This window comes from Monodon monoceros, unplaced genomic scaffold (assembly GCF_005190385.1).
Source record: "Monodon monoceros isolate NGI ecotype Baffin Bay Population unplaced genomic scaffold, NGI_Narwhal_1 Super_Scaffold_12, whole genome shotgun sequence".
Lineage (NCBI taxonomy): Eukaryota > Metazoa > Chordata > Mammalia > Artiodactyla > Monodontidae > Monodon > Monodon monoceros.
Window position 1 is genome coordinate 42,808,260 of NW_021703768.1, and position 71,293 is coordinate 42,879,552.

Sequence of the window (71,293 nt, forward strand, 5' to 3'; positions counted from 1 at the left end):
TTGCTCTTATACCTTCATTTTTCCAAGTTTTCTAGGAACCATTAACACATTAAAGTTTGTATCTAAACTTAGATACAAACTTTGGGGTCTGGGATTTGATTTTATCCTATTTACAACCTAATAAGTTAGCCTATTACTGTTTCATGTAGGCTGACAGAAGACACAAGACTCCTGGGTCAGAGACAAAGGATTTTATTACTCACAACACAGCAAGCAACATGAGCACCATGTTTACGTCAGTTCACCTTGCCCCCAAATCCCACAGGGATTGCATGAAGGACCCAAATAGGTGCCTTCCCCCACAGTCGGTTGTATTAGAAAGGACTGCATTAGATTGGGGAATCCACTGCTTTTGCAGTAAGCAGAAGAAAGCCTGCTCTTTACCCCAGATGGAGAGGCTACCCCATCCCTCAAGATTGCCTGTTGCAAATCAATTCTGAGAAATGGTTTAGATAGAGTCATCCAGACCTTGCAACCCATCCTTAGCATATTCAGCAAGACATTCAGGAACATGAGAGACCCATGCGGGAGTATCTTCCAAGACAAATGTTAGGGTTTCTGCTCCTAATCAATTTTATTTTTATTTATTTATTTTTTCTAACCATTTTAAATTGATGTATCTTTTATTTACAATGTTGTGTTAGCATCGGCTGTATAGCAAAGTGATTCAGTTATACATATATATATTCTTTTCCAGATTCTTTTCCATTATAGGTTATAACAAGACATTGAATATAGTTCCCTGTGCTACAGAGCAGGTCCTTGTTGTTTATCTATTTTATATATAGTAGTGTGTATATGTTAGTCCCAAACTCCTAATTTATCTCCCCTACCCCACTATTCCTTCTGGTAACCATAAGTTTGTTTTTTATGTCTGTGAATCTATTTCTGTTTTGTAAATAAGTTCATTTATATCATTTTTAGACTCCACATATAAGGGATATCATATATTTGTCTTTCTCTGTCTGACTTACTTGACTTAATATGATAATCTCTAGGTCCATCCATGGTGCTGCAAATGGCATTATTTCATTCATTTTTATGGCTGAGTAATATTCCATTGTGTATATGTACCACATCTCCTTTATCCATTCATCTATCAATGCACACTCAGGTTGCTTCCATGTCTTGGCTATTGTAAATAGTGCTCCTATGAACATTGGGGCACATGTATCTTTTTGAATTAGAGTTTTCTCCAGATATATACTCAGGAGTGGAATTGCAGAATCATACGATAACTCTAGTTTTAAGGTTTTTAAGGAACTTACATACTGTTCCCCATAGTGGCTGCACCAATTTACATTCCCACCAACATTGCAGGAGGGTTCCTTTTTCTCCACATGCTCTCCAGCATTTATTATTTGTAGACTTTTTAATAATGGCCACTCTGACTGATATGAGGTGATACCTCATTGTAGTTTTGATTTGCATTTCTCTAATAATTAGAGATGTTGAGCATCTTTTCATGTGCTTGTTGGCTTCTTTGGAGAAATGTTTATTTAGGTCTTCTGCCCATTTTATGATTGGGTTGTTTGTTTTTTCGATATTAAGCTACATGAGCTATTTGTATATTTTGGAAATTAATCCCTTGTTGGTAGCATTGTTTGCAAATATTTTCTCCCATTCCATAGGTTGTCTTTTCCTTTTGTTTATGGTTGCCTTTGCTGTGCAAAAGCTTTTAAGTTTATTTAGGTCCCATTTGTTTATTTTTGGTTTTCCTTCCATTACTCTAGGAGGTGGATCCAAAAAATATTGCTGCAATTTATGTCAAAGAGTGTCCTGCCTATGTATTCCTCTAGGAGTTTTATAGTATCCAGTCTTACATTTAGGTCTTTACAATTTTTTTTATTGCTTTATTGTCACATGTTTTATTTTGGGCATTATTCTTTTTTATCTTCACCTTTTGGCTCCCTTCACTCATTTCTCCTACCCCCAGTTTTATTTTTATTGAATTTTATTTTTTTAACCTCGGAGTGAGACAAAATATGTGCCTTTTTGTTTGTTTGTTTGTTTTTGTTTTTGCGGTACGCGGGCCTCTCACTGTTGTGGCCTCTCCCGTTGCGGAGCACAGGCTCCGGACGCGCAGGCTCAGCAGCCATGGCTCACGGGCCCAGCCGCTCCGCAGCATGTGGGATCTTCCCGGACTGGGGCACGAACCCGTGTCCCCTGCATCGGCAGGCGGACTCTCAACCACTGTGCCACCAGGGAAGCCCCATAATATGTGCCTTCTTGTCCTTCTGTTCCTTTGTAGCATAGAGTTATGAAAACACCAGACTTTGGAGCCAGACTGCCTGGGTTTAGAATCCTAGCTTTTTCATTTATTGCTGTGTGAACTTGGCCAAGTCACCTAATGCTCCCCTCCAGAGTTTCAGCTTCTTCATCTGAGAAGTAGAACAAATAATGGTAGGATGATATGGCTGACACTATTGCTTAAAATAGATTTTAGGATTGTTTCTGTATTTCTAAATTCTTAAAACTATTCTCCTCTACTAGCTATATAGGTGGGAACTGACTATATCATGGTATATTGAATTAGACTTGCTATAATTAGGTATTTGGGTGTTGTGGTGGTAAAAGGAGAGGAATACTTGGAGAATATTCTCTGAAACCAAGGAGGGAACATCATCCCACCGATGCACTCACTGGGGGAATGGCTCTGTAACTGCGTAGAGTCCTACAAATAGCCTGTGTGTCTTGAGGCTTTACAGCACAAATCTGGACTATGGGCTGAAGCAAGTAAGTGTAAATGGCAAAGTTCATACAGGTGTACTTATAGCAATTCAGTTGCAGTTTTCTTCTATCTTGACTCAAATACCTTCACTCTTTTTTAGTGGACAATCCTATGAGTGCTGACAAATTCATACAGTCCTGTAACCACCCTCACAATCAAGATGTAGAACAGCCCCATCACTTCCAACAATTCCTCAGTGCCCCTTTTATAGTCATTTCCTCACCCTATCTTCAGCTTCTGGCAACCACGGGTCTATTTTCTCTTCCTATAGTTTTGTCTATTGCAGAATGTCACATAAATGGAATCATATGGTCTGTAGCCTTTTGAGTCTGACTTCTTTCACTTAGCATAATGCATTTGCGATACGCCCACGATGTTATGTGCATCAGTGGGTCATTCTTTCGTGTTGCTGAGTCCATTGTGTGGATTTAGCACAGTTTGCCTATTCATACCAGATGAAGAACATCTGGGTTGATTTGGGTTGTTTCCAGTTTTTGGAGATTGCCTCTTACCTTTTACAAACCTTTCCTCAATTTCTTTTTCATTTGACCTTTACAGCAACATGTGAAGTAGATATTATTACTATTTCCCATGGGTCTCTCACATTCCTGCATGTCTTGTTGAATATGCTAAGGATGGGATGCAGGGTCTGGAATACTCTTTATCTAAACCATTTCTCAGAATTGATTTGCAACAAGCAATCTTGAGGGATGGGGTAACCTCTCCATCTGAGACAAAGAGCAAGCTTCCTTCTGCTTACTGTAAAATCAGTAGATTTCCCAACCTATGCATTCTTCTCTAATGCAACCCACTGTGGGGGAAGGCATCTATTTGGACCCTTTACATCATCCCTGTGGGATTTGAGGGCAAGGTGAATTGAGGTAAATATGATGCTGAGGAGACCTTCAAGATGGCGGAGGAGTAAGATGTGGAGATCACCTTCCTCCCCACAAATACATCAGAAATACATCTACATGTGGAACAACTCCTACAGAACACCTACTGAACGCTGGCAGAAGACCTCAGACCTCCCAAAAGGCAGGAAACTCCCCCACGTACCTGGGTAGGGCAAAAGACAAAAGAAAACACAGAGACAAAAGGATAGGGACGGGACCTGCACCAGTGGGAGGGAGCCGTGAACGAGGAAAGTTTTCCACACAATAGGAAGCCCCTTCGCGGGCAGAGACTGCGGGTGGCGGAGGGGGAAAGCTTCGGGGCCGCGGAGGAGAGCACAGCAACAGGGGTGCGGAGGGCAAAGCGGAGAGATTCCCGCACAGAGGATCAGAGCAGACCGGCACCCACCAGCCCAAGAGGCTTGTCTGCTCACCCGCCGGGGCGGGCGGGGCTGGGAGCTGAGGCTCGGGCTTCGGTTGGAGCGCAGGGAGAGGACTGGGGTTGGCGGCGTGAGAACAGCCTGCAGGGGGTTAGTGCACCACGGCTAGCCGGGAGGGAGTCCGGGAAAAAGTCTGGAGCTGCCGAAGTGACAGGAGACTTTTTCTTGCCTCTTTGTTTCCTGGTGCAAGAGGAGAGGGGATTAAGAGCGCTGCTTAAAGGAGCTCCAGAGACGGGCGTGAGCCGCGGCTATCAGCGCGGACCCCAGAGACCGGCATGAGACGCTAAGGCTGCTGCTGCCGCCACCAAGAATCCAGTGTGCAAGCACAGGTCACTGTCCACACCGCCCCTCCCGGGGGCCTGTGCAGCCCGCCACTGCCAGGGTCCCATGATCCAGGGACAGCTTCCCCGGGAGAACGCATGGCGTGCTTCAGGCTGGTGCAATGTCACGCCGGCCTCGTGAGCCAGAGCCCCCGAATCAGCGGCTCCTTTAACCCTGTCCTGTCTGAGCGGGAACAGACGCCCTCAGGCGACCTACATGCACAGGCGGGGCCAGATCCAAAGCTGAACCCCGGAAGCTGTGCGAACAAAGAAGAGAAAGGGAAGTTTTTCCCAGCAGCCTCAGGAGCAGCGGATTAAATCTCCACAATCAACTTGATGTACCCTGCATCTCTGGAATACCTGAATAGACAACGAATCATCCCAAAATTGAGGTGGTGTGGACTTTGAGGCAATACAATCCTACCTCAAGAAACAAGAAACATCTCAAATAAACAAGCTAACCTTACACCTAAAGCAATTAGAGAAAGAAGAATAAAAACCCCCAAAGTTAGCAGAAGGAAAGAAATCATAAAGATCAGATCAGAAATAAATGAAAAAGAAATGAAGGAAACAATAGCAAACATCAATAAAACTAAAAGCTGGTTCTTTGAGAAGATAAACAAAATTGATAAACCATTAACCAGACTTATCAAGAAAAAAAGGGAGAAGACTCAAATCAATAGAATTAGAAATGAAAAAGGAGAAGTAACAATGGGCACTGCATAAATACAAAGGATCATGAGAGATTACTACAAGCAACTCTATGCCAATAAAATGGACAACAGAAATGGACAAATTCTTAGAAATGCACAATGGTCCGAGACTGAACCAGGAAGAAATGGAAAATATAAAAAGACTAATCACAAGCACTGAACTTGAAACTGTGATTTTAAATCTTCCAACAAACAAAAGCCCAGCACCAGATGGCTTCACAGGCGAATTCTATCAAACATTTAGAGAAGAGATAACACCTATCCTTCTCAAAGTCTTCCAAAATATAGCAGAGGGAGGAACACTCCCCAATTAATTCTATGAGGTCACCATCACCCTGATACCAAAACCAGACAAAGATGTCACAAAGAAAAAAACTACAGGCCAATATCACTGATGAAAATAGATGCAAAAATCCTCAAAAAATACTAGCAAACAGAATCCAACAGCATATTAAAAGGATCATACACCATGATCAAGTGGGGTTTATCCCAGGAATGCAAGCATTCTTTAATATACGCATATCATTCAATGTGATAAACCGTATTAACAAATTGAAGGAGAAAAACCATATGATCATCTCCATAGACGCAGAAAAAGCTTTCAACAAAATTCAACACCCATTTATGCTAAAAAACCCTCCAGAAAGTAGGCATAGAGGGAACTTACCTCAACATAATAAAGGCCATATATGACAAACCCACAGCCAACATCATTCTCAATGGTGAAAAACTGAAAGCATTTCCTCTAAGATCAGGCACAAGACAAAGTTGTCCACTCTCAACACTATAATTCAACATAGTTTTGGAAGTTTCAGCCTCAGCAATCAGAGAAGAAAAAGAAATAAAAGGAATCCAAACTGGAAAAGAAGAAGTAAAACTGTCACTGTTTGCAGATGCCATGATACTATACATAGAGAATCCTAAAGATGCTACCAGAAAACTACTAGAGTTAATCAATGAATTTGGTAAAGTAGCAGGAAACAAAATTAATGCACAGAAATCTCTTGCATTCCTATACACTAATGATGAAAAATCTGAAAGAGAAATTAAGGAAATACTCCCATTTACCACTGCAACACAAACAATAGAATACCTAGGAATAAACCTACCTAAGGAGACAAAATACCTGTATGCAGAAAACTATAAGACACTGATGAAGGAAATTAAAGATGATACAAACAGATGGAGAGATATACCATGTTCTTGGATTGGAAGAATCAACATTGTGAAAATGACTGTACTATCCAAAGCAATCTACAGATTCAGTGCAATCCCTGTCAAACTACCACTGGACTTTTTCACAGAACTAGAAAAAAAGTTTTCACAATTTGTATGGAAACAGAAAAGACCCCAAATACCCATAGCAATCTTGAGAAAGAAAAACAGAGCTGGAGAAATCAGGCTCCCTGACTTCAGACTATACTACAAAGCTACAGTAATCAAGACAGTATGGTACTGGCACAAAAACAGAAATATAGATCAATGGAACAGGATAGAAAGCCCAGAGATGAACTTATGCACATATGGTCACCATTTTTTTTTTTTTTTTTTTTGCAGTACGTGGGCCTCTCCCGTTGTGGAGCACAGGCTCCGGACATGTAGGCTCAGTGGCCTTGGCTCACGGGCCAAGCTGCTTAGTGGCATGTGGGATCTTGCCGGACCGGGGCACGAACCCGTGTCCCCTGAATTAGCAGGCGGACTCCCAACTACTGAGCCACCAGGGAAGCCCAGTCACCTTATTTTTGATAAAGGAAGCAAGAATATACAATGGAGAGCAGACAGCCTCTTCAATAAGTGGTGCTGGGAAAACTGGACAGCTACATGTAAAAGAATGAAGTTAGAACACTCCAAACACCATACACAAAAATAAACTCAAAATGGATTAAAGACCTAAATGTAAGGCCAGACACTATAAAACTCTTGGAGGAAAACATAGGCAGAACACTCTGTGACATAAATCACAGCAAGATTCTTTTTGACACATCTCCTAGAGAAATGGAAATAAAAACAAAAGTAAACAAATGGGACCTAATGAAACTTAAAAGCTTTTGCACAGCAAAGGAAACCATAAACAAGACTAAAAGACAACCCTTAGAATGGGAGAAAGTGTTTGCAAATGAAGCAACTGACAAAGGATTAATCTCCAAAATTTACAAGCAGCTCATGCAGCTCAATATCAAAAAAACAAACAACCCAGTCCAAAATTTGGCAGAAGACCTAAATAGACATTTCTCCAAAGAAGATATACAGATTGCCAACAAACACATGAAAGGATGCTCAACATCACTAATCATTAGAGAAATGTAAATCAAAACTATGAGGTATCACCTCACACCAGTCAGAATGGCCATCAAAAAATCTACACACAGTGAATGCTGGAGAGAGTGTGGAGAAAAGGGAACCCTCCTGCACTGTTGGTGGGAATGTAAATTGATACAGACACTATGGAGAACAGTATGAAGGTTCCTTAAAAAACTAAAAATAGAACAACCATACGACCCTGCAATCCCACTACTGGGCATATACCCTGAGAAAACCATAATTCAAAAAGAGTCAGGTACCACAATGTTCATTGCAGCTCTATTTACAGTAGCCATGACGTGGAAGCAACCTAAGTGTCCATTGACAGATGAATGGATAAAGAAGATGTGGCACATATATACAATGGAATATTACTTAGCCATAAAAAGAAACAAAATTGAGTTATTTGTAGTGAGGTGGATGGACCTAGAGTCTGTCATACAGAGTGAAGTAAGTCAGAAAGAGAAAAAAAAATACCATATGCTAACACACATATATGGAATCTCAAAAAATAAATAAATAAAGGTTCTGAAGAACCTAGGGGCAGGTCAGGAATAAAGACGCAGACGTAGAGAATGTACTTGAGGACACGGGGAGGGGGAAGGGTAAGCTGGGACGAAGTGAGAGAGTGGCATGGACATATATACACTACCAAATGTAAAATAGATAGCTAGTGGGAAGCAGCTGCATAGCACAGGGAGATCAGCTCTGTGCTTTGTGTCCACCTAGAGGGGTGGGATAGGGTGGGTGGGAGGGAGATGCAAGAGAGAGGGGATATGGGAATATATATATATGTATGGCTGATTCACTTTGTTATAAAGCAGAAACTAACACACTATTGTAGAGCAATTATACTACAATAAAGATGTTTTAAAAAAATTAAAAATTAAAAAACATGATGCTTATGCCTTTTTTTTTTTTTTTTTTTAGCAGCGTTGGGTCTTCATTGTTGCACTCAGGCTTTCTCTAGCTGCAGCAAGTGGAGGCTACTCTTCGTTGTGGTGCACGGGCTTCTCATTGCGGTGGCTTCTCTTGTTGCGAGCTCGGACTCTAGGCACGCAGGCTTCAGTAGTTGTGGCTCACATGTTCAGTAGTTGTGGCTCATGGGCTCTAGAGCGCAGGCTCAGTAGTTGTGGTGCACGGCTTAGTTGCTCCGCAACATGTGGGATCTTCCCAGACCAGGGCTCGAACCCATTTCCCCTGCATTGACAGGCGGCCTCTCCCGTTGCAGAGCACAGGCTCCGGACACGCAGGCTCAGTGGCCACGGCTCACAGGCTCAGCTGCTCCGCGGCATGTGGGATCTTCCCGGACCGGGGCACGACCCCGTGTCCCCTGCATCGGCAGGCGAACTCTCAACCACTGCGCCACTCTTAACCACTGCACCACCAGGGAAGCCCCATGCTTATGCCTCCTGCTGTGGTGTGAGTAATGAAGTCCTTTGTTCTCATCTGAAAAAAAAAAATTATAACTGTGTATGGGCACAGATGTTCACTAGATTTATTGTGGTGATCATTTCCCAACATATACAAATATTGAATCAATATGTTTTAGACCTGAAACTAATATAATATTACATGTCAATTATACTTCAATAAAAAATTTTTTTAATTTTGTTTAAAAGTCCTTTGTCTCTGACACAGGAGTCTTGTGTCTTTTGCCAGCACCCATTCAATCGTAATAGGCTAATTTATTAGGCTGTAAACAGGATAAAATCAAATCAAAGACCCATGTCCTTAAGTGAGAAGTTTCATGAGAGACTAAAAGAGCAGAAAACTGAGTCTCATATAGCCATGGAATTTTTTATGCTTTCTCTTTTGGATCATTTTCATAGTTTGATTTCAAGATATCTGCAGTTGGCTAGAAATTTAGATGTCAGAGAAATTTAGTTAACCCCCAGGGTTAGTAAAATATTAACAAGATCATAATTATTATTTCAATCTCTGCAGAATTTATTTTTTTTTAATTCTGAAATTTTTTGGATACCTTCATTAAAAGTCAGTTAACTCAATTGTGGCAGATAAGAATTTTAAAAGCCCAATAAAATGCATTAAAAATTTGCATTCTAAATAGATGAAACTTGTTCCATGGTTGAAGTTTTCAATGTAATTCCATGTAAGCCATCATATCCTCTTATTATCCTAATTGAAATAATGTGTTCAAAGGACCAAACTGGCCTTTATACTCTATATTTTGATTTAAATTTTTAATTTTATTCATTACATACATTTTAGTAAGAATGAAAAAGGTCATATTCAACAAAATCATTTCTACTTGATTTGTTTTTGTTTTAAATTCTGTATTGTTCTACTTAGCAAATTAAGCAAATCTACTTGCAAACCATTTCCAAAGACTAAAGCTTGGTCTTTTAATCATTTTAATAATTTATAGAGTGTGGTGATATGGAGTCTTTAAAAGTGGGAAACATAGTCTTCGTTCAGTGACGGAAGACATTACTCTCTGAAATCCAGGCTCATCCATCTCCAGTGACATGTGAGAGCTTCACTAACTTATTCTCACCTTGTTTCAATTCTAGTTTCTTTCACTATAACTTGACCTTTAGTCTGAACAATTCTTGGTACGGAGAACCAGAAATACCAATACCTTTATTGATTAAATAAGAGGATTTCCTTCATGAGAATATTAGCCATTTTTCTTAATTTTTTCAGTTGCAATTTTTTAATGGAAATTATTTTTTTAATGTAAGGTTACCTTTAAAATATTTATTCTGCACATGAGAAAAATCTCAGGTCTTTTTTCTTTTTTTTGGCATGTGGGAATCTTAGTTCCCAGACAAGGGATGAAGTGTGGAGGCTTAACCACTGGACCGCCAGGGAAGTCACCTCAGGTTTTTTTTTTTTTACTTAAATCCACACATGGTACTTGGTTTTTAAAAATGTTCATTCAAATACTTAAGCCTATATGAAGCACAACATAATGTCTTTGTTCCCATGTAGGAATTATTAAAGCACTAAATAACATAAGTACTCTAAAAAGCCCTTTTCTTATCTGAAATCATGTGAGGTACTTGGGATTATTAACATCCCAAATTTTACCTTTGAAAAATTAAAGGCAGGATATTATAAACAGAGGGTCTGCCTATTTAAGACTTCACTAGCCCATGGCTTATCATCTGTATTTTTTGGTTGTATAGTTTGCTTTTAAGGTACTGTTCAATCATCAAAAATACTCATAAGAGTTGAAAGAGTCGGGTTTCCCTGGTGGCGCAGTGGTTGAGAGTCCACCTGCCGATGCAGGGGACATGGCTTCGTGCCCCAGTCTAGGAAGATCCCACATGCCGTGGAGCGGCTGGGCCCGTGAGCCACGGCTGCTGAGCCTGCGTGTCCGGAGCCTGTGCTCCGCAATGGGAGAGGCCACAACAGTGAGAGGCCTGCGTACCGCAAAAAAAAAAAAAAAAAAAAGAGTTGAAAGAGTCAACATGTCCGGAAGAATTAATTCAGTAGTATCAAAGTCTAAAATTACCTCTCCAGGCTGCAACAATGTGCCAAAATAATATTTCATCAAGCTAAATATAAAATCTACACTTATTCTTAAAAAAAAAAACTCACAAACTAAAAAAACAAAAACAAAAACCATACTCTTCCAAGCAAAGGATGATTATGATGGAGAAAGAGAAGTAATGTTTAAAAACTACCACCATATAAGAAAGAATTGGGGGTTTTAGTTGACTACAAATTGGTATGAGTCAGCAGGATGATGTCAATGTGGCTACCAAAAAAAATGCAGGTTCTTTTAATAGAAATGTAATGTCAACACAAAAACAGAAATATAGATCAATGGAATAGGATAAAAGTCCAGAAATAAACTCACACACCCATGGTCAACTAATCTACGACAAAGGAGGCAAGTTATACAATGGAGAAAAGGCAGTCTTTTCAATAAGTGGTACTGGGAAAACTGGATGGCTACACATAAAAGAATGAAATTAGAACACTCTCTAACACCATACACAGAAATAAACTCAAAATGGATGAAAGACTAAATGTAAGGCCAGACACCATAAAACTCTTAGAGGAAAACATAGGCAGAACACTCTTTGACATAAATCACAGCAATATCTTTTTAGATCCACCTCCTAGAGTAATGGAAATAAAATCAAAACAAAAACAAATGGGACCTAATTAAACTTAAAAGCTTCTGCAGAGCAAAGAAAACCAGAAACAAAATGAAAAGACAACCCACAGAATAAGTTGAAATGGAGAAAATATTAGCAAATGAAGCGACTGACAAGGGATTAATCTCCAAAATATATAAACAGCTCATGCAGCTCTATGTCAAAAAAACCCAAACAGCCCAATCAAATAATGGGCAGAAGATCTAAATAGACATTTCTCCAAAGAAGACATACAGATGGCCAAAAAGTACATGAAAAGATGCTCAACATCACTAATTATCAGAGAAATGCAAATCAAAACCACAATGAGGTAATACCTCAAACCGGTCAGAATGGCCATCATCAAAAAATCTACAAACAATACACACTGGAGAGGGTGTAGAGAAAAGGGAACCATCCTACTCTGTTGGTGGAAATGTAAACAGGTACAACCACTATGGAGAACAATATGGAGTTTCCTTTAAAAACTAAAAATAGAGCTACTGTATGATCCAGCAATCCCACTCCTGGGCATATATCCAGAGGAAAATATAATTCGAAAATATACATGCACCCCAATATTCACTACAGCACTGTTTACAATAGCCAGGACATGGGAGCAACCTAAATGTCCATTGACAGATGAATGGGTAAAGAAGATGTGGTACAATGGAATATTACTCAGCCATAAAAAAGAATGAAATAATGCCATTTGCAGCAACATGGATGGACCTAGAGATTGTCATATTGAGTTAAGTACGTCAGAGAAAGGCAGATTTCATATGATATCCCTTATACATGGAATCTTTTTTAAAAAAGGGTACAAGTGAACTTATTTACAAAACAGAAGTAGAGTCACGGATGTAGAAAACAAACTTATGGTTACCAGGGGTAAAGGGGGGAGGGAAAATTTGGGAGATTGGGACTGACATATACACACTACTATATATAAAAAAGATAACTCATAAGAACCTACTGTATAGCACAGGGAACTCTACTCAATACTCTGTAATGGCCTATATGGTAAAAGAATTTAAAAAAAGATGGATATACGTATATGTATAACTGACTCACTTTGCTGTACACATGAAACTAACACAACATTGTAAATCAACTATACTCCAATAAAAAGTTTTTTAAAAAATAGAAATGTAGTGTCCTCAGGAGAGAAATGTTACTACTTCCTTTGTATGAGGCAGACCATATCTGCAGATATCACTTTTGAGTATCATACTTTGCAATGGTTATCGATTGTCATAACCAGAGAAATCTCACAAGTATATTAAAGTATCTAAAAATCATGTCAGAAAAAATTCATAAGCTAGAAGGTAAATCTGAGAAAAATAAATCCAAGTCTGCCTCCTGGGAAACCCAACCCGTGACACCATTTTCCTCATTCTCTCCTATGCAGTAGAGAAAATAGCCCTTCTCCTAAAGTTAATTTCTCTAGGAATTTTACCATCATCTCATCTCGGGATCCACACTGTAGTAGTATCTCCCCAGCCCTCCCTGTCCTACCTTGTTTGCAACCTTTCCCTTGGATTCATCCAATAAGCACTGAAATGTGTATAAATCTCCAGCTATTATTCTAGACTATCTTCCCCACAGCTAAGCTTCTCAAAAGATTTGTCTATACCCCACTCTCGGTTCCTAACTCCAGCTCATTCCTCAACCTACTCACTTTCACTTCCCCATTGCTACAGTCCATAGGTCTCACTTTTCATCTTACTTGATAAAAGTGAGCAATATTTGAGATTACTCATCATTCCCTCCTACTTGAAATTTTTTCCATTTTCAGCAACACTACACATTCTTGGTTTTCTTCCTTCTCAGTAGTTACTACTGGTTCATTCTTCTTACTAGGCTTTTGAAATGTTTAAGCTTTATAAGTAGCATGCTGATAATCAGCTGGGAGGCAGGGAGAGACCTAAAACTTGAAGTTTTTGCCAATTTCTGTGGTGTACCTACTTCCACCATTGCCTATTTCAAGTTACCAACATGACATCATGCAGAGCAAATTGGCTCATGGAGCAGTACAGACCAGCTCCGGCCCACCACTAACACTGTACCTACCATCCATGGGTAATCTCAACCTTGTCCACAGTGTCAGTGACCCGTACCTAATCCAGACCAATATGTTTCACAGGCACCTCAAACTTCTAGCTGGTCTGAACTAATGACCTTCTCCCCAAATCTTGGCCTCCTCCAATATGCACCAACTTAGTAAATGTGCCATAATCCATCCGGTGACGTAAACCAGCATTTTAGGGGTCATCCTTGACATCTCATTCCTTCTCCCTGTTCAATCCATCATAAGGTCCAGTCAATTTTACCTCCTAAATTTTGCTCAGATCTTCACAGCCATCATCTTAGTCCAAGATACCATAAATTCTTTTTTTTAATTGGAAAAAAAAAAGATGGTAAAAGTCACAAGAGTAAAGTAAATGGGAAAAAAAGACTAAAAAAATTACAGTGAATTTAATGGTCTTTCCCTAGTTGGATGTATTTCCATTGAAAACATACAGATAGTTTGGAATCTTAATCTGTAAATGATCCCTTTCAGTTGCCCTCTTAGAAAAAGCACACATAAGTTTTAAGAGGTCTTGATCTGCTAATATCAAGAAATGAACAGAGCAGCTTATGGATCATCTGCAACCTGACAAGTGAAACCTGGGACACAGAAGATGAGAGAAAACGGATAAAGATTTCCAAAGGAGGAGATAATGAAAGGTCTGGGATTTGAAGTCCTGTGGCCCAAGTCTATGTATGAGACTAGGACAGGAACCCACCACTCAGAGATGTCTTCAGCTAAGCGTGTGAGCACCTTCCTTTAAGCAAGCTCTTACTAGAAAACTGTAGAGATTCTGCTGTGATATCCTCCTGCCCCTCCTCCTCGACCTAGTGAACTTCTGCCCTTATTCCAGAGCTCAGTTCAAACATTACTTCCTTTCTTGACTTTTCAGACCATATCCCAACCCCCAATTATTTGATGTCATAGAACCCTCTTCTTCTGCTTAGGATTTTTCATAATTCATCCCAACCCAAATGAAGTGGTAAACTATATGAGATTCAGCTACAGGAGATCTTGGACAAGTCATTTAACTTCTCTTGTCCAGGAGATCTTCGCCTCATTTTTCCCAACTATAAAACTGAAAGTTTGAATTAAAGCCCTACCTTTTCTACATAGCTCTGATTTCTGTGATTCCAAGTAAAGGTTATTCCATGAGGTACTATAATGTAGATATTAAGAAAGTGGGCTGTGGAGTCACACTTGATTCCAATACCCCCTCTTCTACTTACTAGCTGTGATATTTGAGCAATTATTTAATCTCTCAATTCCAGGTGAAAACATGAGTGGTCATGGAACTTTACTCGAAGGTTTCTTATCAGCACGTAGTACAGGGCCAGGCACATGGTATGTGCTCAGTAAATCTATCATTGTTATGAGTGCTACTGCCACTATAATATGTAGGCTCTAGAGAAGTGCTACCCCCAAAAAATGTAACACAAGCCACCTATATAATTTTAAACTTTCTAGTATCCTCATTAAGAAAAGTAAAAATAAATAGGTGAAATCAATTTAAATAATTTATTTACCTAATATAAAGAAAACATAAATTCTACATGTAATCCATATAAAAATATTAATAAATTATTGTAAGATTTTTTTGTATTAATCCTTCAAAATCCTGTGCGTATTCTACTCTTGTAGCACCGCTCATTTCATACTATCTGCATTTCAAGTGCTCAGTAACCATATGTGGCCAGTGGCTATCATATTGCACAGTGCAGCCTTGGAGAGGTCTTGCAGCTCTTCCCCTTTTCCCCCAGGTTGTTTATTTATTTATTTTTTTTTTTGCGGTACGCGGGCCTCTCACTGTTGTGGCCTCTCCCGTTGCGGAGCACAGGTTCCGGACGCGCAGGCTCAACGGCCATGGCTCACGGGCCCAGCCACTCCGCGGCATGTGGGATCTTCCCAGACCAGTGCACGAACCCATGTCCCCTGCATCGGCAGGCGGACTCTCAACCACTGTGCCACCAGGGAAGCCCCCCCAGGTTGTTTAATGTGAACTATTCCAGCTTCCTCAACCAATTATTCATCCATTGGGTACTATTTTAAATACTAAAGGTAATAGCTTAATTTCATGTTTCATTCAATATAATGGAAAATTCCCTTATGAGACTGATTAAAGGAGCAAACTATCAAGGGAGACTGTTAAGTCTCCTGTATATAACATTAAAATTGCATACTTTATATATTATGATGTAAGTATGATGTCCTGAAAGAAAATAAATTAGAAACCATATGCATTCCCTTTCTAATCAATTTTTTAATGCCCCACATCAAAATTTTAAAACTTACAGATTGATCTGCATTGAACACAGCCAGGCAGAAAAAATCGAGTAAACATTCTCATGATAATCAATTAAACTAAAACAAAGTTTGTCTTTATTATGCCTAATCTTCAGGTTTTTGACGTAGCTCAATCCAATAAGGATGTATTTGCACTAAATTAAAACGAAACTTGTCTTTCCTGAAGGTGGCACTGTGAACAAGAAAAAGTCATTAATTCACTAAATTCTTCAGGAAATACAGGACTATCTTATTAGGTTAAAAAAAAAAAAGGCAACGTAATATGCATCCTCGTGTCTTTGATTTCTTTTTTTTTTTTTTATGTATTTTTGGCTGTGTTAGGTCTTAGTTACCGCGCGCGGGCTTCCTCTAGTTGTGGCGAGGGGGGCTACTCTTCGTTGTGCTGCGTGGGCTTCATTTTGTTGTGGAGCACGGGGTCTAGGCGCGTGGGCTTAAGTAGTTGTGGCGCGCAGGCTCTACAGCACAAGCTCAGTAGTTGTGATGCACAGGCTTAGTTGCTCCACAGAATGTGGCATCTTCCCAGACCGGGGCTCGAACCCGTGTCCCCTGAATTGGCAGGCGGACTCTCAACCACTGCGCCACCAGGGATGTCCCTGCCTTGCATTTCTTAATTGCCATTTTCCTTTCACTTTGATTCCTCAAATTTATTGTCTATTGTAGCTGCACCCATTAACTTTTTGAGTTAAGTTTTTAGATTAAGACATTGTTTTCTTGAAAAAAACTAATAGCTAGAATTTATTGAATGCTATGTTCAGCCACTGTGCTACAAACTTCAGCAGTGGACTAAAGAAAGGAGCTATTTTAAAAGAATATTTAACTCCCACAACTCCAAATTACTTGGTTGTGCTAGTGAATCGAAGCGTTTATAAACTTGTTTCTCTGGGGTTTTTTTGTTTTTGTTTTTTCCCTGGGACAACATGTAAGGAGTCAAGGTGTGATGTTTGCCTTTATTAACTGTAGACTTGACTAAATACGAGCCTTTATTTTGTTACCTGCTACCAAACAAAAACAAAGATCTCATCAAGGATGTTTTCTATTTCCTGTTAATAAACACCAACCAACTCACACCAGAATCAGACCTACTTTAGCAAGGTACAAGCCATCTAAATTATTTTGTCATCAAATGTAGGAAGTTGTGATTCAAGCAACCTAAACATTTACAGTTACCTTACTGCTCAAGAAGCTGGTAAAATTTACAACCACCCTCAAAGTTGGAGAGCATAATTTGACGACACGAATTGGCTGTGTGCCATTCTTAATTTTTCTTCAGATTTCACAGCTTTATCTCCTAGATATTTAGTTTTTAAAATACCCAGAAAACTTGAATTGTATCACTATGATGGAAAACTTGCCCCTCAGCTGCAGCACAAGAGGGTCAGATCATCACACTTAAATGAAACACTTCCAACTATGCTTATCCAATAAGTAAATATACCTGTGTAAATACAGAAGCATTTAGTTAACATTTCGTACAGTTCAAATTAGCAAGTGGGTCATAATTTCAACACAATTGTGTTTACATTTCAGTAATATTATACACAAGGACCTGATTTACTAGAGTAAGGCAGCAAGGAAAAGCTTAAATTATTCTTCATGGGAATAAGAAACACACAGTAGCATACTAGCAATATTTACAGTCACATGGCTGGCAATTCCTTCAGAAGCTTACGAAGATTAACATAGTGACTGTAAGCAGGACTAGTGCTTACTAATGAGATGTCATCATTATGTTCAAATCGTGTTCAATAGACAGCACACACTACAGGTTAAACAGAGCAATGAGATCATTTCTGCCCTCTGAAAGCTCTCAGACTAAAAGTAAAGAGGAGACATGGACAATAATAATTCTAATATTGACAGACTGTGAGAGTGACATAGGAAAATACAAGGTGTTGTGGGATATTCTTTTTATATAAATAAATAGTCATCTGTAAGCTTCCTCTTCTTAAGGTTAAATAATTTCAATTCCTATTTCTCAATGCTTTGTTTACTGTCTTCTTCTGAATCCTCAGGTTTCAATATTTATCTTAGATTATAGAACTCAAAACTGTACCACCATTATAAAGGCCTGAGAGGCTGAATTTTGGAAGAAATGCCTTACTTCCCTTAATTTCCTAGCATTTTGTTCGCTTTTGAGATAATTGTAGAAATGTGCATGATCCCATGCATATTTGTTAAATATCCAGCCACAGGGTGTTGGTTAAATAAATTAGTCCACATCTATATAATGAAGTGAAGTCATTAAAATATTTCAGATATAAAAATCATAAAAGAATCATCACTACTACCACAATGTTCATTGCAGCTCTATTTACAATAGCCAGGACATGGAAGCAACCTAAGTGTCCATCATCGACAGATGAATGGATAAAGAAGGTGTGGCACATATATACAATGGAATATTACTTAGCCATAAAAAGAAATGAAATTGAGTTATTTGTAGTGAGGTGGATGGACCTAGAGTCTGTCATACAGAGTGAAGTAAGTCAGAAAGAGAAAAAAAAATACCATATGCTAACACACATATATGGAATCTCAAAAAATAAATAAATAAAGGTTCTGAAGAACCTAGGGGCAGGTCAGGAATAAAGACGCAGACATAGAGAATGGACTTGAGGACACGGGGAGGGGGAAGGGTAAGCTGGGACGAAGTGAGAGAGTGGCATGGACATATATACACTACCAAATGTAAAATAGATAGCTAGTGGGAAGCAGCTGCATAGCACAGGGAGATCAGCTCTGTGCTTTGTGACCACCTAGAGGGGTGGGATAGGGAGGGTGGGAGGGAGACGCAAGAGGGAGGAGATATGGGGATATATGTACATGTATGGCTGATTCACTTTGTTATAAAGCAGAAACTAACACACCATTGTAAAGCAATTATACTCCAATAAAGATGTTTTAAAAATTAAAATTAAAAACAATAAAGAATCATCACTACTGTTAGGTAGGAGAAAAAACAGGTGTACAATGGGATGATCCCTGTTCTTTTAAGTATATATTTGTTTGTATATATGTAACAAAAATGTCTGAAGTCCCCATCAAAGTGGAGAAGTATGGGTGTTTTACATTACTCTTTTCGCTTGCAGTCATTGATTTTGTAACAAGAAAAAAAAATAATAAAATACTTCAATTTGTAATAAAATTCTCAAAATTAAAACAGATTTTAAACCTTGGTTTATTAGCATGAGGCCTAACAAATCTAAAGAAAAGAAGTGTAAATTGCTTTTTATGAGAAAATTCTTAGTTTTTTAGGACTTTTAAGCTATCTTTACAATAGGCACAATATACATGCTAAATCGTAATAAAAATCAGAACCCTACTGAGGAATGGGCAGATCAGGCTGCCTCAGTAATGCTATGTAATGGCAAAAGAAAAAGGTACTATTGTAGAGTTGCCTTTCCTTTGGATACCACAAGCTTTCTTTGGTTTTTAAGATTTCTCTTTCAACATGGAAATTTTCTTGGCTGGGTCACATTATTCAGTGTTATTTATTGACATCTTAGCAGAAATTAGGTAAAAGTAAGAATCAAATAGGGTTAAACAGGGATGAGAGAGTGACAGACACCAGGAGAGTTTCGAGTGCCAAAAACAAGCTGCTCAAAATTTTACTGAGGCAGAAAGAATGTAAATGTCCCGAGTACTTGTGTTATCAAGTGAGAAAATGTATGTAGGGTACTTTAAAAATGTTAGAGCTCTCTACCAATAATAGCTAACCTTTACTGAGCTCTGACATGAGCTCTGTAACTTGTTCCGGTTGTACCATTCGGTTTCGCATAAAACCTGTGTACTCCGCCGGTGAGTGAAGCAGCCCTGCCAGTATCTCCATTTTCCAGCTAGGAAACTGAGGCATGGAGAGGTTAAATAACATGCTAGATTCCACAGCTAGAAATGGTCAAGCCAGGATTAAAACCCAAAGGCTCTGTATGACAGACTCAAACAGCCTAAATGTTTACAGTTACCTTCTGCTCAAGAAGCTGGTAGGGCTTCCCTGGTGGTGCAGTCGTTGAGAGTCCGCCTGCCGATGCAGGGGACACGGGTTCGTGTCCCGGTCTGGGAGGGTCCCACATTCCGCGGAGCCGCTGAGCCTGCGCGCCCGGAGCCTGTGCTCCACAGCGGGAGAGGTTACAGCAATGGGAGGCCCACGTACCGCAAAAAAAAAAAAAAGAAACTGGTAAAATTTACAGCCACCCTCAAAGTTGGAGAGCATAATTTGACGACATGCAAGATTTCTGTGTGGACACGTTTTCATTTCTCTTAGGTAGATACCTAAGAGTGAATTTCTTGGGTTATATGGTTACTCTATGTTTAACTTTTAATGAATTGCCAAACTGTTTTCCAAAGTGGCTGCACCATTTTACATTCCCACCAGTAATAAATGAGGACACCAGTTTTTTCATAGCCTCACCAACACTTTTTATCTGTCTTTTTTTTTTTTTAATCATAGCCTTCCAGTGAGTATAACGTGGTAGGTATCTCATTGTGGTTTTGATATGCATTTCCCTGATGGCCATGTTTGGATTATTTCTAAAACTTAAAAAATCAAGCCTTCAACCAATAGTAACATGAGAAAGACTCTAACCAAGGAAAGGTCACGCTTAGACAATAGGATCCTGGTCTCATTCATCTTGGAGACTTTCTCAGCACAAAGCACCATTCTTTACACAGCAGAGGTGTTCCATGACTGTTTGCTGAGTTGCACGCCCCATGTTCTTTTGTAAGTCAATTGCACTTTCCAACAGAATTGATTTTAAATGGTATTTAACTTCCAAAATTAATCCACAAAACCTTTTAAACCTATAATGTAGCAGAACCACTGTATTAATAATACAAGTCTGAGTCCTGGGTCATGACAGAGTGACGTAGTACAGCAGAGTGAGACTTTCTTAAACCTCTCCTCCTGTGGTCAGAGGGCCAGACCTACAGGGAAAAGCTTTTACTTTTTTACTGATATACACATAAAGGGCACTAATCATAAGTGTATAGTTTGATGATTTATTTCTCACGAATACACCTGTGTAACCATCACTCAGATAAAGACATAATATTTCCACCACACCAGGAGGTTTCCTCATTCTCTTTCGCCAGTCAATACCCCTCACCAGAGGTAACCACTACTCTGACTTCAAAACCTGCAATTAGTTTTATCTAGAAAAACTTTTTATTTTGAATTGATCTTTGCCACCCTCCCACCTCCAATTCTGGACCACTTTCTCTGGTACTTTGAGGGAGAGAATGGTCATGCTTTTCACAGTTCTGCCCTGACCTGTCCTGGGTCCAAAGTACTCCTGGATCCAAGCAACCTGTCTCCCTCCTCTTCAGTCAAACTGCTCATTCTTTCGTTGATACAGCTTTTCCCCAGTAGATTGTGAGCTCCTCAGGGAGAGGGGCTCTACCTTCCTAGCCTTTCAGCACATAGGAGATGTTCAATGTACCGGCCAAATAAATAAATGCATATGAGCTTGGTAGGAAGGAGGGGGAAAACAACCCAGCACAACAAAATTACACTAACTCATGAATGCCAAACAGCCCCATATTCCTCCCAGAGAAAGTTAAAGAAGCTGTTTACTCATGATGGGGGGTGAAACTAGAGATGATTTCTCATTATTTTCTCTATTTTCTCATTACTTTCTCTATTTCCTACAACTTCATTAACGAACACATACTACTGTTATAATGGAAAAAATCATATTTTTAAATGAGACTATTTATTAACCCAAATTAATCTTTAATCAGAGGAAAGTTGGACCACGTATCTAAGTGAAATGAGAAGATTCGGGGGAGGGAGATGTACTGGGGAGAGCAGGAGGCCTTCCCTAGCTTTGCCTCAGCTCTTCTGAATGAACCCTACTTCTTGTAGTTCTTTCCCCAACTCTATTTCTGAATCTGAAAATGTTTCCTAAAATGCCCTCCTGTTTCTACACATAAAAGCATTTTACTAGCAGAAGATTCCCTGGTTTACAATAATAACATGGAGATTTCCTATATTTTTATTTAAAAGCTAAAATTAGAATAAATAAATTAAAATCCATTACAAAATACCTTAGGTGTTTTCTTTGTATAGAGAGTAAGATGGATCAGTGAAGCAATTTTCAAAGTTTTGCAAGTCAGAAATTGCTTTTTCTGAAAACATCCAGAAAACCAATTGCCTCAATTTCACTTTGGATATACAGGAATAACTTTAGTCTCTTCCACTTTACGTTTAAATTCTTCTGTATGGATAAATAAAAGTGGATTTTCAACAACCAGGCATCTGCAGTTTCTTCATTTGTTGACCATATAAACTTCATTCTGCACAATGTACTTGTCTTGACACAAAAGTAGCTTTAAATCCAAAATACAACTCAACTTCTCAGTTTTTTCCTTTGTCTTAAATCTTCATTTGTTTCTGTCAGTAGTTCTAGCACATAAAAATAAAATGTTCAACATTTACATTGGCAATAGTAAACACTCTTAAGATAAAACCAAGATAAACAAGTGTTTTCAAATGTCTTTCTATTTACTTAGTAATCAATAGTTTGATTCAAAGGAAAAAGGAAATGTTTTCTGCTCCCTAACAACCATAGAAGACTTAAGCCTATCAGGCAGGCACCAGGCTCTTTTTATCTTTTCAGATGAGGAAACAAACCCAAATAAGTTTACCCAAGTACATGATCTCCTAAATAATAAAAAAAGAATATTTTGAGCCTATGTTTGAGGTAATGTTTGAGCCTGGAAGATTTTTTTCTTTCTCTGTTAAAGCCAAGGCTATTTATAAAACCTCTTCTCATGCAGCAAGTGATAATATACTAGGAATCATTTCATAGACGGTATGCACAAGTATTAATAAGCCTTTCCAGGTAGAATATATTTAAGTTAAAGGCATCACCCTACTTGAACTTCCTACGTCACATCAGTTTGCCTAATAAGAAATGAGAACACTTATGGGACTTCCTTGGTGGTGCAGTGTTTAAGAATCCACCTGCCAACGCACGGAACACGGGTTCCAGCCCTGGTCCGGAAAGATCCCACATGCCGCGGAGCAACTAAGCCCGTGCACCACAACTACTGAGCCTGTGCTCTAGAGCCCGCGAGCCACAACTACTGAGCCTGCATGCCACAACTACTGAAGCCTGCGTGCCTGGAGCTTGTGCTCCACAACAAGAGAAGCCACCGCAATGAGAAGCCTGTGCACCACAACGAAGAGCAGCCCCCGCTTGATGCAACTAGAGAAAGTCCACGCACAGCAACAAAGACCCAACACAGTCAAAAATAAATAAATTAATTAATTTTTTTTAAAAACCTTCAAAAAAAAGAAATGAGAACATTTAAGGTCCATCTGGACTCCTTGGGAGCCAGGACAATGGAGCCTTCAGCCAACTTTCACAGAAACCATTTTAAATACAGCTTATACAGTTGACTCTTGAACAACATGGGTTTGAACTGCACAGGTCTACTTATATGTGGATTTTTTTCAATCGTAAATACTACAGCATTAAAAGATCCATGATTGGTTGAATAAGATGCAGAACCACACATACAGAAGAACCACTGATAGGGAGGGCCTACAATAAGTTACAGGTGGATTTTCCACTTTGCAGAGGATTGGCACCCCTCACCCCTATTTTGTTCAAGGTCACCATATAGAGGAGATAAACGTTTCCCCCTACATCACAAATGCAAACACAGCTTGGCACTTCCCATGGGAAGCAGCCCTTTTTCTCCTCCTTGTATGCTCTGCCCATAAGCACTGAGAGATGCACATATTTCTAGACACCTTGTAACTGGGATTCCCTCCACTGTGTTGAGCATTGATCAATCAGAAAGATAAATATTCAGTATTACATGGACCAGATTCTGTTGCCACCGAATGGCCATCCCACCCTTCACCTTCCTTGCTAACATACCTGATTTTATTCACCTCCTTCAGAGCAGCTTCATCCTTCAGGAGAAACCAAAGTTATCCCGAGTATGACTCTTTTTCAGTCAAAGGCAATCCTGGTATCTCCATTGCCATTACCAATAAATGGTTTAGAAATGGATATGAGATGCAATGCCAGCCAGGGGGACGTGAAGGGGCATGTGGAAAATACGTCTTTTCTCATGAAAACAGACATGTGTAGTGGATGCTGGGTGCACCACCCAGACCCCCCTTCAGGACAGAAGCTCTCACTCCTGCAACTTCCAAGAGGTCTATGGTCAAGGTTAAGCCCGCATCCAGTGACTGGTCCACGTAGAGGCACATAGGTCCAGTCTCTTGCCTCAACCTGGGAAACTCAGGATTCAAGCAGCTCTAATGTGCCCTGTGGAGTCAGCCGAGGTCTCTGCTGCAGCTGCATCTTGGCTCAATTTTCTCTTGCTGGCCAGTCCTGTCTGTCATCCCTATCAGGTCCTGTTCCTGACAGCAATCACCCATAACCTCCCTGAATGCAAATTTCCATCTCAGGAACTGCTCTAGGTCAACGTGGGAGAAGAAAGTTCCCTTTTCACTAGAAGATATTGCTTTCTGCACATGGAACTACGGAGCTCCGAGGGGACCATGAAGGGAACCATCTTAAGAAGACAAGTCAACAACCTGAGGATGATGAAGCAAAAAGGTGGACGAGCGAGAAGGCAGCTGTCTATAAGCCAGGAAGTGGGCCCTTACTAGACATCAGATCTGCTAGCGTCTTAATCCTGGACTTCCCAGCCTCCAAAACCATGAGAAATAAATATTTATTATTAAAAAAAAAAAAAAAGAAAGAAATGAGAACAGAAACAGCCAGCACGACAGAGTTTAATTAATGGAGTCTCTCTAGTTGAGGTAGAAAGTTCATATTTGAAAGACTGAACTTTAGGTCACTGTGAATAGATTGCAAATTCTGCAGTTAGCATATCACTTCAGATACAAAGAACTAATCAATTTCACATGGACTGGTGTAGACAAGGAATATAGAAATGGGCCAAGGAATGATACAAAAGAGGGAGATATTAAAAAGAAGAGTCTGGGTCAAGGACAAGTTACATGAAGCAGTCTGGCCCAGGGCTTCGTCTTCACCCTGCTGAGAAATGACTAATTCTTTTTCAACCTTTAAAAATTTAATATGTCTGTGTTTTAACTTTTTGTTTGACATAATTTCAAACTTACATAAAATTTACAAGAATAATAAGAACTCTTGGGCTTCCCTGGTGGCGCAGTGGTTGAGAGTCCACCTGCCAATGCAGAAGACACGGGTTCGTGCCCCGGTCCGGGAAGATCCCACATGCAGCGGAGCGGCTGGGCCCGTGAGCCATGGCCGCTGGGCCTGTGCGTCCGGAGCCTGTGCTCCGCAACAGGAGAGGCCACAGCAGTAAGAGGCCCACGTACCAAAAAAAAAAAAAAAGAATAATAAGAACTCTTGTTTAACTTTTATCCTAATTCACCAAATTTAACATTTTGCCTTATTTTCTTTATCACTCTGGATAGAAACATAGATGATCATAGATAGATAGATAGATAATAGATAAGTGTATAAATATAGATATGTGTATAGTTTACTTTTCTAAACCATTTGAAAGTGGTGCATACCTCATGTCCCTTTTCACCCTTCATATTTAAACATGTATTTCTTAAAAACAAAGAAATTAACCTACATAATCAGGGTATGGTTATCAAATTCAGGAAATTTAACATTGATACAATACTTTTATCTAATATGCACCCCTTACTCCACTTTTATCCATTGACCCAATAGTGTAATTTATAGTACATTTTTCCTCCAGTACAGGATCTGGCCCAGGATCACATATCGACTCAGTTGTCATGACTCTTTAGTTTCGAGTAATGAGTAATTCTTTTTTTTTAATATTTATGTAATTAATTTATTTATTTTCTTTAGTTTTTTGGCTGTGTCGGATCTTAGTGGCAGCATGCGAGATCTTTCATTGCGGCGCGGGCTCTTCGTTGTGGTGCGCAGACTTCTCTCCAGTTATGGTGTGCAGATTTTCTTTTTCTAGTTGTGGCACTCGGGCTCCAGGACACATGGGCTCTGTAGTTGTGTTGCGTGTAGTTGTGGTGCCCAGGCTTAATTGCCCTGCGGCATGTGGGATCTTAGTTCCCCGACCAGGAATCGAACACCTGTCCCCTGTATTCGAAGGCGGATTCTTTACCACTGGACCACCAGGGAAGTCCAGAGTAATTCTTAACTGCAAACACACTCTGAGGCTGTAGGCCCTTCATCATCTGATAGCTGTGCATATACTTGTTTGCAAATAATATCTGATTCATTTCATAGACTGTGGAGTCTCTTCAATCGGTCTTCTTTATAACTTTTCAAGGTAAAACAATCTCTTCAGGTATTTTTAAGGAGAAGCACTCTGAATGAGTAAAGCCAACAAATATTCATAGATACCATCCTGGGCAAGATCTTATGTTCAGCCAAAATCTCCTCACTGTAACTGTGCCCCCCAAAATTTATTAAATAAAAACAAGCCTAAGCTAAGGGACAGTAAGACCTTTTAATAAGCCACTATTTACCTGATTAACTGAAAAATCTCCTGTCAATATTACATACTGTATTAGAGTCCATAAGCTGGTCTGATAAAAATGTGTTATCAATAAATATAATACATTTCATAGAATAAGAACACATTCTATTACACTTTGACATTCTTAGTTTTAATTTGTCATTCTGAATTGATCTAGTAGTTCCATTTAATTGATAGGTTTCCAATCTAGCTATAAAAATTCTCCCTCCCGTATAAATCTATTAAACATTTTTGTGCCACCATGTAGCTAGCTTTAGGGTGCTTTAAGTACTTAGTGCAGAAGATAAAATAACTTCTTGAGTAAATCATTTTCTACACTAAACCCAGATACAAATGCCATTCTCCTGTTATAGGTGTGGTTTTAGATGCTCGAATTTCTTTATGTTACAACTATACAAAGTTTTTTCTATAACTGTTTTCGTTATTCATTTAACAACTTTGAATTCATTTAAAAATTTCTGTAAAAGTAAGTTTAACACATAACTCCATTTCCTCAACCTCATTCTTCATGCCAAGCTCCCCCTCTGTCACTCATCCTCTTCTCTCCATTCCCTCCGAGTAGCAGAGCTCTCCATTCCTGGTATACACGCATCATGGTTGAGCCACTCACTGTGGAGTATTTTCTTTTAAGAATAAGTATTGCCAAAACTTTCTAAATTTAAATGCAAACATGTCTTGCTTTCAATACAGAAACAAGAGAAACTAAAGGTAACGTTTCTCTAAGTAGTAACACCTGTAAGTTCTTTATTTGTTGCTGGATTTGCAGTTTACATTTTGTTTGTGCAATACTGGTGTTCATCTTGCTTTCAAAGTGATATTCTGATTTTTCTTTCTAGTTTTTGCTAAGTGGTGGTTTCCAAAGCATTGCAGAAAAATCTAGCTTTACTTTCTTCCCTCCGGACAGAAGTGTGTTTAAAGTTCACTATTCAAAGAAGGGGAAAGTTAAACTAGCGCACCAAAAGCAAGAAACAAATGAAAAAGATTCTTTTTCTTAAAAGTCTTAAAATTTACAAAGAGACAAACCTAACAAGGCCCAGTGATGTGAGGGCAAACCTAGGAGTCAACTGTAGAGGCAGCTCATTCATTGGTTTGCTCTGAGAACTTAGTAATGGCATTTAACTATTTTGTTCCTTCATCTCTAAAATAGAGTTAATAGTGTCAGCATGTAGACTAAATCATTGCAAAAATAAATATAAAAAGTTATGGAGAATCTTATTGTAAAGTTTTAGGTAAAAGCCAAATGTTAGTCAAAATGAAAGCAAATATAATGAACATTATTCCACTCAGATAAAGAAAAGACTGTCAATTTAGATTTAGAAATAACACTGAGTCTTTTAGAACAAGATAATTTTTATTAATTTTGTTTGTTTAACTTTAAAAGGAAAGAGCTGATAGATGATTGAATGGGTAAATAGGTAGATAGATGATATATAGATAGATAGCATTGATATAAATAATATTGAGGAAAAGAGACAAATTTCTCAGGCAGAAAAACTCCAAATAATTTATGTAGATATTCCACCCCAAAGGAAGGGAAGCATAACTCCCCATTTCTTAAGCATGGGATACACACAGTGGCTTTCATAGTGAGAAGAAGAAAGAGTAATTTTATAGTGGAGAAACCTGACAAACACTCCATCAGCCAGGTGATAAAGTAAACATCAATAGTCATAGATCATATTGATAGAATGTACCCTTGATATGATAGGATGAAAATGGCACTTTGTATTATCTTCCTCCAAAAAACACAACCCTCCCCCTGCCCATCACAAGAAAAACATTAGATAAATTCCAGTAGTAGAGGGGCATGCTAAAGTATACCTGATCAGTACTCCTCAAAACTGCCCAGGATATCAAAAAGCAAGAAAAAGTGTTAGAAACTATCACAGCCAAGATAACATGGTAATTACCACAACAACATCAGCTACCTTAATTGACATTTAAAGAAGACTACACCCAATAAATTCAGAATACACATTATTTTTAATGCATATGGTACATTCACCAATTTAAACCATAAGCCAGGCCATTAAACAAATATCAGTGGATTTCAAAAGAGCAAAATCTTACAAAGCATGTTCTCTAACCAAAGCAGAATATTGACATCATCACAGCTAGATAAAGTAGAATCTTTGAAGGTGAGGCCCACATATTTGGTACTTTTTTCAACCACCCCCGGTGATTCTAATGAGAGGCAGTGTTGAAAACCAGCGATTTAGAAATGGCAGCAACTAGCGCGGGAAACAGCCAAACGAGATAAAAATGGCTGTATCTGGTGAGTAGGGTGGGAATGGGAAGGTGAGGAGAGGCAGATCATCATTTTTCATATAAGTTCTTCTCTATTATTTAATTTTTTTAATCATGTGTATGTTTGGCTTTGATAAAATTTCAAATTTACTACTTATAATTTCTTCCTCAGAGATGCATTCCCTGAGCTCCCTCATGTAAGTGGATTCTCTGTTATTATTCTCTATCTCTGGACTCTCTCTTCAAGGTACCTATTCCAATTTTAAATTACTTTTTTTGTGTGTTTACTGTTTATTGAATATCTCATTCTCTAGCTTCTGAGCTCCACAGGGAGGAGATCCACACCTGTTTTATTCACCAATATATACCCAATTACTTAGCACACAGTAGGTATTCAACATATATTAGTTAAATTAATGAATTATTAAATGGCTGGATTTTTCTTTTTTACAATAAACATGTATTATTGTCATAAGAAGAAAACTAATGCATTTTTAATATAAATAGTTATATAAATCAGAATGGATGTGGTAAGCACATTCATACTTAAATTCCTTTCCTAGTTTAGTCAGTTAAAGATGAAAAGAGATTCTCACAAAAAAAAAAAAGACAAATTTATGAAGTGTTAGATGTGTTAATTAGCTCAGTGGGGGAGAATCCTTACACAATGTGTAGCCACGTATATCAAATCACCACAACGTGCACTTTAAATGTCTTACAACTTTGTCAATTATACCTCAATAAAGCAAAAAAAAGAAAATTTTTTTAATGAAAGAAGAAATACAATGCATTTTCAAGGCTCGTTTTACGTTTTCTAAGGTCCTTATGCTTTTATTTTATGATCTCTTACTCAAATATTTTTATAAAATCTAAAGATTTGCGGGGAAGATGGAGACACTTAGATTAAATGTTCATGTTTAGAAATAATTCTATATGTTGCTTTTGAATAGTAGATAGTTTGCTATTTTTCTACTTTTAGGGAAAGATTAATTTATGGTTTCTCCAAAAAAAAACACATTTCTCTCACTCATTTCTCTTTTATGCTCTATGTACCTAATCTTTAGGGACACTAAACTGACCTAGGTTCATGGGAAGGATGACAGCTGTTTCAACCTAGTGACCTTTGGAAGACATTTCCCTCCCTCCTACCCATTCCTCCTGCAAATGTAGTAAATGGTGAAAGCCAGTCAACAGTAAATTTTTTAGATTATTATGTTTCTTCAAATATTATTAATATTCACAAGAAAAGGATGCCTTAATTTTGGTCACAGCTTTGTAAATGTCCTTTTATTTACACCAAATTGTGAGTAGGAGGCATCAAAGTACAAGATGGATTGGTTTGGGGTTTTTTTTTTAATTTTTTTTATTTATTATTTTATTTTATTATTTTTTTTAATTTTTGGCTGTGTTGGGTGTTCGTTGCTGCGCATGGGCTTTTCTCTAGTTGCGGCGAGTGGGGGCTACTCTTCGTTGTGGTGCACAGGCTTCTCATTGCGGTGGCTTCTCTTGTTGTGGAGCACGGGCTCTAGGTGTGCAGGCTTCAGTAGTTGTGGCTCACGGGCTGTAGAGCGCAGGCTCAGTAGTTGTGGTGCACGGGCCTAGTTGCTCCGCAGCATGTGGGATCTTCCTGGACCAGGGCTCGAACCCATGTCCCCTGCATTGGCAGGAGGATTCTTAATCACCGATGGGTTGGTTTTTGTTTTGCACCAAGTATGCAAGTCCCCTCCAGTGGGATGATGAACAAACATGTTTACCATCCACACTGTGTCTCAAACCAAATGCAAATGCATATTCGTCTGTCAACAAAAGCCACATTTTGTATTTTGTGTTTTAAAAGTTGAGCAATATATTATACCCTTTGGAATTAATTGAAATCTAAGATTTACAATAGGCTGAGAAGATTCAATTGCATAAAGATAATATTTCACAAAGATCAATAACAATTAAAGCTGTGGTCTTTTTAAAAGGTTATCATTTTCTTAAAAAACAAACTCTAAGAAAAGCAAAAAATATTTTAAGTTATAGAAACAATATAGTTAATAATATCATAAGGTTTCTGACTATTGTAATTTTTTTAAGAGGACTTTATACTGCAAGTGTTCCTGACTTCAGTGTAAGTAGGAATATCAGTTGGTTTCCCTCCAGAGCCTTGAGATCACGGAGGAAGAATTGTTTTATCCAGGTACCAACAATTCCTTGACACTCAGCCCTAATCCAAAGGTCTCCCTCTTCTTTGTACTCAGAAGAAGGAGGGGGGTTGTCCGCTCCTTAGCTGTCAGTGTCTTTCTGCCCTATACCCTTCCCCACCCCCCGAAGTGGCCGCTTCTTTACATGAAGAGTTTAGCCAGCTTCTCTTAGACAGGGCATCTCCTCCAAGAATCAGAACTCACTTCACTGATGGTCACCACCTGGAATGCTCCACTATGGACCTCTTCCCTGAATGGCGCCTACCCCCAAAGTTTTGATGTTACCAAGTTTTGGATCTCTTCCCCAGCATTTTGCCATTAAAATGACTACTAGTCTCTAAACCTAAGTTCCAAGGTTGAGTTTTCCCAGGAAAGGGAATTCTGATTGGCTTATTGTACATCAAGAATCTCTTGGGTCCAAATATCAAGGTAATAAAACATTTTAATAGCATAAAGGGCAAAACCCACATAAATTATATTTCAATAAATACCCCAGAAAAGCATTTGACAAAATCCAATACCCGTTTATTAAAAATGTTTAGGGAGCTTCCCTGGCAATGCAGTGGTTAAGAATCTGCCTGCCAATGCAGGGGACACGGGTTCGAGCCCTGGTCTGGGAAGATCCCACATGCCGCAGAGCAACTAGGCCCGTGAGCCACAACTACTGAGCCTGCGCGTCTGGAGCCTGTGCTCCGAAATGGGAGAGGCCGCGACAGTGAGAGGCCCGCGCACCACGATAAAGAGTGGCTCCCGCTCGCCACAGCTGGAGAAAGCCCTCGCACAGAAACGAAGACCCAACACAGCCAAAAATAAATAACTAAATAAATAAATTTATTTTTAAAAAATGTTCAGTAAAGTAAGAATAAAGGGAACCTCCTTAACCTGATAAAGGGCATCTATGAAAAATCCAGATTAAACATCATACTTAATGGAGAAAGACTAAATATTTCCCTCTAAAATCAGGAAAAGCAAAAAGATGTCTGCTTACCCCACGTCTATTCAACTTTGTACTAGAGGTACTAGTGAGGGCAATTAGGCAAGAAAAAGAAATAAAAGATATTCAGATTGGAAGGGAAGACGTAAAACTATCTTTATTTGCAGGTGACATGACATGATCTTGTATATAGAAAATCCTAAGGAATCTATTTTTTAAAAAACTATTAGAATTAATAAACTAATTTAACAATGTTATAGGATACAAGATCAATACACAAAAGTTAGTTGTATTTCTATACATTGGCAATGAAACTATTTGAAAATGAAACTAAGAAACCAATTCCACTTACAATAGCAATATGCTGTTACAAAAATAAAATGCTTAGATAAAAATTTTGCAAACTATGTATAAGACGTACACTGAGAACTACAAAACTTTTTTTTTTTTTTTCGGTACGTGGGCCTCTCACTGTTGTGGCCTCTCCCGTTGTGGAGCACAAACTCCGGACGCGCAGGCTCAGCGGCCATGGCTCACGGGCCCAGCTGCTTCGCGGCATGTGGGATCTTACCAGTCCGGGGCACGAACCCGTGTCCCCTGCATCGGCAGGCGGACTCTCAACCACTGCGCCACCAGGGAAGCCTGACAAAACGTTCTTGAAAGAAGTTAGCAAAGATCTAAACAAAGGAGAAATATCCATGTATCAGAAAATTTAATATTGTTAAGATGGCAATATTCTCAAATGGATCTATAAGTTCAACACAATCCCATCAAAACCACAGCTAGCTGGGGTTTTTGCAGAAAATAATAAGGTAGTGCTAAAATTCATTTGGAAATGCAAGAGATCCAGAACTGACAAATCCATCTTGAAAAAGAACAAAGTTGGAAGACCTCACACTTCCTGATTTCAAATTTATGTCCAACTGATTTTAAACACCCTGATTTTACTACCCTAACTATGCTGATTTCCTTACATTTAGTGGTACTCAACTTTAGCAGCCCCATTTCATGTAAGTTTTCATTACAAATGGTCTCAGATCAATTTTGGATGTAAGTGGCAATAAAATATAAATAACTAGATGAAAATAATATATAGAACCTCAATAAATTAGTGAATTAAACTTCACTCCGGACAGAGAGAGGTACTGGATGAAGATGGCATTCTTTAATATGAAAATGGAATTTCTCAGAAAAAGATCTGTTGGGTATTTGGGATGGCAAGAAAAATTCTGTTAACCCAATGAATTAGAAAAAAATGTAGAACTTTTAAATAGCATTTTTAACAGGATAGTGGTCACATTATAAGGATGCATTTTTAGGCTTGGGCAGAGTTGCAGGACATTGAGATGTGCATGAAATGCTCTCTTCTCAAATCAGTGCATCTTTTCCCAACAGGAAATTTTTGCACAGCATCAGGACAAAGATGCCTCCAGGACCCTGGCAACTTTCCTTCTATAACTCAGTCTGAGGTACCTTGAGGCGGGGAATTCCACTGGGAAGCAAGAACTGGATTTATCTCCGTTTCTTGATTTCCTCCCCACGATTGCCTAGAAGGGTTAAGCAACTGTTGTGAATGTCTTCAGCACTCATTAATAAAGCTGCTCTCTAGCTTCCTCCATTTGACAAATAGGCTCCAGAATTCAGCCATAAGCAAGGGCAACATTTTTGCTCTCCAGATAACCCATGCCCACACTTTTGACATCTAACTCATGCCTGTATTTTTACTTCTTGGGCAATTTTCTCCAGTTGGAAGCAAGAGAGAGATACAGCAGAAGGGAAAGTCAGAGAGCTTCCAGTGAGAAGGACTTGACACACGTTGCTGGCTTTGATACATAGGGGTCCAAATGCAAGGACCAGAGTGACATCTCTAGGAGCAAAGACAAGTCCCTGGCTTGCAGCAAGCCAGGAAATGGGAAGTTCCTTCCTGCAATCATAAGGAACTGGACTCTTCCAACAATCAGACTGAGTTTGGAAATGGAGTCCTCCCAGAGCCTCTAAATAAGAACCCGGCCAACACCTTGATTTCCTAGAAATCCAGAGCAGAGAACCCAGCTTAACCATCTCTGACCTACAGAATTGTGATAATAAATTTGTGTTGTTTTAAGCACTAAGTTTATGGTAATTTGTTATAGCCGCGATAGAAAACTAATACAAACAGATAACTATAGTGTTCATCATGTAACAGTACTGTGTCAAGCATTTGAGATGCATCACCTCAATCAATCGCACAACTTCTATTGTCCCAGTTTCAAAACTGAGAAATGTAGCCTGCTCGCAGACTCAAGTCACCCAGCTGGCCCATCCCAGCAGGGCCAGGATAGCAACTATCCATCTGTATGTGACTCCAGAACCCTTGACAATTTCTATACAATGGTCAATTTTTGCTACTCAATAATGATATGTAGGGACTTCCCTGGTGATGCAGTGGTTAAGAATCCACCCGCTAGACACCCCTGGTGGCACAGTGGTTAAGAATCTACCTGCCAATGCAGGGGACACGGGTTCGAGCCCTGGTCTGGGAAGATCCCACATGCTGCGGAGCAACTAAGCCCATGCACCACAACTACTGAGCCTGCGCTCTCTAGAGCCCACGAGCCACAACTACTGAAGCCTGCGCGCCTAGAGCCTGTGCTCCACAACAAAGAGAAGCCACCACAATGAGAAACCCGCGCACTGCAATGAAAAGTAGTCCCGCTCGCTGCAACTAGAGAAAGCCCAAGCACAGCAACAAAGACCCAATGCAGCCAAAAATAAATAAATAAATAATAAACAAATAAATTTATTTTAAAAATAATATGTCTAGAGGATCCAAGTTTTAAATACACACAAACATACTTATGCACTCACATATGTATATACATTAAAAATTTCTGAAACGAAATACACCAAAATATTCAGAATAGTATGTTGTTAGGATTACCACTTGTTACTTCACTGTACTTTGATTACCACTTGTTACTTCATTGTATTTACAATGAGTATATTTTCCTCGCATAAAATTTTTATTTCCATTTTTTTAGTTAAAAGATGAAATTTATTAAGGAGAGTCCAACCAGAGTACCAATCACTTCCTTTGTCTTATTTCCAGAGGCTCGCACACTCAAAGACTCTCATCACATACCCAGGCCTCAGGCTCCAGCTGCAGCACCAGTCTGAATGCTTCCTTCCCTTTCAGGCTCCCAGGTCCCCAAGGGAGGCCAAGAACTATCCTGGGCCCTCTCTCAGGATGGAAGCCCACCTCACTCCTTGCTGGGGAGGCCAAGCTCTGGTGTCAGAGTCTGAGGGACACACTCCTCCTGTATTTTCTCTTTAGGCTTCCCTATATCACTGAGACCATTAAATCTCTGTGGCAGATACTGTTAGTTAGATAGGGTAAGAGCTTTTCCCAACTCCCTTCTCTCTTGCCTACCTCTCACTATAGTGGCTAGAAGAGTGAGAAACTAGATTCTCAGTGTCCATTGCAAGTAGGGGTAACTGTGTGGCTCAGGTCTGATTATGAGACTTGCGTGAAAGTCCACCTGGGGGTTTTCTGGCAGAGTTTTTGTATTTCCTTTCAATCTGTGAAACATTGTACTCTTTATTTTTATCTTGAATGCAGACATGATGTCTGGAGCTACAGCAGTAACCTTATGGTCATGAAACATTGACCATGAGGACAAACTGCTAACAAGTTAGGGGGACATAAAGCAGAAAGATAAAGTCTGGTTCATTGATAGCATCATTAGCAGCTGAAACAAATGTTAGCAACTCCTGTCTCAACTTATTATGTGTTAAAAATAAACCCTTATCTTAAAAATCGAGTAAACTCCATTCCTATCTCAACTGACTGGCACAGACTTTATAGTACTGGTGCTCTTTTCTGTGAGACGCAAAGATCAGAGAGAGAGAACAAGGGAGAGGGGAGAAGGAAGAACGAATTTGGGGAAATCTGTTTGTGAGTGTTTTCAACATGTAGGTGGCTTCAAGCCCCTAATTTTGTCATGTCCCATAAATCCCTATGCTGAAACCAAGACATCATGCTTATTGCTTATGACACAGATTTCAGCCCACAGCGTCTACTTCAAGGACACAGTAAGATTAAAAGATTAGATTCAGTCATGTGACCTACAGGATCACGCAGCCGATGATTCTTGCTCCAAATAATTTTTTTCATGAATAACTAATAAAATGGAATGCCACAACTTATCCCTGTGGCATACTACGGGCCACCTGGAGCAGTCTGTCTACTCCAAGTGCCAGCACTAAGAGGATACATTGTCTGAAGACTTTAACAAAACAGTAAAAAAACCGACTACATGTCTTTTATGTAGGATGGGCAACTCTAAATATCTGGGATAAAACGTTCCTATCTGAAGAAATCTTTTGTTGGCTGGTCTAAGTTCTAAATTCTGTGGTCCTTGTTGAATTTTAATACTATAGGTGGAAGCTTCAAATTAACACACTTTCATTTCCTGTCCTCTTATAAACGTTGACAGTTAATCGGGAAAATCCCCATCATACAGTCATTGCTCAAAAAACAGGGACTCAATTACATGTCGTCAAGAGAGAGAGTTCCTAATGTTTTGAGCTCTGTGAGCTTGCTGTAGTCAAAGCTCATGTCATTCATCCCTGTGGTATTGCATTTAAACAGGAGATTAAAATTGAACATTGCTGGCACAGTGAGTGACTAAGCAAAGAAACATAACTTGAGTTATTTCAATTCTCTCATTTTAAGTGAACGGTTGGAATTTTCACATGTATGTAAATTTTTAAATAGTGACAACCAGTGTAGAGGGGGCGGAGTCAAGATGGAGGTGTGGGAAGACAATGAGTTAGCGTCTCCCCACAACTAGGGCACCTGCTGGCCACTGGTAGGGGACCCTGATGCCCAAGGAGATGGGAGAAACCCCCAAGTGAACCAGTAGGATGTGTGGGGACAGAGAGGGGAGGAGAAGTGGAGGCCAGACAGGATCGGTGCCCCTGAGGCCGGGGAGATCAGGAGAGGTAGGCAGGAGGGGCCCTCCAGGAGGAGCAGGAGAGGAGTGGAGGGTGATTACCTGGGCCACTTGGCCTGCAGAGCGTGCTGAGCTCCCAGGCCAGTACCCCCACTCCAAAGGCCCCTCCAGGCCATGTGGGTCCTGGGGACATAGGAGGAAGGTGGGGGAGATCAGGAGAGGCAGGTGGGATGGGCCCTCCAGGAGAAGCAGGAGAGGAGCAGAGGGCATTTACTGTGCTCACTTGAGCCCATGAAGCCTGCTGGGCTCCCAGGTGAGGTCCCCTGCCCTCTGAGACCAGAGGTGGGGGGCATGTCTGGACCCCTTCTGTTCCTTGAGCCTAAGCCCCACCACCACAGCCCCCAGGGTCTTTTCCAGCCCTGTGGGTCCTAACCATAGGCCCCACCCACTGCCCAAACCTTGCCCTTGCTTAGGCCCCACCCTCCACAGCCAAAGCCTTTTGCCCCCACTTTTTTTTTTCCCTCCTCCTCTTTTTTACTATTATGGTACTGTTGTACCTTCTGGTTGTTGATTCATCTATATTTTTATTTTTATATTCTTATCTAGCATATCTGTTAGTTTCCTAGTCTAATTTTATTTTTTACTTTGTTATTTTCTCTCTCTCTCTCTCTTTTTTTTTTTATCACCCCATGCAGTTTGCGGGATCTTGGTTCATGGGCCAGGGGTTGGGCTGAAGCTCCTGTAGTGGGAGCTCCATGTCAGAACCACTGGGCTAACAGAGAACCTCAGATCCCAGGGAATATTCATCAGAATGAGGTCTCACAGAGGTCTTCATCTCAGCATCAAGACCCAGCTCTACCCAACAGCCTACAAACTCCAGTGTTGGAAGCCTCAGGCCAAACAACCAGTAACACAGGAACACAATCCCACTCATAATAAAAAAAAAACAACAAATGAGATGGCAAAAAAATATGTCACAGGTGAAGGAACAAGGTAAAAACCTACAAGACCAAATAAAAGAAGAGGAAATAGGCAATCTACCTGAAAAAGAATTCAGAGTAATGATAGTAAAGATGATCCAGAATCTCAGAAATAGAATGGAGGCAAGGATTGAGAAAATACAAGAAATATTTAACAAAGGTCTAAAAGAACTAAATAACAAACAAACAGAGATGAACAACACAATAACTGAAATGAAAAATACACTAGAAGGAATCAATAACAGAATAACTGAGGCAGAAGAACGAATAAGTGAGCTGGAAGACAAAATGGTGGAAATAACTGCCAAGGAGCAAAATAAAGAAAACGAATGAAAAGAATTGAAGACTATATCAGAGACCTCTGGGACAACAGTAAATGCACCAACATTCAAATTATAGGGGTCCCAGAAGATGAAGAGAAAAAGAAAAGTTCTGAGAAAATATTTGAAAAGATTATAGTCAAAAACTTCCCTAACATGGGAAAGGAAATAGTCAATCAAGTCCAGGAAGCAAAGAGAGTCCCATACAGGATAAACCCTAGGAAAAACACACCAAGACACATATTAATCAAACTAACAAAAATTAAATTCAAAGAAAAAATATTAAAAGCAGCAAGGGAAAAACAAAAAAATAACATACAAAGTAATCCCCATAAGGTTATCAGCTGATTTTTCAGCAGAAACTCTGCAGGCCAGAAGGGAGTAGCAGGATATACTTAAAGTGATGAAAGAGAAAAACCTACAACCAAGATTACTCTACCCAGCAAGGATCTCATTCAGATTTGATGGATTTCAGATTTCAGCCAAGCAAAAGCTAAGAGAATTCAACACCACCGAACCAGCTTTACAAAAAATGCTAAAAAAACTTCTCTAGGTGGGAAAAACAAGAGAAAAAAAAGACCCACAAAAACAAACCCAAAACAATTAAGAAAATGGTAATAGGAACATACATATCTATAATAACCTTGAAGGTAAATGGATTAAATGCCCCAACCAAAAGACACAGACTGGCTGAATGGATACAAAAACAAGACCCATATGTATGCTGTCTACAAGAGGCCCACTTCAGACCTAGGGACACATACAGACTGAAGGTGAAGGGATGGAAAAAGATATTCCATGCAAATGGAAATCAAAAGAAAGCTGGAGTAGCAATACTCATATTAGATAAAATAGACTTTAAAATAAAGACTGTTACAAGAGATAAAGAGGGACACTACATAATGATCAAAGGATTAATCCAAGAAGACGATATAACAATTATAAATATATATGCACCCAACATAGGAGCACCTCAATACCTAAGGTGAATGCTAACAACCAAGAAAGGAGAAATTCACTGTAACACAATAATAGTAGGGGACTTTAACACGCCACTTACAACAATGGACAGATCATTCAAACAGCAAATAAATAAGAAAACACAAGCTTTAAATGACACAATAGACCAGATAGATTTAATTGATATTTATAGAACATTCTACCCAAAAGTGGCAGAATACACTTTCTTCTCAAGTGAGCATGGAACATTCTCCAAGATAGATCACATCTTGGGACACAAATCAAGCCTTGGAAAATTTAAGAAAATTGAAATCATATCAAGTACCTTTTCTGACCACAACGCTATGAGATTGGAAATCAATTACAGGAGAAAAAAACTGTAAAAAAAAACCAAATACATGGAGGCTAAACAGTGTGCTACTAAATAACCAAGAGATCACTGAATAAATCAAAGAAGAAATTAAAAAATACATAGAAACAAATGACAATGAAAACACGATGACCCAAAACCTACTGGACGCAGCAAAAGCAGTTCTAAGAGGGAAGTGTATAGCAATTCAATCTCAAGAAACAAGAAAAATCGCAAATAAACAATCTAAACCTACACTTAAAACATCTAGAGAAAGAAGAACAAAGAAAATCCAAAGTAAGTAGAAGGAAAGAAATCATAAAAATCAGAGCAGAAATAAATGAAATAGAAAAGAAGAAAACAATAGCAAAGATCAGTAAAACTAAAAGCTGGTTCTTTGAGAAGATAAACAAAATTGATAAACCCTTAAACTCATCAGAAAAATAGGTAGAGGATGCAAATCAATAAAATTAGAAAAGAAAAAGGAAAAATCACAACTGATACTGCAGAAATACAAAGGATTATAAGAGACTACTACAAACAACTATGTGCCAATAAAATGACAACCACGAAGAAATGGACAAATTCTTTGAAAAGTACAATCTTCCAAGACTGAATCAGGAAGAATTAGAAAATATAAACAGACCTATCACAAGTAATGAAACTGAAACCATAATTTAAAATATTCCAACAAACAAAAGTCCAGGACCAGATGGCTTCACAGGCGAATTCTATCAAACATTTAGAGAAGAGCTGACACCGATCCTTCTCAAACTCTTCCAAAAAATTGCAGAGGGAGAAACATTCCCAAATTCATTTTATGAAGCCACCATCACCCTGATACCAAAACCAGAAAAAAAAGAAGATTATAGACCAACATCACTGATGAACATACATGCAAATATCCAGAACAAAATACTAGCAAACAGAATCCAACAGCACATTAAAAGGATCATACACCATGATTAAGTGGGATTTATCCCAAGAACGCAAGAATTCTTCAATATATGCAAATCGATCAATGTGATACACCAGATTAGCAAATTAAGGAATAAAAACCATATGATCATCTCAATAGATGCATAAAAAGCTTTTGACAAAATTCAACACAAATTTGTGATAAAAAACTCTCCAGAAAATGGGCATAGAGGGAATGTACCTCAACATAATAAAGGTCATATATGGCAAACCCACAGCAAGCATCATACTCAATGGTGAAAACTGAAAGCATTTCCACTAAGATCAGGAAGAAGACAGGGATGTCCACTCTCGCCACTCTTATTCAGCATAGTTTTGGAAGTCCTAGCCATGGCAATCAGAGAAGAAAAAGAAATAAAAGGAATACAAATTGGAAAAGAAATAAAACTGTCACTGTTTGTGGATGACACGGTACTATACATAGAAAATCCTAAAGATGCTACCAGAAAACTACTAGAGCTAATCAATGAATTTGGTAAGGTTGCCAGAGACAAAAATAATGCACAGAAATCTCTGGCATTCCAATACACCAACAACAAAAAATCAGAAAGAGAAATTAAGGAAACAATGCCATTTACCATTGCAACAAAAAGAATAAAATACCTAGGAATAAACCTGCCTAAGAAGGCAAAAGACTTGTACTCAGAAAACTATAAAACACTGATGAAAGAAATCAAAGATGACATAAACAGATGGAGAAATATACCATGTTCTTGGATTGGAAGAATCAACATTGTAAAAATGACTATACTACCCAAAGCAATCTACAGATTCAATGCAATCCCTATAAAATTACCAATGGCATTCTTCACAAAATTAGAACAAAAAATTTTACAATTCGTATGGAAACACAAAAGACCTCAAATAGCCAAAGCAATCTTGAGAAAGAAAAATGGAGTTGGAAGAATCAGATTCCCTAACTTCAAACTATACCACAAAGCTACAGTAATCAAGACAGTATGGTACTGGCACAAAAACAGAAATGTAGATCAATGGTACAGGATAGAATGCCCAGAGATAAACCCACGCACATATGGTCACCTAATTCATGACAAAAGAGGCAAGAACATACAATGGAGAACAGACAGCCTCTTCAATAAGTGGTGTTGGGGAAAGTGGACAGCTACATGTAAAAGAATGAAATTCGAACACTCCCTAACACCATACACAAAAATAAACTCCAAATGGATTAAAGACCTAAATGTAAGACCAGACATTATAAAACTCTTAGAGGAAAACATAGGAAAAACACTCTTTGACATAAACCACAGCAAGATCTTTTTTGACCCATCTCCTAGAGTAATGGAAATAAAAACAAAAATAAACAAATGGGACTTAATTAAACTTAAAAGCTTTTGCACAGCAAAGGAAACCATAAACAAGACCAAAAGACAACCCTCAGAATGGGAGAAAATATTTGTAAATGAAACAACAAAGGATTAATCTCCAAAATATACAAACAGCTCATGGGGCTCAATATCAAAAAAAAAACAATCGAATTAAAAAATGGGTGGAAGACCTAAATAGACATTTCACCAAGGAAGACATACCGATGGCCGAGAGGCACATGAAAAGATGCTCGACATCATTAATTATTAGAGAAATGCAAATCAAAACTGCAATGAGGTATCACCTCACACTGGTCAGAATGGCTATTATCAAAAAATCTAGAAACAATAAATGCTGGAAAGGGTGTGGTGAAAAGGGAACCCTCCTGCCCTGTTGGTGGGAATGTAAATTGATACAACCACTATGGAAAACAGTATGGAGGTTCCTTACAAAACTAAAAATAGAGCTACCATACGACCCAGAAATCCCACTACTGGGCATATACCCTGAGAAAACCATAATTCAAAACGATACATGTACCACAATGTTCACTGCAGCACTATTTACAGTAGCCAGGAAACGGAACCAACCTAAATGTCCATCAACAGATGAATGGATAAAGAAGATGTGGCACATATATCCAATGGAATATTACTCAGCCATAAATAGAAATGAAATTGAGTTATTTGTAGTGAGGTGGATGGATATAGAGTCTGTCATACAGAGCGGAGTAAGTCAGAAAGAAAAAACAAATACCATATTCTAACGCATATACATGGAATCCAGAAAAAAAAAAGTGGTACTGATGAACCTAGTGACAGGGCAGGAATAAAGACGTAGACGTAGAGAATGGACTTGAGGACGTGGGGTGGGAGGAGGAAGCTGGGGCAAAGTGAGAGTAGCATCGACATATATACACTACTGAATGTAAAACAGTTAGCTAGTGGGAAGCAGCAGCATAGCACAGGGAGATCAGCTCGGTGCTTTGCCATGACCTAAAGGGATGGGATAGGGAGGATGGAAGGGAGGCTCAAGAGGGAGAGGATATGGGGACATATGTATGCATATGGCTGACTCACTTTGGTGTACAACAGAAACTAACACAGTATTGTGAAGCAATTATACTCCAATAAAGATCTATTTTAAAAAAAATAGAGACAACCAGTATAAACTGCAAACTATCGATATAATGATTTTCTTTTGTTAAGTGAACATTTTGGCTTGTGCATGAACTATTTTTATGAATTTGAATATTATCAAAATTTAGTGTCTTTTAAAAAATTCTTTTATTTTTATATAATTTTTAAAACTTACTTTCCACTTACAGTTATTACAGAATATTGGCTTTACTCCCTGTGCTGTACAATACATCCTTGAGCCTACCTTACACCCAATAGTTTGTAGCTCCCACTCCCCCACCCCTATATTCCCCCTTTCTCCCTCCCCACTGGTAACTACTAGTTTGTTCTCTATACCTATGAGTCTGCTTCTTTTTTGTTGTATTCACTAGTTTGTTGTATTTTTTAGATTCCACATATAAGTGATATCATGCAGTGTTTGTCTTTCTCTGTCTGACTTACTTCACTTAGCATAATGCCCTCCAAGTCCATCCATGTTGTTGCAAATGGCAAAATTTCATTGTTTTTAATGGCTGAGTAATATTCCATTGTATATATACCCCCACATCTTCTTTATCCATTCATCTGTTGATGGGCATTTAAATTGTTTCCATGTCTTGGCAATTGTAGATAATGCTGTTGTGAAAATTGGGGTGCATGTATCTTTTTGAGTTAGTGTTTTGGAGATTTTTAAGTATATACTCAGGAGCAGAATTGCTGGGTCATATGGTAGTTCTATTTTTAGTTTTTTGAGAAACCTCCATACTGTTTTCCACAGTGGCTGCACCAATTTACATTCCCACCAACAGTGCACAAGGATTCTCTTTTCTCCACATCCTCGCCAAATTTGTTATTTTTGTTCTTTTTGAAGATAGCCATTCTGAGAGGTGTGAGGTGATATTTCATTGTGGTTCTGATTTGCATTTCTCTGTTGATTAGCAATGCTGAGAATCTTTTCATGTGCCTGTTGGCCATCTACATTTCCTCTTCGGAAAAATGTATATTCAATTCTTCTGCCCATTTTTTAATTGGGTTGTTTGTTTTTTTGATGTTGAGTTGTATGAGCTGTTTATATATGTTGGATATTAATCCCTTATTGGTCATATCATTGCTCCAAATAATTTTAAATTCTTTAAATATCATTGTACTGCCTAGTTCTCCTTTAGGTTAAACATAGACGCAAAAATATCATTAGCTAATATTATAAATTAATGATACCATAATTCTTCAACTGTTACATATTATTCTTCTAAGTGACCTTTGAGTTAATTAGAAGAATTAGGACTAGGTCCTGATCTCTCTGCCCACATTAGGGGCCAACTGAATTGAGCTTCTTTAACACATTTCATAAGTAATATTATTCAGACTCTTCACATTTATCTTCAACATCAAGTCCTTCATTGAAGGTATTCATTTCATCATTGAAGCTACCTTCTTCTGGGTCATCTAACATCATTTTTCAAAGCACATTACTGTCACTTCCAACTTTTTGAAATATAGCCTTGTTTGAATGTAGTATGGTTTGTATCATTAAAAACTTAATCCTAAATCACAAGAATTATTTGCATAACATCAGGTAAATTGGTTTTTGTTTGTTTTAACCTTTTTAAAGTGATATTTAAAAAATTTCTTTACAACAGTGGTCTCAAAGGTGGCCCTAGACCCAGGCATCAACATCACCTGGCACCTTGTTAGAAATTCACATTCTCAGGCTTTACCCAGACTCACTGAATCAGAAACTCTGGTGATGGGGCCCAGCAAGCTGGGTTTTAATAAGCCCTATAGATGATTCTGATACATGCTACAATTTAAGAACCACTACTTTAGAACAACATCTAAGTGTTGCAATTATGAGGTCATTTCCTTAAAAAATAATTCAGTTAAAGTGTGTGTGCCTCTTTTTTTAAACTGATTTTGCTGCTATAGAAACTGTTTAGAAACACTCCAACCATGTTATCTAAAATAATAATTCCTGTCACATACTATCCCTAGACCCTGCTTTATTTCCTATATAACATGTTAATTATCAGACATTATATACTGTTTGTTCAGTATCTGTCTCCCCCACTAGAATGCACACTTCATGACAGCAAGGACTTCGTTTTGTTCATGACTATCTCCCAAACACCTTGAACAGTGCCTGGTCCTATTGGAAATGAAGGAATTATTGGGATAATTTCAGGCTAACATGTCTTCTTGAGCTACACTAGATCACATAGCTGAATATAGGCTCAAAGAATCATGGAGAAAACGGCTAAGATTTGGTTTAAAGTTGCTCTCACTGAGGTTTCCTACTAAATCAGCAATAAGCAGTACAAAGAATTTGCATCGTGTAAGGAATGTAAGGACATAAATTAGTGGGCACACCTCCCTTCATTGCTAGTATAAGCACTCAGTCATTGGGTGGTTAGCTTCCCAAAGAAGTGAGGAAAACACCAGGTCAAGGAAGCTCTGGTTTGTGGGCTCATTCAGCATGGGGAAGGCCATAAAACCACCTACTACCACACACAGAAGTCTTGATAGCTCTTGTAATTTTTTAAATTCCAGGCATAAGACAAATAGAAAAATACATATAGATAATTTTTTAAGTTTTCTGTCATTGAAGCTAATGCATTATGAAGATACTAACTGAGGAGTGGAGAGGAAAAGAACTTTTCACAAGCTGATTGTTTCTTGAAACAAGTTAAGGGGTTTTGTTTTTATTTTCTGTTTCTTCTGATGCTGAACTGCAGTAACTTTATATTCACACTGATGAAAAGAATTCTCGGGGCTTCCTTGGTGGCAAAGTGGTTGGGAATCCGCCTGCCAATGCAGGCGACACGGGTTTGAGCCTTGGTCTGGAAGGATCCCACATGCCGTGAAGCGACTAAGCCCGTGAGCCACGACTACTGAGCCTGTGCTCTGGAGCCCGTGAGCCACAGCTGCTGAGGCCCATTTAAGAGTCCATTTGTTAGACAAAGTATGAGGAAATGTGCTCTATTTTATCACTTTCTTGTTTGTTTTCAAAATGGCCATTTAAATACAGATAACAGTTACACAGGACAAACTGGAGAAGCAGGTTCCGCCAGCCTGCCCAGCTCACCTGTAACCTGATCTCTCCGTTCAGATGGCATTCGGATGGCAGAACCAGCAATGTGGTGTAACAGGGTTGGACACTTGCCGATGCTGAGCCCCCAAACGCAAGAAGCAGCCCTCCTGTTGAGAACTGTGGAGGTTAGGACAAATCACGACTTGACATACTCTACTAACAAAACTTCACAACAGAGTAGAAAAAGGAAGCCCACGCAAAAGGGGATAAAGAAAAGGCAAAGAGAAGGCACCATATAACACCTAAGTTTTTCTTAGAAGATGAAGCCAAGAAATATAAAACATGAATGTGTACCCCAGTTTTATCCATGGAATTCAAATAGATAGTTTTACTTTTACCAAGGTTTCCACACTTGGTTTCTGTGCCCCAAAAATATGAACACCCTAAAATATGCACATTCTTTTTCATGTGGGATATACCATTTTCTTAAAACAATGTGTTTCTTAAAACAATAAGTTTGCTTTTCTTGTGGTTATTCTGTCTAGACAAATAAAACTATATATAATTAATATAAACATTTATCATAAAACTTACAAAATTATGTAAATGATCATTACAAACAAACGTGTTTAGCACCTATTTTGTCAATAACCCATCGACTCTGATAATCTTCACTTTCCTCTGTTTTTTTGCCTGCCCTAAGACAAGGGAATTCCTAACCCTAACCTCTCCTAATTTTTTATTCTGGCAGCTAAAATGAAAGATTCCAATAGTAACAAAATTAAGTGATCAGGGGAAGTGAGTGACGTATTGAAACGTTCACCCAGAGACCTGGCCTCTGGACCTACAATCTTTAAAAGACTAGCGAGAGCACTCGCAAGGTGCCCATGACGCTTCTTTTTGTAGAAAATTGCTTAACTTCTTAGAGCCCCCTTTTGCTTCGTATGAAAATAGGGCATTATTACAATTATAAAATACCTAAGTGGTTTTTAGGTCCCTTCCAGCTCTAAAAAGTACGTAATTCAAAGCTGCTAAAAATAAACACTTTAAAAATTGACTGTGATATATAAGCATATGTATACACATACATATGCACGCACACACACACACACACACATACACACACGGTTTCGCTGTGAAAAGGGGAGGGACTACACAGTATTTTGTACCAGAATTTTACAGTGCATCAGTATCAAAACGTTTTTGTTCCTGAAAAAAAAGTTTCAGGCTGGCGTCGGCTCTGCAAGTGGAGTTCTTCTGAGAAACCAGGTTTCAGCTACTCCCGTTTAGCCTCCAGGCGCTTCAGTTTGGATAGAGGGCAGTGTTTCGGAGGACCACATCTCAGCTCAACTGGGGACCCAGCGGAATTTGTAACCCCCGTTGGCTGTCCGGATGGTGAAGGCATTGCCCTGGGGGAAAGCGAGGGTACGGATGGTGCTGTGGCTGCGGATGGAGGTGCTGAAGGAGCCGCCCTCCTCCAGCTCACTGTGGCTCAGGTTCAGCGCGCTCCGGCTGCAGTCTGTGCGCAGCCCCCGGAAGGCGCCGTGCAGGTTCCCAGGCCTGACGTCCGTGCTCGGGGGCTCGGGCTGCAGCCGGAGCCGCTTGGGATCGCGGCTCTGCAGCGCTTCATCGCAGCGCTCGGAAATCTCCCTCAGGATGGCGTCCACTTCCGCGCAATCCTGCCCCGCAGCGCTGAACAACTCCTCCAGGCTCCTTTTGGAAGTCGCCTTGAGTGGGATGGGCTCAGCTGCCGCCCCGAAATCCCGGGACTGTGTGATCATCAGCTTCTACAAAAAGATGGGGAGGAGCGCCGCCCTGGGGCCAGCCGGACTCGCCTCGTGCTGGGCGCTCAAAGGAGACCTGGGCGCACTTCGAACTGCGCGACTAGGCCGACTTAGGCAACGCCTGCAAGTGAGTCAGCGAGCTCCCAGCGGTCCTCTCCGTTCCCCGACCCCCGCCGGCTCCCAACACCGGGAGCTGGGTGGGAGGTGCACAGAACATTTCCGAGTTTCTGCAGTGTTCTACACGCGCGCGCCCCACTTACATCCAGCACCGAGGCCAGGTGCCGTGTCCGACTGGCGAGTTCCTTCAGTTGCACGTTCCGCTCCTTCAGTGAGGCGATCTCCTCCTGTTTCTGGGTCAACGTCACGTGCAGCTGCAGGAGGAGACCCAAACATTCAGGGATAGTCTACCGTGCTCGGTCTCGTCTGTACACTCTGCATAAATTGAACGCAGATCCTAACGTCTAATTAGAAACTGGGGCCCCAAGGACGTTTACACTGGTGAGAATGATAATTTTATTTATTTATTTATTTATTTTTACAGAGCACTTAGACAAAATGTTTCTCAGTTAATCCTCAGTGTAGCGGTGAGGAGTGCTGACTTGGGCAACAGGCAGATACAGAAGTTCAACCTTCCTATAAGTCAGTTTCCTTATCTGTAAAATGGGGCTGGTGAAAGTATCTAGCTCAATGGTTGTGAGTAATTAATGAGAAAGTAAACTGGTAAGCACAATACCAGGCATACAGAAAGCCTTCAATAAGTATTGGTGGCCCTATTAAAAATCTGGTGGATGAAAAAACAAAATCTGGTGGATGGGGCTTCCCTGGTGGCGCAGTGGTTGAGAGTCCTCCTGCCGATGCAGGGGACACGGGTTCGTGCCCCGGTCCAGGAAGATCCCACATGCTGCGGAGCGGCTGGGCCCGTGAGCCATGGCCGCTGAGCTTGCGCGTCCGGAGCCTGTGCTCCGCAACGGGAGAGGCCACAACAGTGAGAGGCCCGCGTACCGCAAAAAAAAAAAAAAAATATGTGGGTAAGATTATTCCCACTTAGTGACGTTGTAAACTGAGGTAGAGCCAGTGGAGCAACAGCAGCTACGTAAACTCGTCCACTGGTTCTAACGTCCAAGGGGGCTCATTCCCGCTCCTGCAACCCCACTTCCTCCCGGAGCCCTATACCCTGCCCCCGCCCCAAGGACTCCTGGACGCCAGCCCAGTGTCCCTACTTGGTTATTCTCCACGAGTGCGTCCCCCAACGCCCTCTGGTTCTGGTCGGCCACCTCCTTCCAGTACTGCTCTGGTGGGGGCACGTCGGGAGGGCGCAGCGGCGGTGACTGCAAGGCTTGTGGGGAGAGACAGGGACCAAACGGCAGTACGTCGCAAGGAGAGAAGGGGAAGTCTCCGCCCGCCAGGGGAGGCGACATCATAGAGGATGAGTCTGATGAAGAGGAAGAGAGGGAGCTGGGTTTGCAGCCTCAGACTCGTGCCCAGCTAACTGCAGGGACAAAATATCACGCGGGTATAGGGTTTACGTGATTTTTCTTTATTAATAAAGCACCCCTCACTCTGCAATCCCTACGATCCCCAGGCTCTTCCTGATATCCTGTACATACACAGCAGGCGCTCCATAAATGCCTGTTGAGATTATCTGAACTGGATTTCCACGGTGGCCAGGGCAAACTTGCCTGAAGTCACACAAATGCACTACTCTGCACACTCCTGTCACTCAGCGTCTTCCAGACCACGTCACAGCGTAGGGTCCTCTCTCCCAGAACTCACACGGGCAAACTGAGAAAGCGCTATAGATCCAGCGACTCATCTTCTCCATTAGGAAAAGGGGGGGAGAGCTAAATTTGGATGAGCCAAACCCTTTGATGAGTTGCTGGCGAGTCGTTGACAGGTACAGGGTTTACCACTTTCAGGACCACGAAATCCGAACTAGTCAGATTTGAGGGGTAGAGGACACCCCCGCCGTTATTGAACTGCAAAGAGATTGCACTTGCCTGCAATGAGATCATCCACGGTGTCTCTGAAATCCTGCAGATCGAAGTCCGCTGCCGTTTGCAGGGAGTGGTTCTGAAACAAACCGGAGGTACAAACTAGTTAATGTTGAGTCTGGCGGGTCTGGAACACTTCCTAGACCGACAGTTAACCTCCCGGGCTCGATGGCAGGTCTGCATGCACTCGCGCTCGCAGCGGAAACTTGTACCTGAAAATCAAAGCCCTGCCCGAGACACGGAATCCAGCAGGCTTGCGCTGCCATGGTGGGGAGAGGGACGCACGAAGCGGGGACCCGGTCGGGAGGGTCCTGCCAGGCGCTGAAAATGCGCGCTGCTGCGTCGCGCGTCGGTCCTTCTGCGCGCAGCACAGCCTCCCCGCGTCCGGCCTCTAGCAGCCGGCATAGTCCGGTGCCGCCTCATTGGCTAGTCACCAGCCAACCAGGCGCGTTGCTAGTGCGCCCGCTTAGACCTTCAGCCCCGACTTACCTCCCACAGGCCGAGGAGCCACAGCTCTAAGAGCTGGGAGCATGGTGTACGTACACACCTTCCTTCCTACCAAGACCCGCCAGCGTGCGGAAGCATCCAAAGCAGTGACTCGAGTCCACATATCCCGCCAAGCCTCAGTCACAACTAAACCACCTCTCCCCACACAGAAAGAGAAAAGGTAGGCTAGGATATGAGGGGCCAGGGATGCTATGGAAAGTGCTTCTGTTCAGCACGCAGCAGGCGTGGCCCCTCTTGCTCTTGTTTCTCAAAAAGTTGGAGTTGACTTTTCCCGTACGGCGTGATGCATCTCCAGCATCTTGGACTGGACACTCTCCTGGGTTCCTGCAATGTGCCTGGGTGCGTGAGACGGAAGGAGACTGCAAAAGGCTGGTGACCAGGAAACTTCTTATTCCCTTAATTCGTGGACAGAGTTGACACAAACTTTTACATCGAGTCTCTCTGTTAATTCTCACACCAATGTAGGAAGTAGGCAGGGCCCAGGAAGTGACTCCTCCCATGATGGAGAAGCTGAAGCTCAGAGAAATCGCGTTGTCGAAAGCCACCCAGCTCTGAAATAGTGAAACTGGAGCTTCTGCCCCAGAATGCTGGTGCCTATTTCAGTCCTCTTTCCTCTATACCTCATTGCCTCTAGCTTTTATTTCCCTTTTAGGAAAGCCTGGCTTCCAATGAAGACAGTTCTGGGAAGGGGAAAGAAGCCTCTCAAGGAGCATGGTGTGAGGGGTGCATCCAGTATGCCCATCAGAAATATCTATTCTACTGATTCCACTATTATCAATTTTTTTATTCCTTTGGGTTAATCATATTCTTCTCCCAAACACCCTTCTTTACTATTCAAATACTTCTGAGAAGAGGAACTTATTCTGACTCTAACTTCAAAGAATGTACAAGTATCAGTTTCCTTCAGGGAGGAGAGCTTCAACCAGGGAAACCTCTAGCATCAGTTGAGAACTGAGTCTGTAAGGGGAAGGGAGCTTAGAAAGGAAAGACTGAGGGCCCCAGACAAATCCTGAAGCACAAGTTCTTCCCTGGTTGAAGGAGACAGAAATGAGACATTTCCCAAGGGCTCAAAGGTCTCCCTCTCAGTAGAGAAAAGCCCTTACCATGAGAAGACTAGAGGTCAACTCTCAGGGACAGCCACCCAGGAAATGCTTCCTCCTGTGCTATCCCAGGTCTTGGCCCATTCTGGACCTCAAACACTTCTAGAGCACTTCCCCTCTCTGTCCACTTTCCCCAACAGGAAGGAGAAATATAACCAGAGTGTGCACTGGCCAGGGGGTTCCCCCACAGAATCTTCCCCTAGGGATATATCTCCTTCTGTACCAGTTCTGCCTTCCAGCGGGAAAAATCCTGGACCTCTTGCTTGGGCCATTGGGCATGAGCTCTGTCCTTGAAACTGTGAATCTTATATTCCCAATTAGGTAAAAACCTGGCATTTCTCCAACACAAACAGCGGCCAAAAAACAAAAACAAAACAAAACCAAAAAACTTAACACAGAGCATGATGTCAAATCTAAGTTCTGTATACATAAGCAAAAATTCAGCAAGAGCCTGCTTGGTTCTGTTGTTGTTGTTTGGTTTGGTTTGGTTTGGCTTTTTTCTTGCAAAACAAACATGTTGGAGTAAGGGCGTGATGTAGCCCTCTGGGTCCGTTGAAAGATGCTCATGTATTGTCTTTTTTCATTTGAGCATCCAGACCCTAAAAGAACAGGAGAATGGCCTTTGCAGGGCAATTCCCACTCTTACCTGTTGCCTTCACAATCTCTGCTCTCAGTTGCCACTTACCCTGAGTCTCCCTAGGCTCTATCCCAATTCTAAGAGGCACTTAGAGAGGCCCTGGGAAGCTTTGCTCCACCACCCCAACCCCAGTTCTAGGAGGTGGTCATTTCCTCTGGAGAGTTCTGTACTTGGTCTGTTCCCGTGAAACCTCATATCCCCAGCACCTGCTGCCAGGAACCTGGAACTGGCACCCTTCCTTAAGGTTGCATCTAGCTATTCATATTCATATCCACTCATATGCATCGATGGATGCATTCATATCCATCGATGAGGCAGGCTTCTGACCTCCCAGACACCAGTGCTGGGAGGTGCCATCATCTGGCTGGGAAGTCTCAGCCCTGGCAAGTGGTAGAAGTGGGATGCAAGTAAGAAGATAGGTTTTTTGGGGGAAATGCCTCTTTGCTCCATGGGAGTAAGTGGCAGCAGCCTTTGCAGGGGGCGAAAAGAACTTTTATAAAGTGCCCAACTGCTAAAGGGCCATCTCTGTAGAGAGCAACGTTTTCAGTCAGATTTCTTCAAGTCCTTTGTCACTCTTCCCACTTCCTCCAAATGTAAATTCTCTTCGTTTTTTCCAGTCTTGATCGAGAAGTTATTCTCCAATCTCCACACTCCTTAGACATCCAGGGAATGAAAATCGTTAATGAATGGCCGGGAAAGGCATGTTGGGAGAACAGATAGGTGCCCAGAGAGCAACTTTGCTCCCATTTACCCACCTGGTCCCTCAGTGCGCAACCTCCACGTTGCTTTATCGCAGCTCCAAGGAATAGATGGGGAGGGGAATGGGAGACCCGTCTGGCAGGGGAGCCCTCCAGATGAGCTTCCCTGTCCAGAGTTGGTCAGAACAGTTCTGAGAATGCGGCCACCGTTAACATACTAGGAGGGAGGAGGAAGTTCTAATCCACGAGGCTTGGATTTCTGCAGGACATCTCTACCCGCTAGCCAGATGTGCCTGCGCTCCCCACCCAAAAGGATTCTTTGAGGAAATTCAGAGAACTGACTCCCGAATCGAAGTTTGGGTTTCGATAGGCCGCGAGTTTCCACCAGGAGAGGTACCTGTGAGGCGGCCGAATTACCACTAGGCGGCGCGTCGGACCCGAGTAACGAGGAGCAGTCAGCGAGGTCCTGCAGGTCTATGGTGGTGAGGGCTGCGTAGGGAGAAGCGGAGACACGCGCCGGGCGAACCCTAAGCCTCCCCGCAAGGGCTCGCCGCTGGCATCGCCGCCAGGACTCCGAAACCCCAGGGAGAAAAGCTCTTCTGAGGCCCGCGCGCCCCACCCACCTAGCGCGGGGAACCCGAGGGGTCGCGCAGGGACCACCGGTATCACCTGGCAGCGCAGCGAGCTCGGCGTCTGGGGGATCCTCGTACACCGACACCGGGCTGCTGCCGCTGCTACCGAGAAAGAGCTTCCGCGCAGGGGCGAACTAGCCGGGCACAGAAACGGTGAGCGCGGGTCAGCCCTCACTGCCGGGAGCGTGAGGACCCTGCCCGGCTCCGTCCTGCGGCCCCACCTTCCTCTCCAGCTTCCCGGGCTTGCCGAACGGCCGGCCTCGCGGATCCAGCATCCTATTGGGGCAAATGCTGTCGAAGGCCCGGCGACCCGCCGCGGTGCCCCCGCACGCCTGCATCCTGCCTTCCCGCCCGCTTCAGGCCTGGAGCCCCGCGTCGACTGCTCGGAGGCGGCGGCCGGGCCGGGATGGCGACCCGACACCCAGCGCTCCAGAGGCTCTGAAGCCGGCCGGAAGTCGGGGAGGCGCGTGGCCGGGGTGGGGCTAAGGGGCGACTGTGAAGGTGCGGAGGGAAGGCGGGGTGGAGTAGGAGGATCGCCGCGCGGGAGGGGCGGCTCGCGCCTGAGCGCCAGTGGTGGCGCCTTCAGCCCCGGACAATCTGTGCGCGGCCGGAGGCGTTAAAACCCAACCTGGCAACGCGGCTTCCCCCGGGAGCCGCGAGCGCGGGGCCGGGGCCCGCGAGCGCTCTTTTGGCTAGCGTTGGCGCCGCAGCCTCCCGGCCACGCCATAGGAAGGGAGAGGAGGGGAGGACAACTCCTACTGGTCCCTAACGCTGGGTACCGCCTTTCCGCGTACGAACAGCGGGAATATGGAAAAGTTAACGATTCTTATTTCATTTTCTTCCCACGCCAGCCACAAGGCACGAAACACAAACTTGGAGTGTCAACTGCCAAAGTCAGACCCCGGCATTTGCCCCGCCATGTAGGATTTGCTGGGGATGTATTGTAGAAGTCCAGCAGGGACTCCCCAGAACAGCCCCAGATTACGGAAGTCCCCACACCCAAGGCTAGGGAGCCCCCCTGGTTTTGACATCCACTTGGTCTGATGCCTAGAGCCGCGCTCCGTACCCCTACCCCTACCCCGCACTTTCTCAGGCAGCAGCACCTGAGCACAGCCTTTAAAAGAGAGGGTCACACATGTCCACAGTGGACAGCCCCAAATCCCCTAAAACCGGTCTCTTCCCCAGAAGCCTCAGCTACCGCTCGAGGCATTTGGTCACTCTCTGTACAACCGGCCTTGTTGACTCAGCCGGAGTCTTCGCTCCTCTTCCCAAGCCGGAAGCCTCTCCCAGGAAGGGGCATCTCTAGATCCTTGGGTGAGGGGTCTCTTTCAGGACCACTCTTATATCCATACAGTTTGAACAATCATCTGAAATTGAAATCTTTGTGACCCCCCTACTGGGCACCTTAAATTGGTGCCTTACACCTCATAGGAGTAGTGAAAGATCCTCTTTTATTTGCACTTATTATCTGGATTAATAAACAAGAGCCCCCTAACAGTGATGGAAAGCAATCCAGTGATATAGTTAGAATAGACTTAGAGACTCTCTGAGGCATCTATAGATGCAGGAACCAGTGAGGTCAGCCAGCTAGAGTTGGTGTGGTGTCGCTGATGGCGAGGAAGAAGCTCTGGCTTTAGGGTCGGAACCCAGGCTCCACCAGATAACTGAACCCCAGTTCTTTTGGAAAAACATAACACTAACTTCAGAGGAGTTGCTGTGAGATGAGATTGTTTTTGTAATGCGACTGGTGCTTGGTGTGGATAAATGAATGTTGCTGTTTTGAAGTGCCTTTTCAGCTGCACCTGCAGCCTCCCACAGCCTCTTGCTGGCTTTGTCTCTTACTTCCTCTGGTTCCTGAGTAGCCTTAGCCACTAGTCAGTCCATTCCCCATCCCTATCCTTAATGGCTTCCCAGTCTGCAAAAGGAGTGGGGAAGCTCTTAGCTGAGTTTTGGGGAGATCTCTACACATGACAAGATCCAAAACAGGCCCATTTTCCATCAATGAATTCCACACTGGAGTAGAAAAATATGGGCATTGTGCATAAAAATGTAGATTGTCTGTGGCAACAGGAGCTGGAATAGCATGATTACATGATTCCTGGTCTGGATGATTCTGGAACCAAATCCCCCATATCAATCTTAGCTGAGTAAATGCTGGTGAAGACAACTCCCCCCAAAATCACTTTTGCAGAGGTACCCCATCCCCTAATAGCCAGGCTGAGAGCTCCAGATATTTTGGCACTTGGAACAGGTGATATGATTTTCCTCCTCCTTTTCACCATCACAGACCAGGTTTTCCTCAAACAGCTCGGGGATCACCACTTCCCTCTCCTTGAGCCAAGGAGGAGAAAGTTCCTGGAGAGCTTAGCATATCAACATATCAGGAGAGAAGTGTTCGTAAGGCGCTCCTGTCTCTGGAGAGTACTTGGGTGCACAAGAAGTGCAAGGAAATTTCTCTAAGTATGTTTTGAGTTTGCTTTTTATTTGTGCCATTTGTCATACATTTAGATTTATTCTAAATGCAGTAGAACATGACTGAGTTTATTCCGCCAAAATTTTATTTTTTCAACCATACAGAAAATTTGAAAAACAGTACAATGAACAACAGTAGCATTAACATTTTCCTGTATTTGCTTTATCTCTATTTTTTCACCAAGTTTTTTTTCTGTGTAACTCCTCCCCCACACCCCATCATTATGCAGGCTGCCACCAGCCTTTTTTTTTTTTTGGCTGCGTTGGGTCTTTGTTGCTGCCCGAAGGCTTTTCGCTAGTTGCCACAAGCAGGGGCTATTCTTCGTTGATGCCCGGGCTTCTCATTGGGTAGCTTCTCTTGTTGCAGAGCACGGGCTCTAGGCTAGCAGGCTGCACACGGGCTCTAGGGCGCAGGCTCAGTAGTTGTGGCACATGGGCTTAGTTGCTCCGCGGCATGTGGGATCTTCCCGGACCAGGGCTCGAACCCGTGTCCCCTGCACTGGCAGGCGGATTCTTAACCACTGCGCCACCAGGGAAGCCCCTAGGCTTCTTGAAGACTTGCTATGTGCCAGGCAGGACCTGTGCTGAGGGGTTTGTAGAGAACATCTCATTAAATCCATACCTCAACACTACCAGGTAAATGCTACTGTTACTCTCATGTTTACAGGAAAGACTTAAACATAGATATGTGACTTGCTTAAGGTCACACAGCAAATTGACTCCAGAGTCCAAGTGTTTAAGCACTACTTTATACTACCTCATAGCAATCTCATTTAAAGCTTCATAATAGCCCCGCTATCAGTTAGCGATTGGGCTCAGGGAGGTTAATTTGCTGGAGGTTACAGATTCAGGGTCTACAGCAGATTCACAACAGTGAGAATGAAGACGATGGGACAGCTGTGGAGTCACAGAACTCCAGCAAGCCTCTGTCGCATTTCTTGACTCAGTTTTCCCATCTGTAAAATGACTCCTGTGACATGACTAGAGGCAAGGACTGTACTGGCTCTCCAAATATGTCCTCCATAGTCCCTATTAAATGGAGGGCACTGAACAGATCACTTGTCCCACACCTACCTTGGGAAGAGGTGGGTTTTTTTTTTTTAGCATTTCCAGAAACCTGTAAGTGGAGGAAATTGAGCATGTGGCAAAGGGTGGAACTCTGGACTCAGATCACCTGCCTTCAAATCCTGGCTGCTCCACTATTGTTTAACCTCTCGGTGGCCCAGTGTCCTTCTCTGAAAAATGGGATAATAGACTCTGCCTCATAGAACTGCTGAAGGATTGAAATAATGAATGCTGAACACTGTGCCTGGTACATGTAAGCACTCAATGATAGCCATGATTACTATTGCACCATTGTTACCATGGGCTCACACATAGTAGGTGTAAGACAAGAGAGAACTGTTCAACATGTGATTGCAGGATAAATGGACTCAATTTGCAATGGCCATAACTGCCTGCAAAGCCTTCATTTTCCCACATCTGGCAGTTGTCAGGGTAACTCTTGGTTGCCCTAGCTAGTGGGACTGCAGTCCCCAAAGCTTCTCAGCCTGGGATCTTCTGCACCAGCAGTGTGCCCCCTGGCCCCGCTAGACAACATGGACTGCTGTGGGTTCTTTTCAGCCTCACACCCCACCTCGCCCTTTGAACCTCTAGCAGTCCTCAGCCTAACAAGGTCACCAGTTACAGGCCAACAAGTGACCCTGACTTGCCTTGTAACTGGAACCTCGGTCTACAGGAACCTCTCCAAACCTGGTGTTCCCAAACAGAGATGCCTGGGGGGAGGGAGGAACCCTCCATGGTTGCTGACCGCCTCTGTTCCTGGATTGCCTTCACCTTCCCTCTTCGTGGACACTCGCATTGGTAGTATTCAGACAAACCACCACAGACAGCCTGTTTATTGGGGAAAGACTCGTCTCTTCTCTCGTGCGATGTTAGCAAAATAAATAAACAATGAAACCCCACAATCGTACACTATTTACAACCTGCAGGATGACCTGGTGACCAAGTGGGAGGACTGAACCCTTCTCTGTGGGCCAATACTGCACTCTTTCAAAGCAATGGGAGAGGTCCAGCAGCCAGGCCAGGGGATCAAAGGAGACCAAGGGTCTACTTCATTTCAAGCTCGGGGACAGGCTACACTTCTCGCAGATCTGGAGGGGCAGCATGTGAGTCAGGGACGTTCTGTTTATGGCCACCAGTAGCTGCAGCTTGCCCAGGCAGTCCTGCAGCACCGCCTCGGGGTGCCCGCCCAGGCGCAAGTCCATCGGGCGAGGGAGCTGCAGCATACGGTCTGCCAGCGCCAGGCAACAGACGGCCAGCAGGGAGGGGGTGTAGCTGGTGAAAGCGTAGTCAGCCAGGCTCAGCTCTGCCACCCCGCGCGCCAGGGCTTGCGCTTCCAGGGCTTCGGACACCTCTGCCTGCCCGGCCTCCACGCGTGCGTGCGTGAAATGCTCCAGGAAGAAGCTGATGGTCGGCGCGCCCAGGCTGAAGTGCAGTTTGTGCAGCACGATGCACTCGAGGTTGCAGAGCTGCTGCCGGGAGAAGGCGCCGCAGCACAGGGCCAGGAGCTGCTTCACGAGCGGCGGGTGCACCTCCACCTGTAACACAGGGGCGCTCATCCCTCGCTGCGCAGCATCCAGGGCCGGAGGCCCACCCAGTCTCACACCCGGAGAAAACCAGGACTTCCCCCATCCCTTCCAGCGAGATATTTGGGGCTTCGCCTCTCCATACTTCCACTGTAATCATCTGGGGTGTACTTCCAGCGCAACGCTGAAAACAGGTTTGATAAATTTTGAATTTTTTTTTTTTCGGAGACTAGAATAGAGGGGCTAGAGAGAGCTGTTGACACGCGGCCTATTTCTTTGCGGGCTGGGTGAAAGGATTGTTCGTTTTGGGGGGAATTCTGTAGTTAAGGCTGTGGGGTATGTAAGCTTGCAAAATGAGCTCAGGGAACCCTGCACTCAGCCGTGTGCACTGAAGAGCCGCGCGGCCAGAGAGCGGCCGGGAGTCTGGCTCCACCACCCCAGACCCCGCGTGGAAGTACCTGTTTGCAAGCGATGAGGAGGGACGTGACCCCGAGCAGCTGGAAGCAGTCTGCAGCCACAGGCGTGGTGATAAGGAAGCGGTCCAGAGTGTTCACCGTCAGGCACAGCGACTCGAAGGAGAGGCCGAACTGGCGGTGCACGGGGATTAGCCAGCTGAGCAGCTTACAGCGGGATTCCGCCGTTACCTGCCGGAGGGAGGAGGGAGGCGGGCCAGTTGAGCCTAGGGCTGAGAGCGGCTGTGGAAGGGACAGGGCACGAAGACCTAGGGAGCGTCCCCGGAGGAAGGCAGGAAACAGAGGAAAAACCTAAAGGCGCTGGAAACGGAAAGAGGTGGGCCGCGCTGCTGTGGAAAGAGCACAGGCAGGGCTAGGAGCCAGGCCGCCGGGATTCGTGCCTGGCACCGTGCCGAGCGCGGATACACGTTACCTCGTGTAATACTCTCAGCAATCAGTGGGGGCAGGGAGGTCACCACTTTGCAAATGAAGAAACAAGTTTAGGACTGTGAAGTAACTTGCCGGGGTCGGTAGGAGTCTGGACTCGAACCTAGAAACTGTCTTAACTAATCTGCATTCTACCGCGTCCCTGCTAAACAGTTTGGAGACTTCGGGCAGGTCACTTAAGCCGTCCAGGCCCCGCTTTTCTCCATCTGTAAAATGAGGCTGGTGGCCCGGCCCTCCAAAGCCCCTTCCCGCTCGGACCGGGGGCAGAAGTCGGGCTGGCGAGGGCCGGGGCGCCGCGGAGGGCAGACAGAGCAGAAAAGGAGAGAGCCCGGGAGAAGAAGAGGAGCGGCGGTGGAGAGCTGGCTCTACCAGCGCCTCACTTGTGGCTGCCGCGCCAATGACTCCCGCGGGTGGTAGTGGCTTTCCCGCGCCTTGCGGAAGGCGTAGCAGCTCTGACCGTAGTCGCGGAAGGTCTGTAGATCAAGCTGCACCAGCCGCTGGGCAGGACCGGGTAGGGGGCTGCAGCCTCGCGCCGCGGGGCTGTCTGCACCATCCGAGCCGGAGCTGGGGGACTCGAACAGGTCGCAGACGCCAGAGTCTCCGGGTAGCGGGCACGGGTTCAGCGGCTGCAGCGGCTGCTTCCTCCGGAGGCGTGGGCGCCTGCTCTTCTTCACCGGGGCACGGAGGTTCTGGTCGTCCCGCCTCCCAGCCCGGGCAGCGGGACTCACGGGGCTGGTGGAGCAGGGGGTCACCATGATAAAGCCGGGTGGCCGTTCTACGACTCCCCGGCTGCGGTGGGTGTGGGCACGCGTGCGCGAGAGTGCGGAAGAGGCCAGGCCTGACCCGCGGCGAGCCCATAAGTACTCTGCCTGCAGGTTCCCTCAGCCACACCCCCGGCTTCTCACTGGCTGAGCCCAGAGCGGCACGAGAACCGCGCTTTCCCGGCTGAAGACCCGCTCCCGAGCGCGCTGCTGGCACACTCAGCCGCCGGGGTCTGCAAGGGGGAGGAGGAGCTACAGCGCGCAGGGCGCACTCGCGTTGAGCGGCCCGCTCCGTGTGCATCCCTTGTTACCCGGGCAACTGAGCTCGGGTTGCAGCAGGAGCTGAGCGCGCGCGGCGTGGGGTAGCGGTGGGGTGGGGCGGCAGCTAGGCCAGGTGGACGCCGTATCCAGATGAGGGGATCTAACCGCGCCCGGGAAAGAGATTCCCCTGGGGGACATCTCCTCGTCCTTGGCCAGATGGTTTTGACAACTGCGAGAACCTTCTATGCCGGCTGTAACCAGGTCGGTAATTTTGTAAAGGTCCGCTTCCGAGCTCCAAACGAAGGCTCCAGCTAGAATTCTGTCAGCACAGACGTTTTCTTCAGTGACCCATACAAACAATAATTATAATTCAGTTGCGTTTGTGATTTTCGTTTTAGGCAGGACCTGAGGAGCCAGTATCCTTCGTTCCGCCGGGCTGGGGAGCACAGCCTCCTTAGGTTCCTCGATGCTGCTGCATATCTAGGGGCCAGTCCAGCCAGCCAGCCGGTATTCGTGCTCCAAACAGAAGGCTGCCCGAGGAACCTCCAACAGCAGGTCTGCAGTCCTGTGATATTTTCTCCGCACTTTCCCCCCAAACCAAGTAAGCTGCAGCCGTTTAAGAACTTACCATTGTTGGAGGGTTGCATTTCTAGCTTTATTAAATTGCTCACCGCCTGCTATGTTCTAGGTCATTAGCTTCTGACCCCCTGCTCCGCGCGGCGCAATCTTTCTTGGTTATTCCCTGCTTCCTGTTTCCGCTGCTTCAAAGTGGAAGTTTCCTTTGAGGAAGCTTCCTTCAGAAGCCTACGGAAGTAGAGCTGGAGCGGGGGAGGTGAGAGAGACTGGACTAGACGTGGCAGCTTCCTGTTCTAGTAGAAGCGGCAGTCCTTCTCCGGCCTGAGTGAATCTCCCTCGGGCTCAGACCCTTTAGGAGAAGGGGCACAAGTAGCATCTAGTCAGCCTTACAGGCATCTCCCAGTGGCAGAAAGCCCACATACCCTCCGGCTGATGAATTTTGCAGAGGTGCTCGAAGAGGTGAGTTACTAGGTGCTGTTTGGCGAGCGGGTTCAGCCATTTTTCATTCCAGAAGAAAGTTGACAAATATATGTAATCAAAATGTAAATCTTTGTCCCCAGAAATTTAGCGGAGTGTGGGGTGGTGTCTTCTAGAGATTCAGGTAAAAGAGAAGGGACAGATTTCGGGTTCCAGTCAGTGTTCCTCCTATTTTCCTGTAATTCTGAGCAAGGTCTTTAGTCTTCAGACCTAAATAATGTCATTTATAACATGAGAGATTAGCTAAACTTACCTGTATTTCAAAATACAGATGCCAGGCCTCCCTGTCTCCTCTCAGGCAATTGTTGGGGAACTTTTGTAGGAGTAGCAATTAAATCTGTGGAGCGGAGTCAGGTATCAGACTTCTTTGAGAGGGTGTCTAGGTGAGGAGGAAGGACCTAAGAATTATGATTCTTTAAATTGGCCCAGATGGCCATGTGGTATGGTGGGAGGAGTGCACAGTCAGCTCCTCGGGTTAAAATGGTCGCTCTCTTTGATTGGTCATCTTGGGCAAGCTGCTTACCTTCTCTGAGCCTCTGTTTCCTCACCTGTTAGTTGTGGATATTAATACTTGCCTTAAGAGTCAAGTGAAATAGGTATGAAAACTCAGAGTCCTTTTTTGAATACAAAATAGTGGGGTCATCTTAAAACTGGCATTGGGGAATTGATATTATCACACGAGATATTCTGAAAAGCAGTACCATCATTTTACCCACCTGTGGACAAGAGGCTAGCGGTACCTTGTTGAAAAGGCTTTGTCCTCCCAGAGAGTTTGCCTGCCGTTAGAGTTAACTCGTAATAGGGGGTGCCTGAGCTTTGGCCTGATGGCTCTATTCCTCGGTACTTGTGGAATGCCTGCCATGCCAGGTCTAAAACAGTTAGCATGGCTGCCTGGGCCCTGCCCTTGCACAGCTATCACTGTAGTGGGGGAAACAAAACCACTTGTCGTACTTTTTAAATTACTGAAGTGTAGTAAGGGTTATGATGGAGGATCTTCCGGGTGTGGGGTTGACAGATGAAATACAGGACTCCAGTTAAATTCAAAAGTCAGATAAATAAGTGTTTAGTATCTCAAATATTGCATAGTACCTATTTATACTAAAAATTCATTCATTGTTTATCTGAAATCCCAATATTGCATGGGGCATACTTATGCTAGAAGAGTATTTATTGTTTATCTGACGTTCATATTTAACTGGACCTCCTAACCTCTGGCAGTCCTACCTGGGGCCGTGGAAGCCCATATTAGAAACAACTGGCCTGGACTGGAAAGGCTTCCCAAAGCAAGTGGTGGTTAAGCAAAGATAGAAGGATGGGGGTGGAAAGAAGATAAGAGGGAGATTTGGCCGCAAGTATTTAAAATAGAGAAACAGGATGTGGGAAGGCCTGGAAGCATGATTTCTGGGACATTCTAGAGCCTATCTGATGCAGAATGGCTGGAACACAGAGTTGGGGGGAAGGGAGGAGAAGAAACAAGGGAGATAAGAGATAGTAGCTAATATATAAAACTTCTTATGTGCCAGGGATTGTGTTGTGCTTTTTATATGTATATATTATACTCACTTTATCTTCACAACGCTATGAGGTGGATTCTATTATTATCCCCATTTTACAGAGAAGAAAAACTGAGGCATAGACAGGAAAAGTAATTTACCCAAGGTCATGCAGCTGGTAAATAGCAGAACTGGATTCAAATGGAGACAGCCTAGCTCTTTGCTCCATAATCACCATGCTCTACTCCTTCAATAGCAAGATCGTGCAGTTCCTTGTAGGCTACATTAAAGGTTTAGACTTTACCTGAAGCGACTGAAGATGCTTGACCAAGGGAGAAACACGATCTTTTGTTTTAAAAAAATTACTCTGATACGTGGAAAATGGATTGGAGGAAAAGAAACTGGAGGCCTTTATGTACAGTATTTGTGGTTCAAGCTAAGGGCATTTTATTTTCCCTATGAAGGTCTTTAAAATTAATTTCTGTTTTTTAATCTTTCTGGGACCAGGGCCCAATGCACCTTAAAGGCACTAGGCAAACCTAAAATACTTTAAAAATGTAAAACCTAATTAAACCCAGGCTGCTGTGATGAAAGCTGCTTAGCCACGATTTGACACTGCTTATTTTCAGGTGTTGTTTATGAAATCTGCAAGTGAGCATTAATATAATGGAACCAACCTCGTCTTTTTTTTTTTTTTTTTTTTCCAGTTTAGCACTTTAGCTTCTGTCAAAGCCCCTACCCTCATGCTGCCCCATGTCTAGGATTGGGGGACTGAAGTAGGAAGATCGCATTTCCTCACAGTACCTTGTTTCAGCAAACAAAGCAAGTGGGCTGCTACTTAGATATGGACAACTTTGTTGGTACCTCACATGATCTTTAAACTCGGTTTTGATGTCACTAAAAATACTTGCTTAAGACTCTGTTTTCTATTAATGTATTTAAGTGCCCAAATTGAGAAGTATTTAAGGTACTTGAAATCAGACAAGTTTTGCTGGTATTTGGTAAACAAAGGGCAGGAATTTTCAGCACATTTTAAAAAGCCAGACATTTTACTTACACGTCTAAATGTCCACAGGCATCCACACCTGGGGAAAAGGCCATCTCTTTGTTACCTGCCTTCCTGGTGCTTTGCCAATTACCAGTTCATTAAGGGTTCAGTACACATGCTCAAGTGCATTGCTTCTCCCTTAGTGCATACGTGTACTTTTTCTCCCAGCTCACATCCACCTGTGGCAATCTGCCTGGCACAGGTGGTAGTATGTAATGGTTAAGAGCTTTGGCTCTGGAGTCAAACTCCTTGGGTTTTAAGCCTGGGTATGCAGTGCACAAGCTCTGTAAACATGGGCAAGTTATCAACCTTTTTATTCCTCAGTTTCCCCAGCTGTGAAACAAAAAAATAAGGTAGTAAGAGTATCCCATAAAATTGTTGTGTGGATTAGATAAAGCATATAATGTGCCCGCATAGTACTCAATATGAGTTACGTGCTGCTATAATTATTGAGTTTTTCCAGCTGAGGTATGTGGGTTATTTTGCCATCCAGGGTGGCTAAGGAAAATAATACCTGTCATCCAGTTTGTTGATATGTATAACATATGTATCACATATATATAATATCCCATATGTATCTGACTTATACGTTGATAAATGTTTATAGCTGTAAGGAGCAAGGAGGCTGCTATTCATATTACAGTTCCACTGGACTTCATTTGAGATCTGAGGTGGGTCTTTGGAGTGTTGAACTAAAGATATAGCCCTCCAAATAAGCATTACCTGGGCTAACATTTAAGAAATTTTACTTCTGTAAAGTGTATGTCTTTTTGCCACATTCAGATGCTGAATTCCAGCTATGAGAAGGAAGATGTAATATTGGGTTGGGAGGTCTCCAGCAGCAGCCTGTCCTTCCAGGGCCTGGATCAGAAAAACTAAAAGAGTAGTAAGCACAGTAGCATAATTATGCTTGAGGCCAACCCACGCCCCAGCTCTCTTGAAATCTAGGAGACTAAGTGACTTGCTTCAGTGAGCCTTCAAAGCATTTCCTCAAACTGTGATTGTAGTCTGATACTCACTCTGTTTTCCTTTTAGATGGTGGGGTTGCCCATGTAGACTCAGGGGTATCAGGAGGGAACAGCTCTTCTATCACTGTGGATATAACATTTAGGGTGTTGACATTTACTTATGAAACAGTCAAGATGTTGTTTTTACTATCAGACTTGTTTTAGGAATGTATTATATAGCTTTATTGAGCTACTACCAGTGTATAGAGAGCAGAGTCTTACCTGAAGACTGAGGTCATTCCTGGTGTTGTTTGCTTGGAGAAAAGGTGTGCCTTCCCCAAAAGAAACCACAATAAGGGGGAAATTTTTGGTAATCTGCGAGAAGGAAATGTTTCTCTCTTGTGCTTGTCCCCCCAGGTAGTGAGGTATCTAAGGAGATTTGCTCATGATGGTAGATGGTAAAGTGGCATGCCTCAGATTTTGTGATATTCTCAGGATGGGTAATTATGACACAAAACCAAGAGACTATAAAAGAAAAGATTGATAAATTTGATTATGTAAAAGTAAAAAAAATGTTTTTACAGGGAAAGATATATTTTCAGTCAAAACTGGAAAAATACTTGTAACTTATGTCACAGACTTGAGCCTAATTTTCTTTTTTTCATGTTTTATCTGTGTTAGCTGTTTCTTTCCTTTTTTCTTAAGCCCAATTTTCTTAAAATCTAAAGAACTTCTATAAAATCAGTAAGAAAGAGTGGCAATCTAATAGAAAAATGAGAAAATGTTTGAATAGATAGTCCACAGGAAAATGTGTCTCATATGAAAAGATGCTCAAATTCACTCATAATAAGAAAAAATGCAAATTAAAACTATCATGAGATATTATTTTGCACTTAATCTGATTGATGAAAGTCCAAACCTTTGATAAGAGGATATAGGGAAATAGGGCCTCAATATATTGTTGGTGAGAGTGTAAATTGGTACAACCATTTTGGAAGACAATTTGGCAAGATCTGTAAACATTTATAAAAGGATACTTATTGCAGTATCCTTGTTAAAAGCAAAATATTAATTGTCTTCAATAAAGGACATCTAAAAAACAGAATATTGTGGAGCCATTAAAAAGAATGACGATGAAGCAACATGGATGCAACTAGAGATTATCATACTAAGTGAAGTAAGTCAGAAAAAGAAAGATAAATACCGTATGATATCACTTATATGTGGAATCTAAAATATGACCCAAATGAACCTATCTATGAAACAGAAACAGAATCACAGACATAGAGAACAGACTGGTGGTTGCCAAGGGGGAGGGTATTGGGGGAGGGATGGAGAATGGGAGGTTGGGGTTAGCATATATAAGCTTTTATATATAGAATGGCTAAACAACAAGGTCCTACTGTATAGCACAGAGAGCTATGTTCAGTATCCTATGATAAACCATCATGGAAAAGAATTTTTTAAAAGAATATATATATATATGTATAACTGAATCACTTTGCTGTACAGCAGGAATTAACACAACATTGTAAATCAACTATACTTCAATTTAAAAGAAAGAATGAGGAAGATGTTTATGGACTGATATAGAAGATTTTCAAAATAGAGTGTTAAATAAAACAAGGAGAGGGAGAGGGACTCTTTATACCTTTATCTAACATCTGAATTTTGAACTGTGCATATGTGTTATCTGTTTTTAAATGCCATTTTTCATATGCAGGTGAGCTGAAAGTTAGAAAGCAGGACCCCTAGGAGAGGCCTGAAAAGTGGCAATAGCTCTCATGTGAACATTAGAAAAGAGTGGGTAGAATAAAACAGGGCCTGTGTACTCTGGGAGCAAAGTTGTATTGCTTCATATGTGAGACTTTTGTTTTGGAACTTGGTTTATATCAGGGAACAGAACTGACAAACATCCCTGCCTATATAGGGTGGTGGTACAGGGAGAAACAAGCCATATAGGGACTGGGGCATTGAGAGTGCTGGCACGCAGGTTGCAGGATTAAATAAGTTGGTCAGATAAAGCTCACTGGGAAGTTTTGAGCAGAGACCTCTAGGAAGTGGGAGAGTTGGCCAGGTGGGCATCTGGGGGAAAAGCATCCTAGCCAGATAAAATAGCCAGTACAAAGGCCCTGAGGCACGAGCAAACCTAGCGTGAGGAGGAACAGTGAGGAGCCCAGTGTAAGGAGTTGGAGTGAGGGGATTAGCAGGTGAGGTAAAAAAGGTAATAGAGGCACATCTTGTAGGACCCTGTTATTGCCAGCATTCACTGAGTTATTATGCTTTGATAGGCTGCACTTTTATTTGTTGTAGCATTTAATCATCACCTGAACCATATGAGCTACATACAGTTATTGTCCCCATTTTACAGATGAGAGACTCTTTAGAGAGGTTAAGGAGCTTGCTTGAAGATTCACAGCTAGTAAGTGGAATACCAGGCCTTAAACCCGAGTCTGTGATTCTAGTCTGGACCTTTATCCTGATGCTGTTCTGTGTTTATTAAGTGCTAAGGGAGAACTAAGGGAAGGCTTTGAGTGCACCCTTGGGCCACTGCGTTGAAGGAGGAGAAAGCTGAGGGCATAGAGCCCCCAGAAGAAGGAGGAGCCCACATGGTTAGAGCTAGTTGCACTTTCTCATGATAAACCTTGGAGGCTCTGCAGTCTGGTTTAGCAGGCCAGCCAGAATTGTCTTGCCCAAGTATGTGCCTAGAGGTTCAAGCTGAGCTAGAATTGAGAGCTTGGGAAAGGAAGCAAGGCTTTGAGGCCAAAGGAAGTGTGAAGCCATTTGGAGTGTGATGAGCACAGACTGTGTCTAATTTCTGTGACTCAGCCACCTCTTAGGAGGTGATCGTGTAACGAAGTGACAGTTCACTTAGCTTCTCAGAGAAAGCACGGGTACTGAAAAGATGAGTTTAAATTGTCTGGAGAGGGAATTCCCTGACAGTCCAGTAGTTAGGACTCCTTGCTTTCACTGCCCAAGGCCTGGGTTCAACCCCTCGTCGGGGAGCTAAGATACTGCAAGCCGCAGCGTGGCCAATAATTAATAAATAAATAAATACATAAGTTAATTGTCTGGAGAGTGTAAGTTCTGCTATCTAGTGGCCTTGCTAGGAGTAGGAGGTCTCAGAAAGCAGGCTGACCTGAGGAGTGAGGGAAGTTGGCGCCTTTGTTCTTTAGCCGAGACTTATTGCCTGTTAAAAAGTGCAGCTTTCTTCCCACCTTCCATTCCTGGTGCAAACAGTGTTTCACATGAAGCAGCAGATCAAAGACAATCACTAAAGGAAGCTTTTACTTTTTTATTTTATTTTTTTAAATATTTATTTATTTATTTGGCTCTACCGGGTCTTAGTTGCAGCATGTGGGATCTTTGTTGTGGCATGTGGGATCTTTATTTGCAGCATGTGAGATCTTTAGTTGTGGCATGTGGGATCTAATTCCCTGACCAGGGATCGAACCCCAGCCCCCTGCATCGGGAGTGTGGAGTCTTAGCCACTGGACCACCAGGGAAGTCCCTAAAGGAAGCTTTTTTTTTTTTTTTTTTGCGGTGCGCGGGCCTCTCACTGTTGTGGCCTCTCCCGTTGTGGAGCACAGGCTTCGGACGCGCAGGCTCAGCGGCCATGGCTCACGGGCCTAGCCGCTCCGTGGCATGTGGGATCTTCCCGGTGGGGCACGAACCCGTGTCCCCTGCATCGGCAGGCGGACTCTTAATGACTGCGCCACCAGGGAAGCCCCCTAAAGGAAGCTTTTAAAGAGTTGTCTTGTTACTTGAATATAACTGTACCTGAACACTGTAGTTGTCTGTCTCTGCTCCTCCACAATCATTATTTAATGAATACCTACTAAGTGCTGGGCATTGCTCTAGATCTGCAGCAGTGGTAAGACACACAAGGCCATATAGAGGGAGGAGAGGGGAGGTTGAAAGTAAAACAATAAAATATAAACGATACCAGGCCAGTGGTAAGTTCTCTGCAGAGATTTTAAAGCGTGCTGGCCTAGAGTGTGAATGGGTGGCCACTTTAAACTGGATGGTCAGGAATGCCTCTTTGAAGAGAGTTCTCACTTCATGTGTTGCTAAAGTCAGGATATCAGTCTTTTTCTTTTAATGTTGTGCAAATCCAGTCCCTAAGTGAGGTTTCTCATAATGTTGCTTAAATTGCTATGCCATTGTTTGGCAGCTGTGTTTTCTTGGGGAGGGGTGGAGGTCCTACAAATGTTTAGATAATGATATTTAAATCCTCCTAGAGTAGTTATGTTGAGGTGAACTGCAAAGGAATGAGAGTGTGAAGTAGACTTACTGTATACAATGGATTTTTCCCAACCAAGTGCAAGATAAAGCTAGTACATCTCTGTGTTTATTATTATTGTTATTTTAAATGATGAAGGTCTAGTTTGCAGAAGGCTCTTCTTCTGCCGGGTGGGGCATCCTATGTTACCATAACGTCAGGCTTCTCTCTTACATAAGGGCAGATCTATCATATCTTTTATTTCTCTACCACATAGAAAACAAAGAAGGCAGCAATTAGTATCTTCAGTCCATGGTAAAACAACCCCCTGTCCCAAACATAAAGCAAAGCTGGTCCTATTGAAAAATAACAAGGGGGAAGGCTGAAGGGCACAATATATAATGCGCTTACTTGGATGTCAAATCACAGGGTGCAGATCAAAACAGAGCAGCTGGTGAGGGACGCCTAGTCATATATTTCTTAGAATTTATGAGAAAAGGCACCAAGGGCCTGCAGTTAACAAAGGCACTCAGCATGGAGCAGGTTAGGCTGCCCTATTGGGAGGCACCAGCCAGTCTCTGAGTGTGCTCAACTATGTGGATTTGAAATGAATGGACGGAGTGGTTGGATTTTCTCTCCATGTGGCAAGTCTGGGTGTTAAAGTTATATCCTTCAGGACCAATATTTCCTAGTACTTTTGGAGAGACTGACAAATTTTCATTTTTCTTCAGCATTTTAACCTGCATTTCTGTATGTTGATTATATCTGCTCTTTCTGCATCGGCTTGGAGGTATACGTGTGTGAACCATTTGTGGAGAATCTGTTTTTTGTTCCAGACATTGTGCTCTCCTGTATTTTATGTTGTACCATCAATTTGAAATTCAAAGACCAATTGGAGGTTGTCTTTTTGGTGATATTCACAACACAAGCTTAACATAGAAATATGGAAACTGTAAGTAACCAAAGTAACATGTTTAGAGAATGCACCTGACTTATTTTGGAGATGTACAATCACTCTAAAATATCTAGGCATTCCAGGAAGAGCAGTGACAGTAGCATGCACCCCTTCCTCCAATATGGCAATTAGATACTCACTGGAATACTTTTCAGTTCATCTACCAATGTTCATTCAGCGTCTGCACTCAGCCTGGCCTCGTGCTTTTTCATTAATAACATTTGTTGTATACTCCTGACAAGAAAAATAATGTCTGTTTATTGCAATAAAATTAGAAAAATCTCATAATGAATAGAGAATTTAACAGTTACAGTTTTATAACAGAAAACACTGACATTTCAGTATGTATCTTTCAGTTACCTGTGTGTATATATCCAAACACATACATGTAATACATACATATATATGTTTTTGTATATATTTTTTATTAACAAAATTAAGCTCTTCATATATATAGTTTGGTATCCTAGTGTATTCGTTGCCCTAACAACTAAATCTAATCTTAATGGCTTAACAGAATGAAGGTTAGTTTCTTGTTTTTAGCACAGTCCTTGCAGGTCAGGCAGCTCTCCTGGTCAGCTTTCCTCTAACAGCGAGTTGGAGATAGATTGATCAGAGCTGCTTCTGGTTTGCAGATCACCATCTTTGGAGCTCTATGCTTCCAGCCCTGTGTTTAGGAGAGTGAGCTTGGCAAATTTGCAGTGGTTCTTTACTGCCTAAGACTAGAATGTGATTCATCAGTTTTGCTCACATTTCCATTGATGAGAAATCCAATCACATGATCCCTGCATAACCCAAGGGAGGCTGGGCTGTAGTCTCCTCGTAAGCTCAGAAAGAGGAAAGATATCTATCACACTGTCAATATGTGATATGACATATCATAATATGATATGCCAACATATCACACTTTCTGTCCCATCTGCTTTATCTCACTTAACATTGTATTATGGCATTTTCCCCAAATCATTAAATATTCATCAAGATCATGATTTTTAATAGCCTCAGAGTTTCCCATCAAATGCATATGCCATTCTTTACTTAGTTAAAGTATTCCAGGAAGTTTTGTGTACAGTGACATACAACCCTCACTCCAAAGTGATTTCCTGAAGCCAACTAATCTAAGGTTTTGGACATTTAGTTTTTTGGCATTTATTTAGAAATGTTAGGATACTAATGTTAAAGATGCAAAGGAAAAATTTCTGTCTACATTAGCACAAATTTTATGGCCCAATACTGTAAACAGAAGGGCAAAGCTATCTCCTATATCCTCAAATGCCCCATCTTTTCTATAAATAGAGTGTTTCCCTGCACTCTCCCATTTCTCCCTACTATTGTCTCTCTTCATTCACACCCTTTTATTTTCTTCTTTCCTAGGCAGATTACCACCCCACCGCCCCCCCCACCCCCCGCCACCAAAACCAACTAATCTTAAGTTTACACCGCTCAGTTTTTTGCCTTTTGCGCTATATTTCAGCTCCCTCCTCAACCCCTCTCAATACTCTCCCTCCTCCA

At 42.2% G+C, this 71,293-nt stretch overlaps 2 protein-coding genes across 2 annotated transcripts; both read right to left on the minus strand.

The window, feature by feature from the left end:
• Positions 1 to 47,079: 47,079 nt before the first annotated feature.
• On the minus strand, positions 47,080 to 53,420 carry MCIDAS (multiciliate differentiation and DNA synthesis associated cell cycle protein). The gene is made up of 7 exons (XM_029215717.1): positions 53,304 to 53,420; positions 53,120 to 53,216; positions 52,848 to 52,939; positions 49,515 to 49,587; positions 48,738 to 48,949; positions 47,778 to 47,888; positions 47,080 to 47,520 (listed from the first exon to the last, which is right to left on the minus strand). Exons 1-7 carry the CDS (start codon positions 53,418 to 53,420, stop codon positions 47,080 to 47,082), a joined length of 1,143 nt encoding a protein of 380 aa, XP_029071550.1.
• Positions 53,421 to 57,668: 4,248 nt separating this feature from the next.
• On the minus strand, positions 57,669 to 59,796 carry CCNO (cyclin O). Its single transcript, XM_029215766.1, has 3 exons — positions 59,422 to 59,796; positions 58,601 to 58,786; positions 57,669 to 58,154 (listed from the first exon to the last, which is right to left on the minus strand). The coding sequence occupies exons 1-3, from the start codon at positions 59,794 to 59,796 to the stop codon at positions 57,669 to 57,671; spliced, it is 1,047 nt and encodes a 348-aa protein (XP_029071599.1).
• Positions 59,797 to 71,293: the final 11,497 nt, after the last annotated feature.

Bases quoted from the DNA above. Each gene is read 5' to 3' on its own strand.
- CCNO (XM_029215766.1), bottom strand. From the start codon at position 59,796: ATGGTGACCCCCTGCTCCACCAGCCCCGTGAGTCCCGCTGCCCGGGCT. The intron at 58,787-59,421 runs GTGAGGCGCTGG...TCCCTCCGGCAG, and splicing joins CATTGGCGCGGCAGCCACAA to GTAACGGCGGAATCCCGCTG. The intron at 58,155-58,600 runs GTACTTCCACGC...CCTGTGTTACAG, and splicing joins TCCTCATCGCTTGCAAACAG to GTGGAGGTGCACCCGCCGCT.
- MCIDAS (XM_029215717.1), bottom strand. From the start codon at position 53,420: ATGCAGGCGTGCGGGGGCACCGCGGCGGGTCGCCGGGCCTTCGACAGC. The intron at 52,940-53,119 runs GTGATACCGGTG...CTCCCTACGCAG, and splicing joins CGAGCTCGCTGCGCTGCCAG to CCCTCACCACCATAGACCTG. The intron at 49,588-52,847 runs GTACCTCTCCTG...GGTTTGTTTCAG, and splicing joins GTAATTCGGCCGCCTCACAG to AACCACTCCCTGCAAACGGC.